General features: G+C 44.6%; 1 protein-coding gene across 4 annotated transcripts; it reads right to left on the bottom strand.

The window, feature by feature from the left end:
• Window positions 1–337: 337 nt before the first annotated feature.
• ST6GALNAC1 (ST6 N-acetylgalactosaminide alpha-2,6-sialyltransferase 1) lies at window positions 338–45531 on the bottom strand. 4 transcript variants are annotated; one of them, XM_053288873.1, is made up of 9 exons: window positions 45411–45531; window positions 19843–20665; window positions 17979–18147; window positions 15702–15873; window positions 13387–13525; window positions 10955–11058; window positions 10491–10580; window positions 3292–3391; window positions 338–1754 (listed from the first exon to the last, which is right to left on the bottom strand). In XM_053288873.1, exons 1-9 carry the CDS (start codon window positions 45443–45445, stop codon window positions 1584–1586), a joined length of 1803 nt encoding a protein of 600 aa, XP_053144848.1. In that variant the 5' UTR covers window positions 45446–45531; the 3' UTR covers window positions 338–1583. The 4 variants fall into 4 exon arrangements, with proteins under 4 accessions (XP_053144848.1, XP_053144850.1, XP_053144847.1 ...); XM_053288875.1 differs by lacking the exon at window positions 45411–45531 and adding an exon at window positions 45087–45120; XM_053288872.1 differs by lacking the exon at window positions 45411–45531 and adding an exon at window positions 37339–38106.
• Window positions 45532–52385: the final 6854 nt, after the last annotated feature.

The raw sequence follows: 52385 nt of genomic DNA, 5'->3' as shown, positions 1-52385 counted from the left end.
ATGGCAGCTTCCTATGTTCTTATGTTCCCTTACCCCCAGCTACTTGCTTGTGTGTGAGTACAGGCTGCTTCCAGCTTGGCCACACACAGAGATGGGCACCTAGAGTGTAGCACATTGCATTGTGGGACTCACGGAGACTGAAACAACAAGTTCCTTCCAGCCTTGGATTCCTCCATCCTGTTCCGTGCTTCATGGAGCAGGGCTGCTCATGTGGGAGCACGGAGCATGCTCCCACCATCAATCCCTTGATTGTTTGCAAGGAAGGTATGCTTTCTGGAGCCTTCCCTACCCCCACCCACCCGCTCTTAATGTAAAGCATGGGGAGGAGGAAACAGCATTTTGCATAAATAAAAGATTATATTTTTCAGAGTAAATGGGGGTGGGTTTGCATTTGCAGTGCTGCAGAAACCTGATAAACCAGAAATGCACTCATTTAACAAAACAAGCAAACAAACCAGCAGGGGGGGGAGGGGGGGAAACCATACAGAGTTGTACAAAATCTGCAAAACAGCACAGTCCAACTGTTATTTTATATCATTTACAATGTGGATGCCATATAAAGTCATAAACATCAGAACAAAAGCATTTTAGTGGCTCTTATCTGTGGAAGGATCAGTTGCCATTTGGCATATGGTTCAATCTAGGCATGCACAGAATGAAACTGAAATGGCCCTCAGTCTGGAAGCAGCCAAAGTATACTCTGTATACTATACTGGCTCCACTTCAAGGTCATAATGCTGGCAAGGCTTCATCAGCTTCCGGTGGTGATGGACGTTTTGATGGAATACGTAAGTTAAAAGCTTACCTATTAAAGTTTAAAGCCATTAACCTGGTTAGGCAACTTTCAGTTGAACTGATCATGAGGTACAGTCACTTCCAACAGATGAGTGTTGGAACTCACTCATTAATGAAGTTTCACTCCTGTTTTAATCACAGATCCATTGGGTGTTATTCAGGTGAGTATTCAGTCAGTGCAAGCTGATGAAATGGTGTGTCTAAAAGTTACGATGGCCCAGGATGGCCCTGTGCCCTTAGTATTAAGAAAAGAACAAATGTGTCATATTAGCAGTCCTCCTCCTTCAGCTGAAATGGAGCATGCTTTCCTTGCAATAACATCTTAGTAGGTCAGCCTGTGGAAATATTACTGCCCACAAGTAGAGAAAGGAGAGGGGAGAAGAGTTGAGAGGCAGGGCACACTGTGTGCATGTATAAACTCCCAGGTTTAAACCTTGAGCTCTCAGGTAACAGCAATGGGAAGGACCCTTCTCAGAGAACCCTGGAAGGCTGGACAGTAGCTGCCAATCAGGGTAGCCAAATACTAGGCTACATATCAAGTCTAACTCCTTATGAGCCAGCTCATACTAATTCAAGTGGGTTCTCAGGAAATAATTTCCTCCACCATGGCCTCAAGTAATGGAACCCTTTGGTTCCAGTGGAGTGCATGTTCCAACAAAAATGAAACCCATGGATGCAAAACCCTTCATGTCAAGAAGCCACTCTGCAGAAATAAATAATTAAAATATGGCTTCGATCCAGAGAACAACCTTGCCCTACAATGAGAGTTTGTCTCTTCTGCCTTTTGATCAGGATCGTTGGTAAAGCTTCATAACGTTTGCATCGTGAAGTTGTTTCCATATCCTCCGCTCCAGATCAAAGTCGTGGTTGATATAAAAAATTAAGCGCTTCCATTCCTTGTCATAATAGTGATCTGAATACTTTTGGTAGCCTTCTGTGATGTACCCATAAGCGCTGACCTGAGGAAGGCAACAAGAATCACAATTAAGGAAGCTACAGGAAAGGACAGACATCGGTATGGAAAGGAGACTTGGACCCAAACTAGTTGTGACTGAGGAGAGATCTGTGATTAAGAGCTCCTGAAAGTTGTGTTCTGGGAGAGGAAGAAGAAATTTAAAAAGGTTAGCAGTCCTATGAAACTGCACTGGAGAGCAGCAAAAGAGTGCTCTGGGCAGAGTATCTAACCCTTTCCCCACTATAAATTACCTCCCTGCCCCACCATCAGTTGCTACCGGCACTGTGGGGTGGCAGGCTGTGGTAGTGGGGAAGACAGGTACACACACCATACCCATTTATTTTCCTCCACATTGAGAGCTAATAGTAGCTTGAGGGGGGGCAGGAAGTGATTTAGACTGAGGAAAAGGTTAACACATCCTCTTCCAGAGCACCCCTTTCCTGAATTTCAAAAGGAACTCTGTGATGGTAGCAAAAATTCCGCAGGTCTAGCTGGAGGCCTGAATTTCAAAAGGAATTTACAAATGACTGAAGGGGGTGAAGAGGTGGTTGGCTTGGCAAATTGTGGCATGCAGAATATTGGCCAACTGTGGAGCTCTGACACTGAGAAATAGAAAGAGCATACACCTGCCCTTTTGAAAATATAAATGCTACAGCTGGACTAAGCTATGCCAGTCAGAAATATGAAGCATTCGTATAGTCTGTATAGGCTGGGGTTTTTTTTTTGGGGGGGGGGGTCTGATTTTTTAATGTGTGATCTAATTTGGACTTTTTTAAATCAGTGAAGGAAAGAACAGGATACAAGAACAACCAACATCATAAAATAGGTATATATAGGTAAGGATGCAAGGACTGGAAGTCACAGGGTGGAACAGAGCAACAACTGTATAGCATGAACAAAAGGAGCTGCCTTCTATGGAGTCAGACCAGCTAGTTCGAGACTGTCAACTCTGACTAGTAGCAGCAGCAGCAGTCATTCAGGGTTTCAAACAGATATCTTTCCTAGCCCTGCATGGAAATACCAGGGCAGGGGTTGAAGCTGCATGCAAAGTATGTGTTCTACTACTGAGCTATGGCCCTTCTCCTATTCAATAGCAATAGCAATAGCACTTACATTTATATACCGCTCTATAGCTGGAGCTCTCTAAGCGGTATACAATGATTTTAGCATATTGCCCCCAACATTCTGGGTACTCATTTTACCGACCTCGTAAGGATGGAAGGCTGAGTCAACCTTGAGCCCCTGGTCAGGATCGAACTTGTAACCTTCTGGTTACAGGGCGGCAGTTTAACCACTACGCCACCAGGGGCTCCTTCAGCAGTGGACCCAGCAGAACAGTGGTGCCAGGCAGAGCCACAGTGCCCACAGGAAGAAACAGCAGTGGACCCAGCAATTGCTAGAAGAGCATTCCGCCCCCAGGGCTTGTGCCCAAGACAGGTTTCCCATTTACACATTGCGCAGGCCAGGCTCAAGTTGCTCCCTCATTGTAGCTCGGAATATCCCTTTTCGGTCTTGTGCAGGCAGCACCCCTGAACTCTTACCTGGTCACAGAGATGGAGTGCAGTTAGTAGAAGGAAGGCACCTGTTGTAGGTCTATAGATCCGCCAGTAGGGTTTATCTAGAGATTTGGATCGTAGGAACCTGTAATGGAACCCAAGAGGACATTCTTGAGATTTGCTGTATGGATCTGAAAGCTTTTCACCCTTTTGAGGAAGATGTTGGGTTAAGAATCCTGGGTTTCCCTTATAATATATAGTTCTGCCTCAGGTGGCCATTATGCTCGACAGCAGAGTGTCCAGCATAAGCCTCTGGAACCTGATCAGGTTCTTTGAGATCTCCAGTAGAGCCCATAGCACTCCAGCTGCACTCCACACAATTCAGTCATTCTCAGAGCCAGGAAAATACAATTGGTGGACTTGTGTACATAATACACAATACTTGTGTACTTAATACTTAATTGTGTACTGAATACTATTGTTGAAATGACCTCAGCTTGCTATTTATATTTCCTCCTGGAGTTGGGTAACCAGAAGAAAAAGGAGGAGAGGGGATCCTGAGATTAATCCCTGCTAATTAAGAGAGATAAATTTATTCTGTCATTGACCAGCAAACATTCACAAATAATATAACAAAACCTGGCCACATTAGTTAAAAGATCATTTAAGTAAACGCTAATTGAGTAAAGAGGCACCTTTTAAAGTAGTGATTCTCTTATATTTAGCAGGGGGAGCTCAACTGGCCCTATCCAAACACAGCACAGCGTCCCTCCAATGGCTGTTGCTGGTGTCTACCACATGTTTCTTTTTAGATTGTGAGCCCTTTGGGGACAGGGGGCCATCTTATTTATCTATGTACACCGCTTTGAGAACATCTGTTGAAAAACGGTATATAAATAGTAGTCGTAGTTGTATTTATTTTGGCCTGATGTGTTTTGGAAAAGTCCCTTTTCAAGGCACTTTCTGAGCTTGATCAACAGTATTAGGGAAGGAAGGATAAAACCATGCTGGCAGCAGCAGCAGAATTGCATAGCATGGTTTTAGCCTTTCTTCCCCAACACTGTTGACCAAGCTCAGAAAGTACACTTGAAAAGGGACATTTCCAAAACATGTTGGGTCACTTGTGAGGCATCTCAGGGCCTCCTCTCCTCCTTGTTTCCCATGTACTTGGGACAAGCTTGCAACAAGGCATTGTGCCCCACACAGGTCAGGAGAGATGTCAGTGAAGTGGTTCCTCTCTTATAGAGTGCTTCTGGAGCATGGGCAGCACTTGGAAATTTCACCCTCTGACACAACAGCATGTAGAGAAGAGGACCAGGGTGACTGTGCACACTTTGTTAGTAGGGATGTCACGTCAGCAACTGAAACTAGATCCACTTTCAAAGCCAGCTCTTTCTCCAGTCTTTGCAGTACATATCCTTGTAGTACATAGCCCACATTCAGTCACATAGGGTGACAGGTTTTAAGAAGCAGCATTTGGGAAGTAATCCCGTTAAGATGAAACTGGCACAGTTTGGTGAAAAACAGGGATGTAGCCACCTAGGGATTTGTTGGGTAAGCAATTTGGCCCTCCAACTCATTTCTTCTTCTTTTTTTTAATTAAATTTTTATTAATTTTAACAATATCTTAACATTCACAACATATTGAACAAATATGGAATTCCCACTCATACCTCCTCGTGAATCACCAACTATAGAATTAACCCTTGCTATAATAATAATTCAAAACATAGATCTAAACCTTACAAACACCCTCCAACTCATTTCAGTTTTTCACCACTGCATTACAACAGGTCTGGAAGTAGCAGATACTAGGGACTTCCTTCCTTCCACTGGGCTCATTCCCAGGTAATGGTGGTGTTATGAATGGTCTATAACATATCAGAACCAGAGGTACCAACTCAGAAGTATGGTGAAATATAGGCCTGTGTCTGATTTCAGTTTATTAAGAAATGATACCTGAACTCAAGGTGAACTAGGATGTTGCTTTCCCTGCTCTGAAGGGAGGAGGTGATCCAGCATTGTGTTGTTAAAATGGATATGCAAGAAACACAAAGGCTTTTTGCCTGAGTTTTCATATGCTAAAAATGTGACTCACTATGTCTGTGGAAAGGTTTGCCCAACCTGTTGAGTTCCTCCTTCCTTTGTAAAAAAAATCTATGTAAATCATTGTCAGTGATGGCCCTGCAATGCCCAAGTGATTAACTCAATTACTCTCTATAGAGGTTCCACAGAGGCAAAATGCATACACAGTAAATGCCTGTAGATTTTAATCCTCACCTCACCAATGCTACAAATCTCACACACACCTTTTCATGTATACTTTAAATATTGTCTTGTTTTCAATTAAACACTGGGTAGAGGTACACAAGCTGTCTCACACAGAATATCCTGAATCCCCTTACTAACTAGGCTTGTGCCCGAAACGTTTCGGAGGCCATTGTAAAGGCCTCCGAAACGTTTCGGGTGTAGGGGCTGTTTCGGCGCCGGCGGGGGTAGAGCTTTAAGGGCAGGGGAGAGTGTACTCACACACACCCCGCCGCATTTCCCCCGCCAGCGCTCTCCAAATTTAAAGCCCCTCGGGGCGGCAGCGTTCCTCCCTGCCGCCCCGTTCCCCCCGTCGGCCGGAAGTGGCCGGAAGTCGCGAGCGCACATGCGCCCGTCATGCACGCATGCACACGGTGGGTGGGTGGGCGCGTGCTCGCACGACGGGTGCACGCGCGCTCGCAACTTCCGGCCACTTCTGGCCGATGGGGGGAACGGGGTGGCAGGGAGGAATGCTGTCGCCCCGAGGGGCTTTAAATTTGGAGAGCGCCGTCGGGGGAAATGCGGCGGGGGGTGTGTGAGTACACTCTCCCCTGCCCTTAAAGCTCTACCCCCACCGTGCCGAAGATTTTCCGTGCACATCCCTATTACTAACTGCTGGCTTTTTAACACCTTTTGGGGAGATGCCATTGTGGCTCTCAGGTGCAGATTTGCCTTGGGCAATGTTCCCCCCTCCCTTCCTGAGTGCACAGAGTTTACAGAAGATGAGATTCAGAGATCTCTCTGGACTGGCCAATATCCTGAATAATTAAGACTTTGTTCAGAAGGTAGCAGCAAGCTGTCACCTTTTTGGACACCCAGGAAAAGATGAGATTTTGAATAGATTCTATTCAAGGATCAAAGAGAAAATACACTATAAGAATGAGGCTTTTAGACAGAGAGTTTAGCAATCTTTTGCTACAGCAAAAGCTGCTCACGAGAATCCCAGGGTTTTGCTGCTAAGCCGCGGGGCAAAGCAGGAACTCTGCCATGAGTTCTGCCAGGAACTCCCCAGCCATGATGCTCCAGCTATCAGCCCTGATCTGAGCACTGCAACAACTCATGTCTCAGCCAAGCACCTCATTTCTTCAGCTGACGAGAAGTCTCTGGTCCTGGGTAAATATGTTGCCTGGAATTCCCTCATCCCTTCCCCTTTCACTGCTCCCTTCTCCCCCCCCTTTTCCTCTACTCATCTCCCCGAAACATGTCAGCCCTCAGCCTTCTTTCCTTCCCCCCTCCCCATCTTTTCTGCCTGTATCTGAATTGTATTAGCCTTTAGGAAGATTTAATGCACACACATATGTTAGTTAGGCACACGGGTGAATATTGGTACTGGTTAGGATGCTCTGTTTAAATACTGTTGCTAATATTGATAGAGGGTTCTGCTTTCTGCTTTGCTAGATTATGTTGTTAGTCTTTATACTCAATAAAGCCCATTGAATCCTTTTGAGTAGTTTGATCTCCTTTCTTCCTTGTGTCCAGATCAAACGTGGTCACCAATATAAAAGAACTTGGCCCAGACCTATTTTATATACTAGCTAATGGGCATATTTAGCATATAGATCAGGCCTGGTCTGTAACAGAGCAACATCCTAGTTCACCTTGAGTTCAGGTATCATTTCTTAATAAACTGAAATCAGACACAGGCCTATATTTCACCATACTTCTGAGTTGGTACCTCTGGTTCTGATATGTTATAGACCATTCATAACAGTGGTCCTTGTTATTCGTGGGGATTCTGTTCCTGCCAATTAGCATGAATACAGAAACAGTGACCAATTAAACCTTAACTAGAAATCGAGGTATAGAAATCAAACTAACAACACCACCACCACTATGGAAATTGGGGGGTTAGGTTCTGGTGGGGAATAGACTAAAAATGCCTAAAAATTGAGAAGGGGGAGAAATAAGAGTAGAACTGCACAGTACCTTGTTCCCCAGGGCTGCAGGGCTCCAGAAATGCCCCTGAAAACCCTCAAATCAGCCAAAATTTCAGCAGAAAAAAAAGGGTTTTAAGAACGAGTGTCAAAATGGCTCTGGTCTCTAAAATGGTGGCTGGAAGTGACACCGAAGTCATTTCCGGCCATTCTACAACCATGAAGAGACATATTTTAGCCTATTTTCACACCATGGATAAAGAAACCAGGTCTCTAGGACCTGTCCGTGGAACCGTGGTTGCCAGAACTGTGGATGACAAGGGCCACCTCTATGCTTCTGATGAAACAGGCTATTGTTATCTATGAAAACACATGCTACAATAACTAGTTTTTAAAGGCGCCACCACTTACTTTCTGTCCTCTAGTTGTTACAGAAATTGATGCAAAAACAGATGAGAGGATTTGTACAGTGCAGCATATGGTGAAGTGGCCATGTGGTTGTTTTGTCGTGCTTTTACCCAACAGTTTAAACCCACATTTACTGCACTGTGGCAAAGGTGCCAGAAGCAAGCCTGAAGGGCAGTGAGATACATGGGAGTTCTCCTGTGAACTGGGCATGCGAATCTGCCATTGCATATGGACCTCATGTCCTTCCCCCATTTTCATGCTCTCAGCTTTTCTAACATCTCCTCTGCACCATTTCTTCCCACACACTGACTGACATCCTGAAGCACCAACGCTCTACGTTGCAGACTAGCAACCACGGGGCAGTTGTGCAACCTTTAGGGGCCCACTTCCAGGTTGCAGTGTGCGTTTCTGGGGGTCGGGGAGATCAGCAAAAAAAGCTCTTCCCTCCTCCCTAGTTTCAGGCGGCAGCAGCACACACGAAGCACTGGTGTTGTGTGGGTCAGGATGCTGGCCACTGCCTATAGCTAACCAGTGCAGCATGGGTAAAGTGGAGCCTTGTCTTTCTCTCTCCCTCAGCACACTGCATCAACACTATGCTGCAAAGCACTGGCAATGGCCCTAGCTTCCTACCACACACAGGGGCTTAGCTAGGGGAGAGGGGCCCGTTTCCACCCCTCTCCCTGGTGGCCCCTCGGAGTGAGGAAGATAATGAAGAAGATAGGGAGGGGTGGAGCTGGGGGCCCCTCAGGAATTGGGGGTCCCGGGTTCTTTGAACCGATCCGCTCAACTATAGCTACACCCCTGACCACACATTGTTAATTTGGTGGGAAATGATGTGTGTTCATCTTGCAGATTATGGATATATACACTGGAGGCACATGTGACAGAGGTACGTGTGAAACACTATCCTGTGAAACAGAATGCTGGAGTAGATAAGGACCTGATCCAGCAGGGCTGTTCTTATGTAGGTACTACTTCTATAATGTGCAAAGCGACTCCCCCCGCCCCCCAAGTTACAGACAAAATTTTTAGATGCCACAAGAGATCAATGCAACATCTTCTGCAGCCAGAATGGTGACAATTAAGTTCAGGGCACGTGGGTACAACATAAAAGACTTAACTGTGCTCCAAAGATTTTTTTAATCCCAGGGGGATTTTACTCAGAGCACGCGACGACAGGCTTTCAGTCTGCTGTCTGTAGACACCATTTTGATTCCTACTCCCACTCTATTTGCGAGTTCTGCCTGATCACCACTGACCACCGGGAGCCCTCTGCTGCAAGTTGTGGGGGTGGGGGGAGAGAGCAGTAAGTCCTACTTTCCTTCTGCCTTTGGGAAATCCGTCTCTATCAGCATAACCATATCATTCAATTCACATGCCAACCACAATGGAGCTTCCAATAGGCCAGGACAGAAAAGCAGGACAGCTGGATGGTTCTGGTGACCCCACACTGTACTCTTCACCATTCTCTACGGCTAAGGGAGAAAGAAGGGGGAGCAGCTATTCTGCTTCCAGTCTGGTGGGAATATAAAATTATGTTGAACTGGACAGCTAGAGAAAGGGGTTGGAATTTAGATTAGGCTCTCTCTTTCTCCCACCCCGCAGTTTTTCATCTTTCAGTAGTTATTCTGGAACCCATAACCCAGTTACACCAAGAGGCAGTGGGGCCAGTTAGCATAGGCAGCATAGATGTCATATCAATTAAAGCAGTAAAATGATTCACTTCCCACAAGTTTGCCAGCTACTACTGATGAACTACTTTTTAAAGAGCGGGTAAATGAGCTTGTTGGAAGCGTTTTGTGGCCCAGTGCAAGGACATGGAGATGATGTAGGACTCCCACTTCAACCAAAGAAAAAGAAAACCTCTATTGTCCTTTTGCATAGGTTAACCGACTTTAGGATCTCCGAATTTGGTAGCGATCTGTGTGGTAGTGCACCCTCCCATTCCTAGCTGCCATTTGGGAAGCATCACAATGACAGGAATGGTGCATTTACAGGTTATCACGACCAAGTGCCCTTCCCACTTTCAGATACCATCTAAGAAACACAGTGCCTGCTGCCACATGGGCCACTGTTGCTCAGAGGCAGGGTGGATTTGATTTAAATCAAACTGATTTAAATCACGATTTAAATCACTAGCAGGGTGGATAAAAATCAAAAAAATCCGATTTAAATAAAAAAAATCGAATTTTTTTGATTTAAATCGGATTTTTTTTATTTAAATCGGATTTTTTTGATTTAAATTGGATTTTTTTGAATTTATCCACCCTGCTAGTGATTTAAATCGTGATTTAAATCAGTTTGATTTAAATCAAATCCACCCTGCTCAGAGGTAAGCTTCCGAGTTGCTCAGCAGTGAGGCTAGACTAAAAACAGCCAAATGGATAAAGAAGTACAAGCACTTTTAAATGTGGCAGCCAACCTAACAATAGATATTGCTTTTTTCTAGAGCTGCCACATTCATTTTAGCAAAGGGACCCTGTGTTTCTTCTGCATCCTAGATGTGGCAACACTGGGGATACCCAATGTTGCTACAATTATGAAAGACTCAGACAGGTCTTGTCATATTTTGAATTTGGCAACCTTGCTTCTTTTGGACACGGCAACCCCAGATAGTGTCCCTTATTTTTCAAATTAACCTTGCATGCCACTTACCTGTTTTTCAAATATCTGAGAAAATCTGGATGAATCACAAAGTAATTATCTAGGCTGAAAGTGTTCTTAAATGGATCCCGTGGCCTCGGCCTAAGAAACAAACAAACAAACAAAATCCTTAGACCAAGCATGTGCAATTCAACTTCCCTTATCCAAAACTAGTTTGGCTAATTCATCTGCAAAGTAGGCTGATGATGCAGGCATTATTGCTTAATAGTATATGGAAAGTGGATATACACTGAGGGCTGTACTGGTGTTTGTGGGGGTGGCGGCGGGGGGCTTGGTGTGTGTGTGTGTGCGCAAGGGAGAAATACATTTGCTATTAACAGATCTTTTGAATGTGTCACATGCTTTACAAAGCTCACAAGGGGCTACGAGTCACTGGTTCTATATTTTCACCAGAAAGAAGAGGCAAGGAGAGAATTGTTCCAAAAAGGGCCCAGAATGCAGAGTCTCTCTCTCACCCATAGTAGTCCAAAAATCCTTTCCTGACTTCCTTGTTCAGCAGAAGGGCTTTCAACCATTCGTAATCTCTCTCCCCTTCCAGGAAATGAAGGTACTTGATCTCCTAGGAAACACATCACGCATATGCTGGTAGGGGGCACAGCAGATGGAACATAAGCACTGCCAGAGAACGAACGGGTAGGATTGGGCACACTCTATGCTAGCCAAACAACATCCAAATGTAGTGCCAGACCCCATTCTGAATAAATTATGTAAATGACGCAAGGCCAACCTCAGCTTTTCAGAGCAGCAGAACAGGGTCAAATGAGAGAGAGAGAGAAGAGAAAATGCAAATGTTCTACAAAATCTGGAGTGCCATTTTAAGAATTTGGAGATGGTCCAGACTATGCTAAATCAACAGAAACCAGTTACTGGTATTGTGGTTCTCTTCTCTGGATTTCTGCCTACTTTGGGACTGTCGTGACTGGCCACTGTTCTATGATATAAAATACAATCTGTAGCTAAAGGCTCATTTCTTGCCAAGCTTAACGTCATCCGATCATTCACGCTCAGTTTGAGGAACTACTGCTTAGTTTCTAAGAAGAGCCCTGCCAGATTGGATCAAAGGTCTATCTAAAGTCCAGGCTCCCTCCCATGGTGACAGCCAGGTACCTCCAAGAAGTCCATAAGCAGGGCATGAAGGCAAGAGCCTCTTCTGCTGATGTTCCCCAGCAACTGGTATTCAGATATATACTGCCTCTGAACATGGAGGCTCCACAAAGCTATAATGATCAGCAGCCACTGACAGACATCATCCCTGAATTTTCCAAGCCCCCTTTGGAAGCCATCTAAGATAGTGGCTATCAGCACATCTCAGGGCAGCAAATTCCAGAGTTTAAATTATGTGTTCCATGAAGAAGTACTTCATAGGAACCTAGGATACTGCCTTATACCAAGTCAGACCATTGGTCCATCTAACTTAGTATTGTCTGTTACACAGACTGCCAGTGGCTTCTCCAAAGTTGCAGGCAGGAGTCTCTCTCAGTCCTATCTTGGAACCTTCTGCATGCAAGCATGTAGATGCTCTTCCCAGAGCAGTCCCATCCCATAAGGGGACTATCTTACAGTGTTCACACATGTAGTCTCCCATTCAAATGCAAACCAGGGCAAACCCTGCTTAGCAAAGGGGACAATTCTGCTTGCTACCACAAGACCAGCTCTCCTTCCTTTTTTCTGTCCTGAATTTCCTGCCAGTTTCATAGGATGATCCAAAGTTCTTTCACCACATCATGCATAGTTTCATACATATCTTTGTCCCATCTTGAGTTGCCTTTTTTCCTAACCTCAAACCCTTTAGCTTTTCCTCAAAGGAATATAGACAAGTTCCCTAATCTTTTTGGTTGCTCTTTTCTGCACTCTGCTCTATAATATCTTTTTGAAAATAAGACAACCAGAACTGTAAACAATGTTCCAAGTGAGACCACACAAAGGGCCAAACTAGATGCTACTTATAAGCTATAAAGGTAAAGTTGTGCTGTCGAGTTGGTGTTGACTCCTGGTGCCCACAGAGCCCTGTGGTTTTCTTTGGTAGAATGCAGAAGGGGTCCACCATTGCCATCTCCCATGCAGTATGAGATGATGCCTTTCAGCATCTTCCTACACCGATATAGGTGTTTCCCATAATCTGGGAAATATACCAGAGAGAATTCGAACCGGCAACCTCTTGCTCGCTAGGCAAGTTATTTCCCCGCTGCTCCATTAAGTGGGTCTTATAAGCTATGCAACTGTTGAATCTGTGCTTGCAATTCCCAACTTTAAAAAGACAAAACCGAAATGAAAAACAGTCATGGTTTCTGGCATTGAAATTGGGGGGTAGGTTGGGGAGGAAGCCTTGCCCTGTACATTGTTTTGTGTTACCCCTCCTGACCCAGCTGCTCTTTGCTGCAAAGATCTCACTTAGCCCTAAGTAAAGGTAAAGGCGACTCCTGGGGCCCACAGAGCCCTTTGGTTTTCTTTGGTAGAATACAGGAGGAGTTTACCATTACCTTTTCCCACAGAGTATGAGATGATGCCTTTCAACACCTTCCTAGATTGCTGCTGCCCGATATGGTAGCAGTGGGGATTTGAACCGGCAACCTTCTGCTTGTTAGTCAAGCATTTTCCCCTTGCACCACTTAAGGTGACAGTGGTTCCTTAATCTGTGGGCATTGACACCTCAGATAACTATTCAGGGCAGCTCCTGAGCAAACTTGTACCATCCAGTATTGCACCTCGGCAGCATCTCTCTGGGTGTGTTTGCTTGCAGTGGATGATCATGAGATCAGATTGAGGCCAAGGTGCTGAGGATGGTGGATTTTAACTTTTTGCCCTGCATTGTTTTCCTGATTTAATCCCCTCCTACAATCATTATTTGCCCAATGAGGGAAAACATACCCTGCAGTGTCTGCCTTACCTTTCCCAAGGGGATCTTTGTGAATCCATGGTTTCTCAGTACCGCAAGGGAAGCCATTAAGGAAAAGGCTGTGAATCCATAGAAGGATGTTCTCATTCCCACATCTCTCTCATAACCCTTGGTTATGGCCCCGCTCACCCTGGCCCAAGAAATCATATTGAATTGTAATGTTAGCCATGTAAGGACTCCATCACTGGATTTCACTATGCACTGCTGAAGTAGGTAAACTTGAGCAGCTGATACAAAATAACCGACTCAGGTTTGGACTTTGCCAATTTTCTAGGGGGAGGAGTTCTGAAAATTAAAGCATTCAGAATCTTTAATTGTTCTAGTTTATAGAACAAATATAGAATATCCCTAGTCAGGCCCACCATCTTCTAACAGATGCAAAGGATTAAAGTATGCTAGGCGTCTGCTCAAATCAGATAATGCTCCAAATACACCTGCAAGGATTTGGTTGCAAACAAATTCTGGCAACAAAATGTATCTGGAATACGGAAATCATTCAACATCTCAAAAAGGATTTTTCTTTGCCAACAACACTGACTCAGAAATAATACTTTTGGGACTTTCACATTTGGTTTGGGGCAGTCAATTCCAGTTTGTAAACCACACGATTGGAAAAAACAGTGGCTTGCATACCACACAGAGAACCAGGGATGGTAACAGATCTGCCTGTATTGAGGCAGGGATTTAAAAAACACACACACACACACACACTTGTGTTGCTTCTGAGGCGGGCCTGTTCTGCTGCTACTAACTCCTTTGTTGCAACCTGCAGTTGCATAGGAGTTAGAGAGGAGCAGAACCGGCCCGCCTATGAAGCAGTGCAGGTATGTTTTTTAAATCCCTGCAGCAACACAGGCAGGTCTGGCACTGTCCCAGGTTTCTCTATGCTTTGTAAACCAGCGTTTGGATCTATCGGTTTCTTTACCTTCTAGAAGAATGTGGATTTGACATAAAAGCTCTCTAGAGCTACAGATTTCCCTGATGATTCCAGAAGATGATTGGACTGATCTGTATGCAGCCAGGATCCCCCCCCCCCACCCCCCTGCCCTCCTGTTGGCTGATGAATGCGGGTTGCTATGGTCACCTTGAAAGTTTCAGATTTCAAAATGTGGTTTTCCAGTCTGCCAGAAGTGACAGATCACAGTAATAGCCACATTATGTTTCCTAGGTAAGCCACCAATAATGACTGGAAATTATAATAATTCCATAAACACCCTGTGTAAGAAGGTGGGAACTTTACCAAAACCAAGACAGGGACACTCCAATGCTCCTGTCTTGGCAAAACTACCAAAAGCAAGTGGGGGGGGGGGGGCAGATATAAGCAACTCCTTTCCGCTAATGTCTATAACTGCAACTTTTCAAAATACAGGAAGGAGATGTGAATGAGGAGTATCCTCTCTAATAAAACGCTTGGTGTCCGTCCGTGGACGGACACCAAGCGTGTGTCCGTGCCTCCCTGCCCTGTTCTGCGCCTGCGCGAAGCGCAGGCACAGAACAGGGCAAGGGAGACACAACCACCGGCACCCGGTGGCCATCTTGGGCGGCCAGAAGCGGCCGCCCCGAAAAAACGAAGCCTGCAGGCGGCGGTGGACAGCGAGTGGAGGAGGCGGCGGGGGAAAGCCAGGCAAGCAGAGGAGGCGGCGGCGGGCCTGGCCGGAGCCGCCGACTCACCCGGAGAAGGCGGCGAGCCCGGCAGGGGAAGGCCAGGGAAGACGGTGGCGGCGGCCCGGCGAGGCGAGGCGAGTGGCCGCCCCGAAGAAGCGAAGCCTGCAGGAGACGGTGGACGGCGAGCGGAAGAGGCGGCGGGGGAAGGCCAGGCGAGTGGAGAAGGCGGCGGCGGGCCCAGCCAGAGCCGCGGACTCACCCGGAGAAGGCGGCGGGCCCAGCAGTGGAAGGCCAGGGAAAACGGCGGCGGGGGCCCGGCGGGGCCGGCTGGGAGAGGGCGGGGGCAGGGGCTACGGGGAAGGCAGAGACGGCAGCGGGAGGCAGCAAAACTCTCCCCTACTAGTGCCCGTTATTACAACGGGCTAGAAAACACTAGTGTTTTAGAATGAGGCATCCCTGCATATAAAGCACAGGTGGTCAGGGCATGATGGAAGTCAGAGACACAGCTATAATTGAACATCTAGAATTCCCTCTTACAGGGAACACTGTTAGGGACTCTTTTTGAATCCTGCTCTCATGAAAAAGAAGGGAGGGAAGGAGAAGGCAGGAGGGGCCCATCTACACGTTTTGTCTCAGGGCCCACTCCAACCTTACTACGTCCCTGATGGAAGTGTAACAAAGAAAGGATAAATTATTCTTACCGGAACACATAATCATGGGAGTCAATCTCCTGGCCCATTCTGGAGTTGTTCAATATACCTCCATTTCCTACCACTGCACAGCTGATACACCTGGAAGTTTGGCTGCTGTTGTGTGCCAGGAGAATCTGATGATAGGGTTTAGGAGGAAGCATAGTTATGACTTCTTTTACCACTGAAAAGAAACACACATCATTATTCAGTATGAAGAGGTAGCAGGTAACACTAAAGCACATCACTTTGGATTAGGAAGGGATTAGTTTTAAGGCATGGGAGGGGACTGAAGCAAGAGTCCATCGAGTGTGCTATTATTACACACCCATTCCCCACTTCTCTGAGCAGTGGGAAGTCCCAGGCATGAAGTACTACTCCGGTTCTCTGGTGAGGAGATTATATCTTTGAGGAGATTGTATCTTTGTAATATTTGGTTTATTTACAAATATACAAGTTGAGCATTCGACAGAGTAGAAACAGCAGAACACTCCTACAAGTCAACAACAGGTGAAATTAGTTCTCAGACAGAAAACCCTGTGTCCCAAGGTGCTTCAGGTTCAACGACCAGGTTCTCCATTAAGAACATAAGAACAGCCCTGCTGGATCAGGCCCAAGGAGGCCCATCTAGTCCAGCATCCTGTTTCATACAGTGGCCCACCAGATGCCGCTGGAAGCCTACAGGCAGGAGTTGAGGGCATGCCCTCTCTCCTGCTGTTGCTTCCCTGCAACTGGTACTCAGAGGCATCCTGCCTTTGATGCTGGAGGTGGCCTGTAGCCCTCCGACTAGTAGCCGATGATAGACCTCTCCTCCATGAAGTTATCCAAACCCCTCTAAAAGTCATCCAGGTTGTTGGCTGTCACCACATCTCGTGGAAGAGAATTCCACAAGTTGATTATGCATTGTGTGAAAAAGTACTTCCATTTGTTGGTCCTAGATTTCCTGGCAGTCAATTTCATGGGATGACCCCTGGTTCTAGTGTTATGGGAGAGGGAGAAGAATTTCTCTCTATCCACTTTCTCCACACCATGCATGATTTTATAGACCTCTATCATATCTCCCTGTAGTCGTCTTTTTTCTAAACTAAAAATCCCCAGGTGTTGTAGCCTTGCCTCATAAGAAAGGTGCTCTAGGCCCCTGATCATCTTGGCTGCCATCTTCTGCGCCTTTTCCAGTTCTACAATGTCCTTTTTTAGATGTGGTGACCAGAATTGTATGCAGTACTCCAGGTGTGGCCACACCATAATTTTGTATAAGGGCATTATAATATTAGCTGTTTCATTTTCAATCCCCTTCCTAATGACCCCTAACATGGAATTGGCCTTTTTCACAGATGACACACATTGAGTCGACACTTTCAACGAGCTGTCCACCATGACCCCAAGATCCCTCTCCTGTTCAGTCACCAACAGCTCAGATCCCATCAGCATATACTTGAAGTTGGGGTTCTTCGTCCCAATGTGCATCACTTCACACTTGCCAACATTCTAGCCCCTTCAATCAAAACTCAGTCTGTGACTGTCTCACATCTAGTCTGGAACTCCTGTTTCATTTTTCTCTGACCAAACACACTCCTGACTAGGAGGAGAAGGGGAAACAGGAAGGGTCACTTTACATTCTCACATCAACCCCTCCCACCTCTCATCCTGCAAGACTTTGGATCTTGGGGTCATGGTGGACAGCTCGTTGAAAGTGTCGACTCAATGTGTGTCATCTGTGAAAAAGGTCAATTCCATGTTAGGGGTCATTAGGAAGGGGATTGAAAATGAAACAGCTAATATTATAATGCCCTTATACAAAATTATGGTGTGGCCACACCTGGAGTACTGCATACAATTCTGGCCACCACATCTAAAAAAGGACATTGTAGAACTGGAAAAGGCGCAGAAGATGGCAACCAAGATGATCAGGGGCCTAGAGCACCTTTCTTATGAGGCAAGGCTACAACACCTGGGGATTTTTAGTTTAGAAAAAAGACGACTACAGGGAGATATGCCTTCCCCTCAGGGTACTGCAAAAGCATTAACGGCCACATTCTGGAACATCCACTGGCCTCCTGGAATATCAGCCAGCGAACTGCCTGATAAAGAGTTGGTCAGCTAGCATTCATCATAACCTCAACTCCATGATGTGATCTGGTCTAAAAGATAGAACATGAAGGTTCATTAGTACTTTATTTGTCATTCTCTGCAATATATACTTATTGAGTTTTTGTTCTTTGGAATTCACAGTTACAAAGAATCCTTGCTCTTAGCCCCTTTTGCATTCACCTTAGTAGAGTTACTCACATGAGTAATTTAGCTCCATGAAACCAAAAGGTGGGGCAAAATGCTCCAACCGCTTCCATTCGCTGTCACTGAAGTGACTCCTGTCCATGAAAAGTGTAATGTTAGGCAGGAAAATATCCTTGAACCAATCCGATTTGACAGCCTTGACCCTCAGGGAATTGGGACAGTTCTTGAAATACAAAAAGAGAGAGGGGTGGGTGGGGTGAAGTTAGAAGGCGGCTAATAGGGAAAGTAAATCTATATAACAGATAGCAGCTCCCAGTGATGGAGACTACCTGACAGTGGACTGTTAACTGATGGGAATGAGATTGCTCTCTAGATGTCTATCTGGTGCTCTATCAGATATCTCAGCAGCTACTTTTGTGGATCTGGGTTCTTCTGCTTTTTTGCTTTGATTCTGTGAATTATCTTCTTGCGATGACTCTTGGTTAAAAACAAACAGAACAGTTTTGAACTGTAAACTACTGGCTCAGAATGTCAAATCTTCTACATTTTAAACACGTTTAATGAGAAATCTGCTCCTTGGTAATGTGTGACTTGTTTTCTGTTTCTTTTTGCTAAAAACCCTCCAGTTCTGCCATCAGAAAGCCCCAAAATCTGTAATTTAAGAAAATGAGGCAACTTGGGTAAGTTGCAGAAAGTTACAAATGGTTTTCCTGACGCTTTCATCGTTTAACTGAAATTGGGGGTCTGATTTATTTATTTGCTGAACTTGATTGCTTTGTTGTATTTGATTTATGTATTTGCTGTCATATCATATAGTAATTCAGTGGGAAAGGACCTTGGAGGTCTTCTAGTCCAAACCCCTGTTCAGTTCAGGAATCTGCGACAGCATTCCTGACAGAGGGCAGTCCAGAGTCATCTTGCAAAGTTAGGAAATTCCTCCCAGTGTCTAGCTGTGATTGGCTCCCTTGTAGTTTCAACCCATTGGTTCAGTTGTTATCCTCAGGAGCAACAGAAGACAAGTTTGTTCCTTCTTCTTTGTGACAGTGCTTCAGATATTTGAAGATGGCCATCGATTCTCTCCTTAGTCTGCCTGTCTGCAGACTAAACTCCAGCTCCTATACCATTCCTCATTGGACTTGGTTTCGAGATCTTTCTCTATCTTTGTTGTCCACCTCTGACCTGTTCTGGTTTATCAGTGTGCTTCCTAAAATGCAGTGTTCAGAACTGGTCAAAGAATTCCAAATAAGGTCTGACCAGAGCAGGACAGAGTAGAACTATTACTTCTTGTGATCTGAACACTATGCCTCTTTTATTGTAGCCCAAGGTTGCATTAGCCGCGTTTTTAGCAGCTGCCCCCATCATTCAGTCTGGTGATACAACCTGGACAAGCTTCTTACACATCTAACTTACGACTTATTTATTTTTGAAATGTTAAATAGCAGCCAGATTTGGACCCTCAGTTATCAGATCCATGGTGTAGAGATGTGCATGAACTGGATCACTGGTCCTTATCCAGACTGCCAAACCGGCTTGGAGGTCCGGCAGCCCGGCGGGGGGTGGGGTTCCTTTAAGGAGTAGGGAGGGTGCTCTTACCCACCTGCCACATTTCCCCCATCGGCACTGTGCACAAAATGGCACGGGGCGGCAGCATACCCTCTTGCCAGCCCAGTCAGCGTCAAACTGGTTGTGGCCAGTGTGCGTGTGCGATGTGCCAAGAATGTAGTGCCAAGCAATATTTTAAAAGATGGGAAATGAACAGGTGACACTCACTCAGTTCTACAGTTTATTTGGATATATCAGGCTGTAGACATTGCAACCGAAGTGATCCAGATCAGGTCTGTAGTTATTCTACAAAAGATAAAGAGATGAGGTATTTGGGGGAGGGAATTCATGGCAAGGTCATGCTGTATCTACTTACTGACTGTGGGACTGAACTGTCCAGAAGATACTGGTCCTCAAATTCCCAATGAGGCTCAGATTTGAAGTCAGATGCTTTTAGCCTTTTCTTTGGAGTTGCTTCAGGAATGGGATGTGTGACTCCTTGCACTCCAGATGCAGACACACTGGGACCCACAGCAGTGGGAAGTGATTTGATTTTGGTTGAGACTTTCAGAGCATGAGGAGTAGGAGCCATCCAGTGCTCGTCAGTGGTGTCTGTTTCCCCTATTCTTTTTCTCTCACTGAATGGTGATGTGACATGTTTACTGTCAAGATTTTCTTGACTGAGTGCTGTTGTTGCCTCCCCTTTCTCAGCCTTCTTTTGATGAGATGCTGCTGGTGTCACATAGTCAGTCTCAGGCTGCTTCTTTCCTTTGTATTCTGGAACCATATCTTTATTTTGATCAGATATTACTGATACACTCTTAACTTCTTTTCTTTTCTTGGCAGTTAGTGTTGCAGCAAAGTTGAGACTGGCGGTTGGTGTCATAATTCTGTCTTTAGCTGAAATCTCACTCTGTGTGTGCCATAATTTCTCCTTGGCTTCTTTTTTATTGGCTGTAAATATCATAAGGTTACTCCTGATTTGCTCATCAATGGATGCTGATGGACTCCTGTCCTCATCATGCTTTTCTTGGGCAGACAGGTGGTTTGCTGCATCTTGCTCTCGTAAGGAGCTACTGGACGCCAATATCACCTTTGGAAGCTTTGGCGTCTCCCAATGGACAGTCACAGCTTCTAGGTCAGTCTGTTGGATATCCACTTGTGACTCTTTGCTGACATGATGAAAATAAGCAAATTGCCTAGAAGTAGTACCAAAAAAGACAGTTATATTCAATGCACTTTCACACAGGATAGCCCATTTCTATTAGAGGGTTTATTGGATGGCTTTTTACACTCAATAAAATCCGATAACCATGAGACTTGATTTATGCTACCTATTGTGAACATAAAGGACTCAGTGACAATGTATCAGATATGAAAGGGAACACCAGAGGCGTATTCAGGTGGGGCAGCCAGGGCACGTGCCCTGGGCGCCACTTGAGGGGGGCGCAAATTCCATGCCCCACCACGCCCCCACCCACCACCAAAAAAATCCCCCCCCCAAATTTCCTAACAGAAACCAGGGGGCGCCGCTGCTGCCAGGCGGGCATGCTGCTTACCGCTGCCGCCATGGCTGGAAGGAATCTCCAGCTCCAGGTGCCCTAAATCACAACTCCCCCCACTCACGCGGGCGCAGCAGTGGGTGGCAGGAGAGGTGGGTGCTGGGTGGGCGCTTCCATTGGCTGGCAGAGAGCACGTGCCCCACACTGATTGGGCCGCTGGTGCTGCCACACCGGTTCAATCTCTGTGCGCATGCCTGCGACCACATGGGTGGGTTGGGAGAGGAATTGCTGTTTGGCGTGCTGTTGTTCTCCTCCTCTAGTCTGTACTGCTGGCTGCTGTTCGTTTGTTCCCGTTTTTGCCCACGACCACACTGCCTACATTCATACATACACTCTAGTCAAGTAAGTGGATCTGCCTTAAGTTCTGGATCTTCCTCCTCCATCCCGCCCCCCCCCCCCATCAATGTATGTATATAAAGAGTCCTCCTCGAGTTGGAGGGTCAGTGGTGGGGTGTCTGGTAGGGAACTCTCGGGCCAACCATGTGCAACTAAGGCAGGGTTTGAGGGGCTCTTCGTTATTCTGGGCATTTCGCCAGGGAAGACTGGCTGGTGCATAGGAGGAGAAGGCAGCAGGAAGCAAGCCCTCCCTGCCTTGGCTCTGCGTGTGTTGCGTGTGAGAGTGAGAGAAAGAGTGAGGCGGCGGCGGCAGCAGCCTCTTCTCCTGCTCCCTCCCTGTGTGGGGTGTGTGTGTGTGTGTGTGTGTGTGTGTGAGAGAGAGAGAGAGAGAGAGAGAGTGCGCCCTTCCCTGCTGCTGCCTAAGCCTCCCTTGCTGCATAACCGCTGGCTTCTGGATCCATTGCTCTCCTCCCTCCCCTCAATGTTCGTTTTGTGGGGGGCATATCCTCACGTTGGGAGAGCAAGCAAGCAGGGTGGGAACATTGCTTCTCTTTTCTAGCCTCTCCATTTCTGCCTTAGCCTGGTGGCGGCACCTCCTCTGTCTCGGACTGCTTTCCCTTTCACACATTCAGCCGTTTGCCTCTCCAAGAAGCCAAAGAGTCAAACTTCCACGCTCTCTCTCTCTTTGGCTTCTGGATCCATTGTTCTCCTCCCTCCCCTCAATGTTCATTTTTGGGGGGGCATATCCTCACGTTGGGAGAGCAAGCAAGCAGGGTGGGAACATGGCTTCTCTTCTAGCCTCTCCATTTCTGCCTTAGCGTGGTGGCACCTCCTCCTCTGCCCTCTCCGACTGCTTTCCCCTTCACATATTCAGTTGCCCCTCCAAGAAGCCAAAGAGTCAAACTTCCACGCTTGTTTGTTTGCTTGCTTGCTTTCTCTCTCTCTCATCTGCTCCCCACCTGCCCGTTTCAAATCACCTGCTCCCCACCTGCCCCCCATTTCAGTTTCAGAAATCTAACATGGGACACACACAAACCATGTACTTTGCCCCTTCTGTGCCCCCTCACTAAGTTTTCTTCTAGTGCTGCCTCTGGATCTCCCTCCCCCACCCCCGCCCCATTTGCCTCGGGAAGAAAGGAAGGAGCTTGCATTGGCACAAAAATTGCGACTGGGCTGGCACCAGTGGAATCCTTTCTCCTCCCTCCTGAGTCCTAATAGTGGAAGCCTCTTATAATGGAGTGCCTAAGTTTAACATCCAGATCGGGGTGAGCAAGTTGAAGCTTTCCAGCTGCTATTGGACTATTGGCGACGCAACTCCCAAAATCCCCAATCACAATGCAGCTGGGGATGATGGAAGGTGTTATAGTCCTCAGGGTGGAATCCAAGGGCAGAAGGGAAGCTCTGCAGAGAGAAGATCACAATTTCCCTCATATTTTTTCAAGCTTGCATTCACAGGCATATTTATATTATCATTTAGTATTCTAAATAGTTATATGTGGTGTTCAATGTAATGCTCAGAACACCTTAATTTCAAGTATATATGAACAATTAGTCTCTTCCTGAATTTCAACTTTTAAAAAATAAACCATTTTGAATTCTCAGAATATATTAACATTAGGTAAGCACAGCTACACTTTCTGCTGTGTCTGTGCTTTGGACTTAAAGGAGATGAGTGGAATTTAGAAGAAAGTTGCTGTGTGTGTGTGTGTGTGTGTGTGTGTGTGTGTGTGCGCGCGCGCGTGTGCGCACAGCACTTTGTTTCCCGAGAAGTGTCATAGTTGTGATTGGAATTATTCTTGGACTATGAAGCTCTCTCAACAATTTTATATACATCAGTCACACCAGGCAAAGTCACTGGATTTAAACAAGTCCTGACCAACAGAAGTTACTTTAAAAATTGGAATTGTAGGTAGCCATCTGACTGTGATGGTCCACCTAGAACAGAATCAAAAGCCATAAGCTACTAAAATCAACCAAAACAAAACATCTTAAACAAGCTTTTGATCAACATGAGTCTGCTTAACTCATCTTATAGCTCAAACTGTTATAAACTGCAGACTCTTAGAGTTATGCTATGCCCACCAACCCTCCCTCCCTTCTTTGCTTTGCTTAACAGTCAGTTTTTAAAAAATAAGAATTCTGGAAAATTTAAAAGTTATAGAAATAAAATAATTAATAATAACAATAACAATGCACATTTAAGTCTCAATTATTTCAACAGAAGGGCTAAGCATGTGCTTATATATTTATCATATTAAGATGGCATTTAACAGTCTGGTTGGATGCCTACCAGTCTGATTAAGCTGTTAATCCTAACTTTGACTGTATCATCCCTGTGGCCTGTAAAGCTCACTGACTTAGTTTCCTAGTTTTCTGCCAATAACCCTTCTGGATGTAGTCTGTCCTGAAAACTGCTTAGAGCTCTCTGCTCCCTTGTCTCCAGTAGTACCTGCTGCTGGATCTGCCCTCAAGGTTCCCCGTGGCCTCAATTAATTAGTCTCAAACTATCATATGCGTCAGTGAAAGCAAGGAAAGTGCAGTTATAATTTTTAAGGTAATCTTTTTAATTGTTAAAAGATTAACGAGCTTGACTTTTATTTTTGAGCTGATATTATGGTAAACTTATCTGAAAGATGGGTGTCAGATGCTTGGACAGGGGCGCAATTTCAGTGCTTGCCCTAGGCGCTATTTTCCCTAGATACGCCACTGGGGAACACACTGTTCTATATTGTGATTTATATGTCACTTTTAGCACATTTGTGGCAAGGTGATTTATGACATTTCTCAATCATAAGTACTAAGTGAAAAAAATCACAAACAAAACAAGACCGGTGAGTTAACCCTGGATAGATGGGCGTATTATCATGAAATCATGGGCTAGATAAGATAAGAGTTGTCAGACTGAAAACGCACATGCCTATCACACCATCAAAGTAGCACAGCTTGTATAAGGCATCAAGAAAGAACATGGAATTGAAGGTGTAATTGGCTGGGGCAAAGGAGTTACTATGCTGTAGTAATAGTATCACTCCCCACCACTGCAATATCTTGAAACAACTGGAGGATCTAGTGCCGTATTCTTCATTATAAGGCTGCCAGTGGCTGCTCCCATCAACCTGAAGTGCAGCCCCCTAACTAACTGTTTACTGGGCCTGTGCAAAGCTCAGCCAAAGCTGAGCATTCTGCAGGGTCCCCCTGGCACCATGTGGAGACACTCATCCCCACCCTGCGCTCCTGTATTTGGCCCAGCAGCTGGGGGAGCTCCTTTTAGGGCAGCGGAGGCTTCTTGAGCCCCTGCACCATATTGGGAGGCACACACAGGGGCTATTCACATGTGTAGGCAAAACTACACTAAGGAAGCCCAGCCTGGTTTTGTTGGTGTGTGTGGACTGCCGGGAGCCCATGTGGCACCCGGCAGCGGCAAACCCAATTAAGGAACCTGCTGCTTAGCCCGGGTTTTAGGCATGAGGGCGCCCTTAAACCAGGCTTAGTGCTTGCGTGTTGGTGCCGCACAACTCTGCACTGCACCTACATGCAAGTAGCCTCACAGCCAGTACCAGGAGGATCCCTAGAAGATGCATCCCAGCCTCTGACCCTCCACGCTGCTGTCAGTAGCTGGCAATCATCCGGGCAGGTGATCTGCCCTCCCAGGAAGGAGCCCTCGACTGTCTGCCAGGGAGGTAAGCATTTAAAGGCTTCCTCCCCTGCCGAGCAGAGCCCTTCCTCACTGACTGTGAGAAAGGGCTCACGGAGTGCTGTGAAGTATAGCCCTTCCCAGCACTTTCCCCCATAGAGCACTTAAGAGAGGGCTCTTAAAGGCTCCTCCAAGCACTGAGAACCACACAGTGCTGCGCAGAGATCAACACAGGGGGAAATGGTTCTCACATTGAAGGTTTCCCCCCTCAAGTGGCCCCCCACTTGAAAAGTGGTGAAGATCGCTGATCTAGTGCATCAACAGCACCTTCTTTGTCCCTTCTCCAGTGCTCTATAATTTTCAGCCTACGTCTTTACTACTGTTTAGAATAATTCATGGTCAGAATTGTTTAATGTCTTAGCACAAGTTTACAGAATAGTCTCCAACCAGAAAATAATTCATAATTACTAATTTAAAACAACAAAACCAAGAGAAACACCACCCTCTGGTATTTGAATTGATTTGTTTTAAAAGATCCCCAACAAAAGAATGCCTGTGTGTTTCAACCCTTCTCCAGTGGCTTTGAAAAACAGCCAGAACACATAATGCAAACATTTGTCAATCCCCAGAACACAGCAAAAATATAGCAGGTGCTTAGTTAATGGGCTGATGTGCTGCTGGTCTCTCATCTTAACCCCTGCTAACTTGGCAAAGAGGCACCTTTTAACGTGGTGATTCTCTTTATTTAGCAGTGGGAGAGCAACTGACCCTATCCACCCCCAGCACAGTACCTCCAGTGACTGTTGCTGGTGTCTATCTTGTTTCTTTTTAGATTATGAGCCCTTTGGGGACAGGGATCCATCTTATTTATTTATTATTTCTCTATATAAACCACCCTGAGCCATTTTTGGAAGGGCGGTATAGAAATTGAATACATCATCATCATCATCTTGGGAAAATGGCATTTCTCAGGGATAATGGGCTGAAACAATCTCTCTCTGAACCCAAAGCCTATGGACATCATGGAAAATAATCTCCATGGTTTTCTTGTAGGTGTGCCTGCTTCCATGACATCATAATTCAGCACTATAGGACAGAAAAAGCCATGCAAGACAGTTTTGGCTTTTGCTGGAAAAAGAAATTACTCCACAGCAAAGGCTTACAGAACTTAGAATGCTACATCAGACATTACCATTCTATATGTGAAGAGAGGGTGAAGTGAGAATTATTTGAGAGTGGTTGCTGGACCCACAGCTTCATGTCCTCTATTAATTTGTTCCTCTGTGTTCAAGAATTGCCTGGTTTTTTTAGTCTTTCCTCACTATTTTATTGATTGATTGATTGATTGATTTAATACATACATACATACATACACCGCCCTTCCAAAAATGGCTCAGGATATTCTGTATGTCCTGATCAGTTTGATTGCCCTTTTCATTTCTCAGTCCTTTAAGCAGATCTGCATGTTACAGCCCTGTGTGGAGGAAGCTAAAGAACCACATATGTAAAGGTGAAGGCACTACTTTTCAGCACTATACTTTCCATATCTTGTGGAAGATTTCCATACATATGTCAGCAGCTAGCTCCATACGGTAAGCAGCAATACCGATTATGAGCGTTTCCTTTCTGAAGAAACCACTGCAATTATATCTGAAGAGACCATCAGTATGGGGGTGCTAACATGTGGTCCTTGAATAATCCCTTCTGAGAAGTGACGTAAATACTCTTCCACACAAGAGAATGGTGCTCTGATTTAAGCAGCAATCACCCCACAAATCAAATGTTTGGGGGGCAATCTCCCTTCCAGTCACTGCTAGGCCACAAATCCCGACAGGATAAGCAGGGAAGCAGAGCTTAACCAGAACAGTTGTGGTAGCCCTAAGCCAGGCCTGCACAACTTTGGACCCCTCAGCTGTTTGGGGACTATAACTCCCATACATCCCCAGCCATAGTGGCCAATAGCCAGGGACAGGGGCATAGCTAGGGGAAAGGGGGCTTGTATCCATGAACTTGGGCCCCTTTCCCCTAGCTACACCCCTGTTCCCAGCCCCTTTAGCTCTCCGTCAAGGGGTCTGAGTAGACCAGGTAATATTGGAAGCCGCTGGGTCACTCAGGCACCTTCCCTTTTAGGATCCTGAGTAGGATCCATCATTATTAATTATTAATTATTATTGTTATTATTATTGTTTACACAGTCAGACAGGTGTTATTGACTAGTTTGTTTTATCCAGACATCGAGTCCTTCCCAAGGACCTGGGATGCCAGAATTTTATTGTCAATGTTGTTGCTGTTGTTACAGATATTGTCGCAGAATATAGGCTGTAACCAGTAAAGCTGATTTTTGTAATTGGCTGGTGGTGATTTCTGTGGCCCCTATGGTGTTGAGGTGCTCTTCAAGGTCTTTTGGAACTGCACCCAGGGCGCCAATGACCACTGGGATTATTTTGGTCTTTTTCTGCCACAGCCTTTCAATTTCAATTTGTAGATCTTTGTATTTGGTGATTTTTTTCTATTTCTTTTTCTTCTATTCTGCTATCCCCTGGTATTGCTATGTCGATTATTTTGACTTGTTTTTCTTTCTTCACGACTACAGTGATATCTGGTGTATTGTGTGGCAGATGTTTGTCTGTTTGTAGTCGGAAGTCCCATAATATTTTTGCATCTTCGTTTTCTACAACTTTTTCAATTTTATGGCCCCACCAATCTTTGGCTACAGGTAGCTTGTATTTTTTTGCAGATGTTCCAGTGTATCATCCCTGCTACCTTGTCATGCCTTTGTTTGTAGACAGTCTGTGCGATCTTTTTACAACAGCTGATTAGGTGGTCCACGGTTTCATCTGCTTCTTTACAAATCCATGCAACACTTAGATTTGTTTTTCTTCTCTTGCAATTTTCTAAAATCATTTTGTCAATCAGCAGCTGGTCTTTTGTGCCTCTATTATGATTATGATTATGATTATGATGATGATGATGATGATGATGATTATTATTATTATTTTACATTTGAGGGTCTTAGAAGGAAAGTTGTCCTATTTGAGTAGCTTCGCTACTTCTGAAATTACCTGGGCCACATAGGCACCTAGAAGGAGAGCTAAAAGAGAAAAGAGGGGGAAAATGCTTTAAAATCAATCCTCAGCTGACATGGCAGCTGGCGGAATTCCCCCTCTGGATGTCTGGAGTGAAGAGAAAGCCTGCCTCCAGTGCCTACCCCCACAGCTACAAGTAAAAGAGGGGGAGGAGGCAAGGGTAGCAGGAAGGGTTGACAAGAGGATGTCATAGTGCCACAATGATAGGACCCAACATGGCCCCCCTCAACAGTGCTACTGTTGCTTCTTGTCAGACTCCCAACATTTTTGGCTGTGCACTGCACAGACCTAGAACACACCATTCATTTATACACATGCATCACATTCTGCATGATCTTCCATTGCTTCCAAATAAACCCTAAAGCTCAATTTGCTTTCTTAAAAATTGCCTACAGTACAAGCTTTCACTTCACACCTAACCCTTCCTCTAGGTTTAACTCAGGCAAGCTTCAGTGAATCTGCAGCCCCATGTAAACATATCCAGCACCAGATGGCTGCAAACTCCACCTGTAGTGTCTTTAACAGCATAAAACAATTTTAAATAATTGTAGATGTGCAAATGCAAACAGAATTGTTTGCACTACAGAACTTAAGAGACACACAATCAAAAGAATGATATCAACTGTTCTGAACATTGGGTAATTATTGAACCTTTAAACTGCACACAAATGCAGGTCTGAAAGATGGAGAACCTGAAGAAAGATTGGAGCTGCTGAAACGACACATGAGCTGCTGAAACGATTGTATTTTATTTTATTACAATATCGGATATTCAGCACTTTTGGTCCAAAACCGAAACACAGTATAAACACCAGTAAAGCATCTATTTACAAAATTCAGCAGCATCCAGAGGAAACTACCGTAAGTGTAACACTACCAGCTAGTTCAGCAACAAATACTCATTATCCTATAGTTGTTTCCACTGTTTATTGAAAGGAGAATATTGATAAACATCTCTCAAAAGGATCTTCCAAAGTCATGGTGCCGCAACTGAAAAGGCCCTGCCTCTCATGCCCACACACTTCACTTCTGAAGACAAGGGAAACATGGAGCAAGGCCTCAGGTGTTGACTTGAACATATGTGTAAGCATATGTGGAATGAAATATCCTGGCTCCAGATAATTTAGGACTTTAATGGATAACACCAACCTCTTGATATGGTCCCAGAAACTAGCTGGTAACCAGCACAGACGGTATGATTTTAGAGTTATATGCTTCATGCATCACACCCCTATTGGGAATCTGGTTATGGAACTGTGGACCAACTGCAGTTTCCAAACATTCTTCAAGAGCAGCCCCATGTATAGTGCTTTACAGTAGTCCAACCTAGATGTTACCATGGCATGAATATCTACAGCCATTACTGCCTTCCATAGGAGGAATGCAACTGATACACCAACATAAGCTGGTCAAAGGTGATCCTGACCACTGCTGCCATCAGTCAAGCATTCTGGAACATCACCAGATCCAGAAGTACCTCCACACTGCAAATCTGATCTTTAAAGGAAAGTGCACCCTCATCCAGAATAGACTGGAGTCACCTCCCAGATCAGATGATCCTCCAACAAAAGTACTTCCATCTTCTCAGGATTAACTCTCAATTCATTCTCCCACATCCAGACCATTACTCAGGAAGAAGATTGCAGTTCCCACTGCCTCCCTAGGGTCTGATGAAAGAGATAATGTAGAGTATCATCAGTGTACTGATGGCACATGAACCCAGTTTTTGAGATGACTTCCCCCAACAGTTGTGTATAAAATAGTGTGAGAGACATGAAGGCTCCTTGTAGCACCCTGAAGACCCCTGGCCTTGGCATGCAGCAGCAGTTTCCCAGCACTACCTTCTGAGATCTCTAGTCTAGGAATGAATGGAGCCACTTCAGTACAGCACCCCTTAGTCCCATCCAGAGAAGTGTCCCAGAAGTATGTGAGAGTAGATCTGAAACCCAATGAGAGGTCCAGGAGAATTAAGAGGCCCACATTCCTCTTGTCCATCTCCCAATGCAGGCTATCTATGGGGGCAATCAAGGCAATTTCAGTCTCGAAACTAGGCCAAAGGATGAAATTAAATGGATAGATTAATAGGCTTCCTACAGAAAAACTTCAGGCTGGCCCAGCCACCACATACTCAAGCATATTCCAGATAGGGAATATTTGAGACCAGTAATTATTCTGCAGGGGTTTTTCAGTGGCTCCTTAAACTGATGTTACAACACCTTCTCTCTGTTGGGAATTCTCTCTGGTAGGAGAAACCCTTTTTCATTATAGCAGAGTGCACAGAGGCACAACACAGTGGAATTTAGTTAGGCATGTGTGTATGCTGAGAGTAAAGTAACTTGGAGCCAGTTCATAGTTTCAAATCAATATATATGGCATTTATTAGAGAACTCCATTCTAGATAGGAAAGTGAGGAGTTAGGATCTCTAATCTAGCTAGATAGCGGGATGCAGATGGATTCTGCATCTTTGCACACATGGTGCAGGGGAGAAGAGCTTGCATGTTGCAAGGTAGAAGGAACAGGAAGAGAAAGGTAAGAGGAAGTGCAAAGGCAGGAAGGAAGGAGGTGTCCCTGAGAGTCGCAATCTACATTCCAAAGGGATGGTGTCAGAGCAGTAGAGAAGGGATGACCAATGTCTTGACCCTCTAGCCCTCTGACTCACTAGTCTGTCCTCCACTGTCTTTGAGACAAGAGACAGCGCAAATTCCTTCACTTCCAACACTCTCAAGGAGGCATTAATTATTGTCACCCTCTAACCAGCCAGTTCTTCTCCAGTGGAACTCACTAGCCAGGAGGAGCAAAGGTTAAATAAAGCTCACCCTGAATCTTCTCCATACCCTGAGGTTGTACTAACTGGTAGATGACAAGGAGACACAGACCTATCCAACATTGCATTGTACTGTTGTCTTTTTAATTTGTTACTGTAAGCTACCTTGGAGGGGATATACATTTATTTTAATAAACACACAAACATGCATGTACACACACACATGCACACACAGTGAGGGACCCTGGCTGGCGTGAGGAAAATTACTCAAAGTAGCCTCACTGAATTTAGGAGATCTTGTTAGGCATTGCTTAACTTGTCCCTTTAATCTCAATGGAACTACTTTGATTTTAATTTTGTGTAATAGCCACTACATCTCCAGAGTTCAAGAAATTCTCTCTATGCACTTTGCAGACTGGGTCACAGCAGGCTACAGGGGATTCCTCTAATTCACCCAGAGGTCCAAGCTGGACCATCACTCAGAAGAACTGCACTGGGAAACTGCACCGATGTAATGAGGGCAGAAAACTAAGCCTTCATTGCTGCCATCACTGTCACAGAGTAGGCCTTAAAAATTGACCTCTACAACCATTCATTGCCCTTAGCTCTTCAGAAAACCAAGGAACCAACTGGGCTCTACTTAGTTGGAGAGGGCACCTAGGAGCAATTGTTTGTCAGAGTTTTTAATTATTTAGCAAAGCACCAAGAGGAAGCTGCCAACTCCAGTTACAGAATAGTGCAGAGTTTAGCTGTTGCAGTTACCTTAAGAATACGCATGAAGATTGTTGTGCAATCTAAACTAAATAGGTTTATTGGTTCTGTACATTTGAGATAGGAAAGACCTATCCTAACTATAAATGACATAATGAATAGGAAGGGAGAGAGAGACGCTTCCATCTGCTCTCTAAGAGGAATGGAAGAGGACTGACTCAGAACAGGAAGTACCTGAGGAGTCAAGGCAGGGGTTGTTGCAGGAAAATCCTCTGGAACCTTGCCCTCCTGTTTGATTCAGTTCCTTGCTTTCATCCTTCCATCAGATTTGACAGAGAATGGGGCATCTTACTGGACCAAAGAGGATAAGGCAAGCTTCTCACAATTGAACTTGTTGCCTGACAGAACTGAGTCAAATACAACGAGGGTGTGAGCTCAAGATTTTTTATTCATAATTCATGAAGATACCATACAGGTTAAAAAATATCTGACAGGCACTGCTCCCTGAGGGCACGCAGTGGCTAGCTTATATAGATTCAAAGAAGCAAGCAAATCAGTAAATCCTACAATACATGTCTTTGTGAATAAACAGATGTATTCATGTGGTGCCAACTAGCCTTGGCTACATGAGCTACCGTTTGGCCTAACCACCCTCCCTACTCCTTATTGGTATCTTCTGGTCCCAGCTATGTTTCTTTCTCTGTTGAGTGGAGAATTTGTCTCAGGACCTTGGCTACATACAATATCTCTTTTCTACCTCTTGGCCGAGGGGCCTCACATTCTTAAACAATCTTGTTCAGTCCTTCTGGCCCGACATTCGGTTAGGAGCCTGAACCAAACTTTTATACACTTATTTGTAGGCCTGGGTTAAACATTTCTATATCAGGGTCATAGAATAGAGGCAAGCAGGGACAGGTAAGGAGACCCTCACTAATTAATTCTACTCCCAATGCTCCTAGTGATCATTGGGATAGTCGGTGCAAGTGGTCGATGCACTGGAACTCCATCTCTAACAGTTTCAGCCCTCACAGTTGCCTCCTGATTCCTGAGGATACCTAGGAAACTGACTGACTCACCAGCCACAAAAGGAGGAAACTCCCGTAGAGTCCTCAAAACAACAACCACCCTCCCCAGATACAGACATCTGAACAGGTTGCCCACCCCTACAGAGTACTGAGACTATTGCAAACCAAACCTTAGCAGGCAATGATCTATCTATCACAAAGCAGCTACATACAGAGATCCCACACCCACAAATCATCTATTTGTCATCCAGTGGAAAAGACCAAATCAAACATCAGCCAGGTGTACTGTATATGGCCAGAGACCATCTGAGACAGCTAGGTCCATGATTGTCACAGAGGCTGTGAATTCCTGAACCATCCCAGAAAAGGGTGTTTTTTAGCATAGATATTTATTTATTTATCATATGTTCATACCGCCTGATATATACATCTCTAGGCGGTGCACAAAATTTAACACAATATTTTTTAAAAGCACAGATTAAAATACATGAAAAAATTTAAACAGTAGCATAAAGCAATTATTAAAACAAATTATTAAAATTAATTCGAATTAAAAGCCTGTGAGAACAGGTGAATCTTGACGATCTTCCTGAAAACAAACAGAGAAGAAGATGCTCTTATATCAGCAGGGAATATATTCCAAAGCTCCAGGGCAGCCACAGAGAAAGCCCGGTCCTGGGTCACCACCAAACAAGCTGGTGGCATCTGTAACCAGACCTCTCTAGAAGATCGTAACAGGCAGCAGACTTCATGACTAAGGAGATGCTCTCTTAAATAGCCTAGGCCCAAGCCATTAAGGGCTTTATAGGTAATAACCAGCACTTTGTATTTCACTTGGAAACATATTGGCAGCCAGTGCAGTTCCCTCAAAACCAGTGTTATGTGGTCCCTTTGAATGGTCCCAGAGGCCAATCTGGCTGCCTCATTCTGTACCAATTGTAGTTTCCGGACTACATACAAAGGCAGCCCCATACAGAGTGTATTACAGTAGTCAAGTCTGGAGGTTACCAGCATATGTACCACGGTTTTAAGGTCATTTACCTCCAGATATGAGCAAAGCTGTCGTATCAGCCCAAGCTGATAAAAAGCACTCCTGGCCACTGTCTCAACCTGAGAAACCAGGGAGAGCTTTGGGACCAGCAGCACTCCTAAGCTACGTACCTGATCTTTCAGGGAGAGTGTAACACCATCCAGAATAGGCAGATCTAAACCATATCTCGGGTCCCAACCCCACACAGTCAGTACCTCCGTCTTATTTGGATTCAACTTCAGTTTATTATCTCTCCTCCAGCCCATTACCACCTCCAAGCAGGCATTTAGAGAAGGTATGTCATTTCTTGATGAGTTCCCCAAGACAATATGGGCATTTAGCAGCACATCTCTGCCTGCTCAGGCCAGGAGACTGTTGGGCAGCACACCAATAGAAGCCCTATCCTGTTCCAAGAGCCCAACACCATGTACATACACTTGAAAGTATGCAATTATTTAGAGGCAAGTAAGCAAGAGCATAGTCAGGGTGGCGATGAACCACCCTAGCTGGAGAATTAGTTAATCCCACCTAGGATTTTATTTTATTTTGAAAAGCAGGGGGGTTTGTGTGCAAGTGACAGCTTTCATTTAATGAACAAGGGCTTCATTTAAAATAGGACAATTTTTGGCTAAATAATTAAATAAATAAAAATTAAGTGACAGCTGCTGCCCCTCCTTCTTTTGCAGGGAAACAGCACATGGGTAATGAGTTAACTTTATCCTTCCTATATACCACGATCCCAATCAGGATTGGGCCCACAGCTTTTTCTTTTCTTTTTTTAAGGAAGAAGCAGTTACATGTACTTATGCACACATTTATGTGCACCTCTAGTCTGATCCTCATAGTGGAATTTTCAAGATCACTATCACTTTTAGCTTCAGTTAGAATACTTTAGGCAAAGGGGGGGGGGGAGCTCTTTAGCTAATTAAAAAGTGGAGTTAGCTCATCACCTAGGTTTTTTCCAAAGTACACTGCCAAACTCAGTGAGTGAGTGGTTAGAGAGGGTCCTCTCCACATTCCATTCTTTCTCTATCAACCTTTTCAAAATTAACCCATTTAGCTACTATGTTTAAGTAAGGCAAAGTATTTAAACGGAGTAAGGACAAGTTGCAATGATCTTGAAGATACCTATGCTTCAAGTTACCCTTTAACCATTTTAAGGCACTGTCACAATCACAGTGCCCAAGAATAATTTTTTTCCATATCATTTTAGGATCATGAGGAGTCTCTCACGCACAAAATAGACACAGCCTACAAAATACACATAGCCAGCAAACCCCCCTCAAAACACACAAATGTGGGCAACTTCTCTCCAAAACACACATAGCCTTCCCTCAACCAGCCTCTCTGTGGCTGGTCTTGTGGTAGCAAGCATGATTTGTCCCCTTTGCTAAGCAGGGTCCACCCTGGTTTACATTTGAATGGGAGACTTGAAGTGTAAGCACTGTAAGATATTCCCAGCCTCAGGGAAGAGCACCTTCATGCTTGCAGGCAGAAGGTTCCAAGTTCCTTCCCTGGCATATCTAAGACAGGGCTGAGAGAGATTCCTGCCTGCAACCTTGGAGAAGCCTCTACCACTCTGTGTAGACCAGGAATGCACAACTCAAATGCCCTAGTAGGCCAGAACCATCCACAACTTGGCGTGCAGGGGCCAAGGTCAATTTTTAGCACATTATTATATTAAAATTAAAAATATTATTAGTTACTTGTGCATCTATTCCCCCTGTCAATGGACCCATAGTTTCAACCAAGAATAGTGGCCAGAAAATAGGTCCTGTACCTCCTCAAATCAGTGGGGCCCCTGGAGTGCATGCCAGCCCAAAATAAATGGCAAGTCCTCTCCTCTCCCTAAATTATTGATGCTTTCAGGCTGCAATCCTAGGCATGTTTACATGGGAGTAAACCTCACTGGGTACACCATGGAACATATTTCGGGGGGAAACCATGCACAGGATGGCGCTATAAGGCAGTTTCCAGTACCTGTGTTGCTGCAGGATACCTGGGGGCCAGTAAAACAGTCACTGCAGGCTGAATCTGCCCCCCAGGCCTTATGTTGTGCAGGCCTGGTGTTAACAATACTGAGCTAAGTGGACCAGTGGTATAAGGCAGCTTCATATGTTCCTATGACTGAGCACTGCTTCCCCAAAGAATTAAAATACCTAATTCTAAAAGTTTGTATCCTGAAGTTATTTCTTCAATGCCTAACTAACATGAGGGATTTGCTGTCTCAAGATATGGTGACGGCCACTGGCTTAGATGCACGTCCCTGATCCTGCAAAGCACATACTTCACTAAAACACACATTCTCCTACTTATAGCTCAGCATTCCATAGGACTGAAATGGTCAACGAGAAGAAGGACGTGTGCAACCATATACACAGAATTAAAGCAACAGACCCTTTTCAGCAGATGTCTATGCACTGTCTGCTGTCCAAAATCAGCCAGGCTTTTAGGACAGGCAAAAGGAAGTTATTGCTTCACACAATGCCTAAGTGACTTATGGGATCCAGGATGGAAGAATGTTCCTTCTCCTCTTCCTAGCAATCAGTGGAGATGGAGTCATTTTCTCCAGGCAGTTGCAGCCAACCAACCACACTGCATGGCCCATCTGTGTTCGAGAACTAAAGACCACATGATCTTTAACACATCATTGGCTCCAACAGGCTTAATATTTATCATTAAGAAAAGCTTAGAAAGCTAAGAAGGGAACCAGTTTGAAGGGGGGGCTTTAACCCTTTGATCCCACTCTGCTTCTGCCACAGCTGCAGTTTGTTCTAGGAAGAAAGTAAGTTCTCATTGGAGTCAATGGGACACAGTAGAATGAAACTATTCCCACACTGCTGGACCGAAAAGTCTGGCTAACAATAGGAAAAAAGAAAAAGAAAGAAAGGAGAGGCAGCTTGTTGATTTCAATAGGAAATTAAGTGTATGCTCAGCAGCACTCTCACTGTGCACATGGAGACCCTAGAGTACTTTACTTTGGCTGGATTGTGCCCTTATTAAGTTTCTTTATTTTTCTGTAGTAGTAAGCAACATCAAAGATTAACACCAAATGTTTAAGAAAATAAATTACAGAATTTTTTTACTTCCTAGTTATCACATAAACTGTTTTATTCTATACTTTTTGTTACCCCTCATTCATTGCTAACAATTAACATCCTTAATACTGATGAAGAAAAATATTATACTAATCATTTTGTTCAAGGAGTTTGTAAGGTCTTCATTATGCTGGAGTTCCATGTAGTCTACTTAGACTCATCAAAAAATCTGTTCTTTTCACACAATGTGTTTGTTAAAAGCAATGCATTCATTATGAATGAACAGTTCACTGTTTGAAACTGTTCTTATTAAGCTTATTTCTGATATTCATACATATTAAAAGTCATGTAGACATATGGCCTTGGCAACAGGGATATAAATATTTGTTATGAAAAAAGTGCCTGATTTGAAATTAATTTCTTTGAAGCCTTATATGACAGCCCAGCTTAGTGAGGAAGATTGGCTGTGGCCGTACAAGTAAGTGACAGAAAGTGTTATTTTAACTTCAGATGACACAATAACATTTTTGCCTGAGTATACATTGACATTTTTTATTAAGGATAAGACAGAGAGGGGGCAAGAATGAGAACATACACACTTCAGTATTTACATAAAGGTGAGCTAGGATTGCTAGAGCAAGAAACATATAAAGTACATATGAGAAGGAGACTGATCTTCTCTTACCTGTATGGATGTTTTTCTAGAAAACTAATGTAGGTAGCAAAAGACACAATGAGGATCAAGAAGGCTATAGTAGGCAACCAGGAGACCCTAGGAAACCACCTCCTGACTGATCTCATGTTTTCACACTAAACAGGTCCAGAGATCTCAACTTTCCCTGCAACAAGTATTCTGCAGAATGACCAGCCCTACAGCTCTGATCCTTTGATATCCCCTGGACCGGGAGGGCAGGGTACACATTCCATTCATTCAGGTGTTCTAGGACTGCTCTGCTTCACTCCTCTGCCAAAAAGGCAGAAAAAACTACTTCCTCATATATCAGGCTTATTGCTGTTGTGTGCAAATTGTGTTGTCAAACACCCGCAAGTGGGTCCCACAGATCTTATCAGCCTTATAAGCAGTTTTGTTCAAAGTCAGAACACTCTTTTGTTGGAAGTCAATATAACCAGAGCTGACAAATCTGTGTATATAAGGTGGGCAGCTGTGAAAAGGAACAGGAACTAATTCTACAGAAGAGGGAATTTAGTCAGGTGTAGCTTTTCTCATTTCCAAACAAGCCACACCTACTAAAATGCTTTCATCTACACAGCCACAGTACTAAATACACAAAAGCTCTGTCCTGCTTTCCATTAAGTTATTTTGTGTGTATGTGCAAGAGAGAGACAAGGGGGGGGGGGAAGGAAGTTGCTGTGCTCATGAGGGAGAGAAACAAAAGCTGCAATCCTATGTACACTTCCTTGGGAGTGAAGCCCATTGATGTCAGTGGGATCTGCTTCTGAGTCAACTTGCATGTTCCAGATGGCACATCTAAGGTGTGATACTTCAGATGAGTTTCTAGAGAAATATGCAGTGTCTGTATTTTTATTAGCATGTGTTTTAATAATTAAACATTAAGATATTATGATATCTGTTTTGGAGTGAGCTAGGGATAAAGTGACCAGATGCAAAGGAGAACAGGCCTCCTGTGCCTTTCAATAGTTACACAAAGGAGATAATTTCCGCAGGTGTATCTCTCCAGATGCAGGGGAAAGAAATACAAACCCTAATCACTTGAGCTAGTGTGGTTCTTGGATTCCCATTATGATAACATAGTAATCCTTACCTATGCAGCTGTGACAAAGTACAATTTCTGAAATAAAATAAACAGTCTCTACAATGTACAATAGTGGGAGATTTGATGAAACAACACAAGGAAATACAAATGGACTGGCTGGATGAGTCTTGTTCCTACGAAGAGAGATTATGGGACAGACTCAGGCTCCAAAATGAAGCCCAAAACAGGCTGAAAAAGTGATAAAGCATACAGGCAAGCAAAGCAAGCCCCCACAACCCTAAATCTTTACATCTTACTTAATCTGATCATAGGAACATAGGAAACTGCCATATACTGAGTCAAACCACTGGTCTATCTTGCTAAGCATTGTCTTCACAGACTGGCACCGGCTTCTCCAAGGTTGCAGGTAGGAATCTCTCTCAGCCTTCATGGAGAAGCCAGGGAGGGAACTTGAAACATTCTGCTCTTAATATCTTACAGTGCTCACACTTCTAGTCTCCCTTTCATATGCAACCAGGGCAGACCCTGCTTAGCTAAGGGGACAAGGCATGCTTGCTACCACAAGACCAGCTCTCCTCCTGGTGAAGTTACAGTGTGGAGGGATTCTTTATTTTTAATCTGTTTCTTATTTGTGTGTTTAGAATGTTTTTATGTTTTGTTTTTAAATATTGTAGTAAAACAAATATTATGGTACAGTGGTTCATGTTCTGTGCACTCTAGCAGGCCTTGAACTGATTACTTATGTTGCCAGGGACCTGGTCAAGACAAAAAAGCTACCCACCCCAAGACCCCACTTTTATGCATCAAAATGTTCTCTTCTAGGAGCTGGCCTAGCACTCTCCACCCTCCTGCCACTGAAAGACCAGGAGAAAGGGCCAACAAACAACCACTCAAACTCTGGGTTGACATGGACAGGGTGGAGTTGTATAGAGATTATGGGAACCATTTCTCTCCCAAAGGTTGTCAGTTGTACTGGTGGTGGCGTCGCTGGATGACATTAAGTAAAGTACAGAGGCGTATCTAGGGAAAATAGTGCCTAGGGCAAGCACTGAAATTGCGCCCCCTGTCCAAACATCTGACACCCATCTGATTCCCTGTACATAGTGCCAAACTGAATATGTGTACAGTGACTTATATTATATTAATTTTTTAATTTTAAAAAAATTAAAAATTATTTTTTAAATTTTTTTTTAAAAAATTAATTTTAAAAAAATTACCTGTAGCCCCTTCAGGGGGCTTCCTAAAGGCTGTGGGGGGGTCTGCAAAGGTTTCCCCTCCCCTCTCTGGCCTCTAGGACCTCGCAGGGACCATTTCAGCATGTGCGGTGGCCATTTTTTTTTAAAAAAAATTTTTTAAATGCCCACTGAAAACAAAATGGTGACTGTGCATGCTCAAATGGCCTCTGCGAGGCCTGGCATGGCCTAGGGCCTCACAGAGGCCATTTGAGCATGCGCGGTGGCCATTTTGTTTTCAGCAGCCATTTTATTTTTATTTTTTATTTTAGAAAAATGGCGCCCCCTTCAAGTGGTGCCCGGGGCACGTGCCCTGCCTGCCCTACCCCTAGATACGCCCCTGGTAAAGTAAGTAAGGCTGGTAGGCTGTGGGAACTTTCTGAGAAGGCAGTTTTTGATGGGATGGTGCTGGCTTGAGGTTTGGGCAATCTCAAGCTGGGCACCTGTCTGGTGGCGAGGCTGGGGCAAACTGCAGTCAAGTGGCTGGAGTCTGCTTTAGTCATTTCACTGTACTGCTCTTCAGTGAGGTTATGGCGCTGGGATCCTACAGGCTAGATCCAGATAGGGCCCAGGAACAAACATCGGTAGGAAGCTTCCAACCCATTCCCCATGGGGTAGACACTACATTGTTAATTTTAATAAAATTTTGTCTAGGCATGCTGCACTATTCATCCATATATACTTGTCAGTGCCTTTTATTCATTCTTGATGCAAAGGGCGTTTTTCCTGGAAGTAAAGAAAATGTCAAAAATACATTGGTTTTGAAAGGACGAAGTTCAAATATGCAAGTCTATGCTTGGTTCAATGATAACGTTTCACCAACTAGCATATTCTTCTGCATATATAATTGTACTACAGGTGAGGAGTTACATATGTGTATTTACTCTGAGATGCTCCACTGCCCTTTTGACTACATGTTGATTTCGCTAGAATATATGCACTGATCCAGGGATGGCTGGATCACTAGGAAGAGTGAAAGGAAGCAGGAAACTATTAAACACCATCAGCTGACTTTTGAAAGACTGACCAGCCTAGAGCCTTAGGAATCAGGCAGTGTATAAATAAAATAAAATAAAAAAATAATTTATTGTGAGTCATTTGTGTAGATGACTGACTGGCCAAAGAGGCATGGAAAGGACCTCAAAATAATAGCCTGAAATTAAGGGGAAAACACAACTTAGCAAAATATGCTAACACTCCCTTTTCCTTACTAGAAAATAGAGCCCTCCCACCAGAGAGAAGATGAGCCTGCCTTTCATTAGTGAATGTGGAGGAGAGTGTGTGCGTGTGTAATACTGGCACAGTAGTAGGATAGTTAGGAGGAGTTGTTTCAATAGTTTACCAGTTCAACAGTTAATCATAAAATCAAAGCTGTCTCTCAAAACTGCCTGACTATTTGCAGACATCAACTAAGTGACAAGAGATACCCCCGCCCCAGATCTGGTGCAGATCTGCTGTAAAATGGCTGACTTGCAGTTTAAAAATGAACTCTGAAATTCTAGAAAACAACTGTTTGCTGCACTTTTCTGCCATCAGAGTCAGCCTTAGAATGTCAGAATAGGACTGAGACGGGGAGACTTTAGTTCAAATCTCCATTCAGCCATGAAGCAGTGACTCTCGGCTAGTCACTTATTTTTCAGCCTAATCTACCTCACAGGATTGTGTGAGGATGAACATAACTATGACTGGGCTCAATGGAGGAAGAGCAGGCTATCAATATAAATTAAAATTTTAAAACCATTTAAAGGGACATTTAGCTTTTAAAATAACTTTTAATTTGAAACTTAATACTGATTGTGGCTTTTAACCTGACTTTTTACTTCTTTACTTAATTTGGTTAATTTTATTACTTTTATTGTATACTTTTATAGTAAATGGACTTGTTTACTGTTGTGAGCCACCCTGAGCAGTAGTGTACTGGAGGGGCGGGGTGTAAATAGTTTAAATAAATAAATAAATAAATAAATAAATAAATAAATAAATAAATAAATAGACATTAAAAATTATAAGCTGAAGCATAATCTTGTGGGGGTTTTGTGTGTGGGGGAATCAATCCAGTATTTCCTGAGTATTTGGTCTCTGTGGTCCCTATAAACAACAGGGCAAAATCAGCTCTGGACACTTAGCGTTGATTTTGCCCACTGAGGATTTTGAAGCCAGAGTTGGGAGGGGCAAGTCCTGTCAAGTTGAGAGTGACTTCCTAGTTATGAACAGGGCTGTTTTTCTTAAACATTCCCTTCCCCCTCCTTTTCCTTTATGGGCTTATCTATTTTCCAGGGGCGGAGCCACCACTGGGCAAACAGGTTCAAAGAACCCGGGCTGCCACCAATCAGGGGCCACGAGTGCGGCCCCAGACACGCCCCTTGCATCTGATGTCAGACACGGGGGTGTTATTTCAGTCCCAAACGGGGCCGTGTGGCCCTATTTGGAGCTGAAATCGGCCCTTGCTGCATTGGGCAGCATGGCCAGAGTGACTCGCCACTTCTGGTCTCGCTGCCAACGCAGCGGGGCTGATCGACCTCCCTCCCAAACGGGGCTGCGCGGCCCAGTTTAGGAGAGAGATCGGATCCTTTAAGGCAGGGAGAGACACTCCGGCCTACGGTGCCCAATGCAGTGCAGGCCAATCTCCTTATCCGAATGGGGCCATGGAGGGAGACCATGTCCCGAACGTCTGATGTCAGATGTGGGGGCGTGGCTTGCCAGCCCTCTGCATCTGATATCAGGCGCAGGGCCAGGATGCTGCGACGGCGGCCACTTACACTCCTGCTATTCTCCCTTAACTGAGGAGGCACTGAGGTGGCAAGAGGATTTGTAACGGCACACAAAGTGGGGCGAGGTAGCAAATGGACTTGTGAGGGAATATGAAGTGGCAGGGGGCCTTGTAAAGACACATGGCCATGACAGACTGCCTTTGAACATGAACTTTCTACATCAGAGGTAAGCAGTCTATGAATATGGCTGCTCCACTTAGCCAGTATGGCTACTGTTTAACTGCTGTTAAACTTCCCTTTCCCACAGTGCCCAATCATATTTTCCTTTTCAAAAAGCCTGCAAATTCAGTCACCTCAAAACCTTTGGTTTAATATGAGAGTTAAGATGCTTTCCATTTTCACTTGTGCTCTAAACAGTGTGGAAATTGCAAGTTAAGGTGTCCATCTTAACTTCTGCACCACACAAGCTGTTAAGTTCAGCTTTGTACAGTTGTGTATATTGTGCTGCTTTCAGAGGTGCACCTAGGTAATTTTGGAGCCTGGACCTAAAGGCCAGGGGTAAGAGTGCCTCTGGCTGCTTTAGAAATTAGGCTCTAGGCACCAACACTTTGTCATGACCTTTCAGCTCAAGATTGGGCTAGGGAGGGATGCATGCAGGCAGAAATTCAACAGATGTAGATCCCCCAATCACTTGCTAGAATGCCCAATATGAATTTTTGCCTGATGCATCTCTACAAGGCACAGCACTTTCCTGAGGCTTTGGGATGCACTCACTACCCACACAAGAGCGTCCCCATCTCTGATAGCTTTCCAAAAATATCTAAGGACTCATCTTTTCAATCAAGCTTTTAATTAGATCTGTAAATTGTTTGTTAATGTTCTAATTGTTTTAATTTTATGCTATATTTTAGTGTGTAAAATGAATAAAGATACCACCTGTTTAGTTACTGTCCAGCCAGAAATTCAAGTGGTCCTCAATTCAATCACAGTAACTTCCTACAGATAGACCTGATGGTTTTCTGTCTGATACACTTCTACAAGGCACAGTTCTTTCCCAAAATGCTATGTCCTATGGCAGGGCTCGGAACCTTTATTCATGAGTAGGCCTCACTGCTTACTTGTGAGTAGACACCAGACCCTAAAGAAGACTTTGCATCCTTCCTTGCGAGTAGACCCTCAATCTTACTTCTGAGTAGTCCATTCTTACTCATCAGTAGACCTCAAATTTACTAATTAGTAGAACTGAACTTATGGGAAGACACCACATACTTACTCATGAGTCTACCCTTAAACTTAGAAGTAGACAGTGCATCTTTGCTCATGACTAAAACACCTTAAACTTAAGTAGACCTCAGCCTTACTTGGGAGTAAGTATACTCTTGAGAAAGGATTCAAGGTTTACTTATGTGGATGGTTGCTTGCAGATCTACTTGCAAGTAAAGATGCAGTGTAATGAGTGAAGGTTGAGAGTTTACTGGTGAGTAAGAGTGCATCTCTACTAATGAGTAGACAGTCAGTGTTATCCACGAGTAAGGGTGGGCTCTACACATAGAGTATACAATCTCTTGACAAATAAGATTGATAGTGTATTGGTGAATAAGAATGGAACATCTACATGCAAGTAATGGTTAGATCCACTCACAAGCAAGGAAGGTTTTCTTGGGAGTAAAGTGAGGGGTCTACTGATGAGTAAAGGTGTGGGCTCAATGGATCTCATTGTTAAAGCAATATAATATACAAGACTGCACAAAGTCTTTACAGTATACATGGCACGAACTCAAGAAGCACATATTTTCTCACAATTCCTACACTTTTTAGAACATGAGTGAAAATTGAAAATATCTCAAGTCTTTATCTTAAACTGAAGGTTTTTGGATGACTAGAAATATAACTTAACATGTTAATACCTATCTCACAACAGCAAATGGCTGGCTGGAATACAGGGTTCTAGAAGGAAATAAAGAACTACTAGCCAACCCTGCACAGAGCATCTGTGCACTCTTTGGGGCCGGCAGTTACCTCTCCCCCACTTCTGCCCCAGTCTCTGCTTCCGGGCCCAGCCACATCTCCTCCCCACTGCCACTTCTGACCCCCCTCACTTTCTTTCCCCCCTCCTGGGCCTTGCCCCTGTGGCCAGGCCAGGCCGGGCCACCGCCGCCACCGCAACCAATCCTCCTGGGTGTGCCTCAGCTAATCAGGTGCATCTGCTGCCCAGGCAATCAGCTGGGCTCTGGGATGCACATTCCAACGCACACCCAGGAGAATTAATATAAAACTAGCTGACCCTGCACAGAGCATCTGTCCAGTTGTGTGCTGAGCCTGTGATATCCCCCGCAGCATGCTCTCCCCCCGCCGCTCTCTCTCTCGCTCGCTCTCCCCCCGCCGCTCGCTCGCTCGCTCTCCCCCGCCGCTCGCTCGCTCTCCCCCCGCCACTTGCTCGCTTGCTCCCCCCCGCAGCTCTCCCCATTAGGCGGGCCAGGGCCAGGCCATCCCACCACCGCCTCCCACCTTCTTCTCCCGGCTGGCAGGGCTTTGCCCACCGTCTGCCCACCTCTTCACCACCGCCATCATTTCCCCCCACCACCGCCTCCTCTTCCTGGCCAGCGGGGCTTCGCCCGCCGGCCCTCCAGCTCTGCATCCTGACCGCTGCCATTATTTCTCTCCGCTTCAATGCTGGAACTCTTGCACGCTCTAGAGCATCTGCGCGTTAGTACTTGATTGCTCCCCTCACCTCAGAGATCTTCCCACCCTCACCTGGTCTGCACTCCTGCTCCTCCTCCATCCCGTTGCTTCCATCCTCCTCACCCTTCTTGGTCGTGGCTGCAGCATTGCTGCTGCCTATTGGCCAAGCTGCAGCCCCCTATCCCCAGAGACCTCCCCACCCTCACCCGAGCCCCGCTCCTGCTCCTCCCTTTAGCAGCAGCAGCAGTGGTTGACTGGGCCATTCCTCGCTGTCGCCACCACCATAGCCGCTCGTTCCCCTCAGGCCGCTGACAAGCCCAGGCCCATCCCTTGCCTGCCTGCCTGCCTCTTACAATGGCCTCAGTAGCCCCAAACAGCAGCTGTGGTTGCTTGGACCTTTCCTTGCTGCCAGTGCCGCCATGGCCATTCATTCCCCTCAGGCTGCTGACAGGCTCTTTCCTCCCTCAGGATCTGTCTTTTTGCAGAGCCCTGCCTGCTCTCCTTTTCTATCCAGAACATCTTCGGACCAGTAACAGCTGCATTCCAACTGACCTTAACCATCACAGGCTCCTCCTCCTTATCTGCATAGGAAATCCCCACTGCCCAATCACCATGGTGCTTCTGCTCGCACAGGCTCCTTCTCCCTATCTGCATATGGAATCCCCACTGCCCAATCAGGTGCTTCTGCTTCCATACTCTGCATATGGAATCCCCACTGCCCAATCAGGTGCTTCTGCTTGCAAACTCAGCCAATTGCCTCCTTCCTACCACATCGCCACGCATGGCCCGTCTTGGAGAACAGCCAATCGCTTCCTTCCTACCACGTCGCCACACATGGCCCGTCTTGGAGAAATAATAATATAGATATTTTTGGTGTAGCCAGGCTTCTCCTCACATTGCTGTCATGCAATGGTTGTGTGATTGTGTATGTGTATTCCTGAATGTTAGAGAGCTTTAGAACTACTATTGTACACACTACCATATTAACCTGCAACCCAACTGATACTAAGCAACATCTTTGCTAGCAATGCTGGAGAGGTAAGAACTGAATAGTGGTATTATGGGAATTGATAGGAAACTGTAGTTAGAAAACAACTTCATAATTCTCAGTTTCTATAATGTGTGTCAGCACCCGGATGCTGGTTGTATGTGTGTATATGTCACGTACATGGAGTTCATTATTCGTTCCACTTCCAACTTCTGTTTTGGCAGACTGCTCAGGCATTGTAGCTATGTGCGGCAACAGTTGCATTGTTCTAATGTTTCATTATGGCTCCCAGAGGCTTATAAGCATGAATGCCAAGCAATTACAACTACAATTATAATCCAAACCTTGCTCCAAGGCATGCATTAAAGCTAATTTATTCAGATATTTCTCTCCAGCTATCCTAATGAGCTTGCCATTTTGTCATCACCCTGGATTCAGTTAACTAAGCAGGGCAATCCTAATTTGGGAAAAGTGAGCAAGAGATCGAGTCAGACAAAGAGAAAAATGGTTTTATAGTGCTCTGGGCAAGTAGAGGAAACTGGCTTAAGAAAGCTTTCCATATACTTAGAAGCACAGGAAGATAGGAATACAGGAAGCTGCCTTATACCAAGTCAGACCATTGGTCCATCTAGATTAGCAGCAAGTCTTCAAGGTTCAAGCAGTAGTCTTTCCCAGCCCTACCTGGAAATGCCAGGGATTGAACCTGGGACCTCCTGCCTGTAAAGCAGATGCTCTACCACTGAACTATGGCCCCATCTTTCTTAAATAAAGAACCCAATAAGAGACTGACAGACATATTCCACAGCTTAACACGGGTGGTGCAGAACAACTTGTGCTGTCGTGGTTGCCCCACTTCAAAACTGCTGGAAAGATGCAGAAGAAAGCAACCAAAATAATCAAGGGTTTGGAGTACTTTCTCTAAAAGGAAAGGCTAAAGTGTTTGCGGTCTTTTTTTTTTTATTTTAAGAAAGAAGACAGCTAGGTGGGGAGGGACACAATAGAGCTTTTTAAAGTTATGCATGGTGTGTAGAAAGTGGACAGAGGCTTTTCTCCCCATCCCATATTAGAACTTGGGGTCACCTAATGAAAATTAATGGCCTGCAGATTCAGGACAGACAAAAAGAAAGTATTTCTTCGCACAATTCATAATTCATTGTTTCACAACATGGTGTTTAATATCTACATAAAACTGCTGGGAGGAATCATGCAGAGACTTGGGTTGTGGTATCATCAATATGCAGATGACATCCAGCTCTGTCTTTCTATGTCATCTGATTCCTGGGAGGCACAGGAGGTTTTGAGCCAGAGTTTGGAGGTTGTGATGGGCTGGATGTGGGCTAACAAGCTGAAACTTCATCCAGAGAAGGCAGACTGTTGCCTCCTACTGTTGGTTTCCAGGCACAACTTAGGTGCTAGTTATTACTTTTAAAGCCCTATATGGCTTGGCCCCTAGCTATTTTAAAGACTTGCCTCCTCCTGAGGGTCTACCTACCTAGTCCATTTTGGTATTCTCATTTCCTTTTTAAAAAGTCTCCTGCTTGGTTTTCCTGAAGTCTCAATCCTGTTTGTTCTCTATGAAGTGCTTATGGTGATGTTTCACTGTCAAGACTAGGGGTAGGTAAATTTGGCCATTCAGCTGTTGTTGAACTACAACTCCCATTATCCCCAGACACAATTCATTGTGGCTGGGGATGTTGGGAGTTGTAGTTAACAACTGGAGGGCCAAAGTTGCCCATACCTGGTCTAGACCAGGGATCCTCAACGTTGGGTCCTCAGATGTTACTGGACTTCAACTCCCATAATCCCCAGCCCCAGTGGCCTTTGGTTAGGGATTATGGGAGTTGAAGTCCAATAACATCTGGGGACCCAACGTTGAGAATCCCTGGTCTAGACCATGGTTTCTCAACCACTGGTCCACGGACCGGTGCTGGTCCGTGACGAGTTGAGTACCGGTCCATGCCCTGGGGGAGTTTACACCCTGCCCCCTGATGTGAACCTCCACATTGTAATGAAAAATATTCTTCAAATACCAGCTGCCGCATGGCCGAGGAAATGGCTGTGAGGGTGTGTGAGCCAGCAGTCTTTCCACACACACACCTCTGGCAGCAGCTGCAGCGGCAGCAGATACCAGAGCGACGCCGTGGCCTACCATCTGGCCTGGCATCGCTTTCCAAATGTGAGGCGCACCTGCGCAGTTAACAGACTTAACTGCACAGTTGGGAAGCGATGCCAGGTCAGACGTCAGGCCAAGGCATTGCTCTGATATCCGCTGCCACACTGCCTCTGGGTGTGTGTGTGGAAGGACTACTGGCTCACACGCCCCCACAGCCATTCCCTTGGCCGCATGGTGGCTGGTATTGGAAGAATATTTTTCTTTACAACATGGAGGTTTGCAGCAGGGGGCGGGGGGGTGTTAACTGCACTCAACTTGTGTCGAAGGACTGCACTTTGATCCACTGTGAAGGTGGCAGGCACCAAGAAGAATCACTGCAAGTTCTCTTTTGATACAAGTACTTCTCCCCTGTTCTTGTCTCATTGATATAATATGAATCAAGTTATTTGTGGGTGACTAACTGTTCTATTGGTTTCGCTTGACTTATACCTGACTTATCTGTATTGTGGCCAAAGCCTCCTCTGTGAGTAAGATGCAAACCTCCCATTATTTGATATCTCAGTGGAAATCTTCAAGTCTTTATTTCCATAAGTTGCTACAAATGCAGGCTTAAATGAATGTTGCCCTCACTATCCTGCTCAGATAGACTGTCATTTCCATGAACCCTAAGCACCATCAGTCATGATTTGTCTTGGAGTTCTTACTTATCGGATTCTCAAACCCAGCACAGGGGCAGAAAGGCACTACAGTTGGTTGCATGGTGATAAAGAACAGAGAGAAATTCAGATCTTCTATCCAACATCATGTTCACGTAGCAAACTTGGGTGGCAAAGGCTTTTGCACCACTTAAACTTCACTCGGGACCATCTTAAGTGGTTTTATAGGCTTAGTTTTACAGGCTCTCTGTGGGCTGATTTTCATTCCCAGTGATCCTAGAAATCATGTTAGTAAGTACATAAAGAGTCAAATAACAAATCTGGCTTTGAATTCATGATCTGTGAAACATTAAAGCCCTGACTTCTATGGAGAATGCAGCTATTTGTACAAAAAGGAATGGCTTAAAAATTGTTTAGATCTTGTTATATTAGATTTACATGCAGATGTGTTTCATAAGAGAATGTGCACCAGCCAAGGTATATTTATGGCATCGCAATGAAATGGCTAAACATCTTGCATAACACAAGGGTATGGCAAGTTAAGAAATATAAACACTATAACTTCAGGAATTCAAGCAAACTGATTGTAACATGCCAACCTTCAGTAATATAACAGGAACATAACTTCTAAAACGTTTTTTGTAAATGTTGCCTTTACAAGAACTTCAAAAGTTACATTTTGATTAAATTCATTTTACAGTGGTCCCTCGACTTACGAACTACTCGACATAAGTATTTTTCGAGTTACAAACGGCAGTTTTAGATCCGGTTTTAGATGCGGTTTTTTCGACTTACAAATTTTTAGATGGGGTTTCCTTGACTTACGAATTTTACATGTGGTTTCCTTGACTTGCCTGCCTGTTTACTGCCTGTTTATTCTTGAAAAGAAATGTTTCTGTGCAGTTTGCAAGCCTTACTGGGGGTCTGGGTCTTTTTTCTAGGCTCCGGAACGCATTAATCCATTCCCAATGCATTCCTATGGGAAACCGCTTTTCGACTTACGAACTTTTCGACTTACAAATGTGCATTCGGAACGGATTAATTTCGTAACTAGAGGGACCACTGTAATTAATTTCACTTTAATTTGATTTAATTAATTGATTGGTTGATTTTTTATTTTCACATTTATATCCCGCTCTTCCTCCAAAGAGCCCAGAGCGGTGTACTACATACTTACGTTTCTCCTCACAACAACCCTGTGAAGTAGGTTAGGCTGAGAGAGAAGTGACGGGCCCAGAATCACCCAGCAAGTATCATGGCTGAATGAGGATTTGAACTTGGGTCTCCCCAGTCCTAGTCCAGCACTCTAACCACTACAATAAAATAAATAATTGATTGATATTAAGTATTACTTTAATAATCAGCACCCTAAAGATTGACCTCGGCCCCCATGAACCAAGTCATGATCAGTTTTGGCCCACCAGGTCATTTGAGTTGTGCAGGCCTGTTAGTACAGTATTAATAGATAAACTTGAAACCTCTTTACTAACTGCTGGTCCGGGAAACTGCACAAAGAACATAGCGGTCCTTGAAACTCAATGCAAAGAATTTAGCAGTCCTTAACTCCAAAAAGGTTGAGAAACACTGGTCTAGACTAAAGGTACTGACTTATGCATGCTAATCCTGTTGATTTGGCTGAAGTACTTGTTGGAGATGAACTTCCAGTGCATCAACCTTTTGCACCAACTATCCTAATGACCACTAGGGGCATTGGGAGTAGAGACAGTGAGTCAGGGTCTCCCTATCTGTCCCTACTCTATGACCCCTGAACTGACTCTGCAGCACTTCCTGTGCTGAGTCACAATCCTTCCTTTCCTCCTAGAGAGCAGATGGAAACATCTCTCTCTCTCTCTCCTTACCTAACCGCTATGTAGTCCTTTAGATTACAGGTGAAACTCGGAAAATTAGAATATCGTGCAAAAGTCCATTAATTTCAGTAATGCAAATTAAAAGGTGAAACTGATATATGAGACAGACGCATTACATGCAAAGCGAGATAAGTCAAGCCTTAATTTGTTATAATTGTGATGATCATGGCGTACAGCTCATGAAAACCCCAAATCCACAATCCCAGAAAATTAGAATATTACATGGAACCAAGAAGACAAGGATTGTAGAATAGAACAATATCGGACCTCTGAAAAGTATACAGTGTACTGTGCTTGATTGGCCAGCAAACTCGCCTGACCTGACCCCATAGAGAATCTATGGGGCATTGCCAAGAGAAGGATGAGAGACATGAGACCAAACAATGCAGAAGAGCTGAAGGCCGCTAATGAAGCATCCTGGTCTTCCATAACACCTCATCAGTGCCACAGGCTGATAGCATCCATGCCACGCCGCATTGAGGCAGTAATTGCTGCAAAAGGGGCCCAAACCAAGTACTGAATACATATGCATGCTTATACTTTTCAGAGGTCCGATATTGTTCTATTCTACAATCCTTGTCTTCTTGGTCACACACATTTTTGGAATCAGAAAAAAGTACTGGATTTATCTGAATACTTTGAAAACTAACAAGAGTCATTTCTATACAGAGTAAACTATTGAGAATTGTGATTTGAAATGAGTAAGGTTTATTTAAAAATTCTGATATGGAGCCTTGTGTTACATGTTGAGATTCTGGATTCTATAAACATAATCCAGATGTTTACATTGTGCAGCCCAGCCTAGAAGCTGAAGATGAGACTCATGCAACTACATTCCACATAGCACTGGTAATAGAAATGGGCATGTAATTCTAGGGAACGTCTGCATTACCCACTGATAAAATATTGTTCCTTAAACTCTGGTGATGAAAAATGTGATGTTTCTGGAACAGAACTCCAATCCTGAAGAAAGATATTTAGATCCCATGCAACAAGTGAATAGCAACTGTACATATTATATCTAAAGTTAGTGGGGTGAGGGGGTGAAGCTTCCTATAATAAAACATCATATGGTGACAGCAACAACATTACAAGAGTAGAAAAAACAGGTAAATCACTATTCCCTCCATGAAGCGTTAGTTTCATGATTCCAGTCCATCTTTTCACCAACCATAATTCCTTCTGTGAATGACAGATTTATCATTGATCTTTGAGACACTCACTGTTTCCATGACTTTTTTTAAAACCTCTACTAGCACTTAGCCCCTAAACAAAAAGATATGGCTAGCCTTAAACATTGTTACCAGAACTGCATAGAGGTGAGGGCTATGCTTCAGGTTAAAGTGGGTAAATTAACTCACTCTCAAATTGGAGTGCAGTCCTGAGGAGGCTAGGTGTATTGGAAAGGATGAGGAGACATAGGTACAGTTTCAAAGCTTTATTTAGGGTAAAAGTGGGGAGTTACAGAAGGCAAAAACTGAATCTGGTTAGGGAATTCAAAAATATGGCTAGCAGTCTAAACGAGAGTCTAATAGAAGGCTGGCAATAAAAAGGGTCTGGAGAGTGGGGAAGGAGGCAGAAAAAGAGGCAAGGAAGCTTAGGGATAGATGGTTTGAGTTATTAGTATTACCTGTCTTTCCCAGGTATGTTCGGTGCATGAAGGTGCCTCCTCAGTAGGGTATAGCTGGGAAGAGAGGTGAGGAGCAGCAGCCACAGTTCAGTGTGTGAGAGTCCGCAGGATGTGAA

This window comes from Hemicordylus capensis, chromosome 2, assembly GCF_027244095.1.
Source record: "Hemicordylus capensis ecotype Gifberg chromosome 2, rHemCap1.1.pri, whole genome shotgun sequence".
Classification (NCBI taxonomy): Eukaryota; Metazoa; Chordata; class Lepidosauria; order Squamata; family Cordylidae; genus Hemicordylus; species Hemicordylus capensis.
The sequence above is the reverse complement of the archived record's forward strand: the minus strand, read 5'-3'. Positions and strand labels throughout refer to the sequence as shown.

Bases quoted from the DNA above. Each gene is read 5' to 3' on its own strand.
- ST6GALNAC1 (XM_053288872.1), bottom strand. From the start codon at position 37,454: ATGAGATCAGTCAGGAGGTGGTTTCCTAGGGTCTCCTGGTTGCCTACT. The intron at 13,526-15,701 runs GTAAGAATAATT...TTCTTGGGCCAG, and splicing joins TCCCATGATTATGTGTTCCG to GGTGAGCGGGGCCATAACCA. The intron at 3,392-10,490 runs GTAAGTGGCATG...GTTCCATTACAG, and splicing joins CTCAGATATTTGAAAAACAG to GTTCCTACGATCCAAATCTC.